Consider the following 72,089-nt stretch of genomic DNA (forward strand, 5'->3'; position numbering starts at 1 on the left):
TTTTAATACTTCTAATGACATTTTCCCCTTGATTTTTGAATAAGGGGATCAGCCTTGTTATTTTGCACTGAGTCCTGCAAATTATGTAGCAGGTCTTGAGGAAGAATCAGCACTGGAAAACAAAAATAAAAACAACAACAAAAAAAAACAAAACTAAGAGATGAATAAATCATACAACTGTGATTTCTTCCAATACAAATCTCCCATTGTAAACTCCTGGTGCCTTAAGATGCTGTTTAGTTGTCCAAATCTCTTTAAAAATCACAACCTACAGCTGGTTTCACCAAGCCACCTCTGAAGTCTTTCTGCTTTGAATTGGGTCCAGCCATACACAAAAGGCTTACATCTCTTCCTTAACTATAATGCTAAAATGAAACATACAAGGTCTAAAAAGGAATTGCTGAATAGGTTTACAGATCCTGGTAGCAGAGGGAAGTCACAAAGAAAGACAAAAGAGTCTTTTGCTTCATACTTGCTTTTGAAATTCCATCCCTCCAGCTCCTCTGTGCGTCTTTCTTGCAAAGGGCAGACTTTATTTCTGCCAAAATCTTTGCAACGGAGCCAACAGAATTTATCTCAAGCTTGGCAGCCAATATACATTATCCACAGGTTTCTGGCTAAACTATTAAAATTAATCAGGTGGCAAACTTTCATTTTAGCAGCTCTAATAAACAAGAGAACCAGAGTCCCAGGGGGTAGAAATGTCAGTAAATATAGCAGCTTTAAAAAGGAAGAAATTCTTCAAAATGTCTTAGGATGTATGCAAGTTTTAGTCAAATGGACCTACACTACAGTTACAGTGGAGGCAAAACCATTCATTTTTACTGAGGCATGTTTCACTGCGACCAGAGTCAACCCCATTCCCATATAGAATTTTAAGCAAACTTTCAGGTTGCTTGAGAAGATGTTCCATTTGCAGGGAGGGAGTGGGGTGGGTGGGGAGAGTCTTTATGGATGTTGTTTTCCTCGGGGACACTGAAATAATACTGAAGCTAGGACTTCGAATCATAGACCTGATGCTAGATTTTTAGAAGGCACACATGACAGAAACAGGAGTGCTCGGCAAATGTTTCAGGTTTCTCAGCTTTCCAGCACTTGTGCAGTTAAGCAGATTCATATGTAACCCGTTCTGAGCGAACGTGCTGTGTATTGCTTCCAGGCTAAAGCACAGAAGAGCCATGTGAATTCTCCAGGCTTCTCTCTTCCCCCGTAGCAGTGACAGGTTGGATTACAGACTTCACTCCATTTGGATTCCTGAGAGACCACATAGGGCACACCCCCGCCTAACTGTGTTGGCTATGCAGCGTGGAAAGGCAGCAAGCACTTGTGCAAAGGCCCTGGCGCTTAGAGGTTAATTTGTAATGTAGTGTATCTAGCCTGTCCTAATTAATGATAAAATTAGTACCAGTGGTGGGATGTGGTCCCTGAAAAACTAAAAATGATAAAGGCAAGGCCCACTAAGCAAAGGGGCTGGAGTTAATAGGCATCCTTGCTTTGCAATGGCCAGACATTTGATAAAACTGTGCTCTGCGGTAACTTGCAAGGGAGATGGTACAGCGGATGAACGATACCTCTGGGGGAATGGCGGTGGAAAACAAAATGATTGTAGTGTGTATTTGTGGTTATTTTCTGCATTTGCCTTGGGATTCCAGAAAGAAAGAGAGAAACCCACAAAAGAGCTGGCTGGTTGCAAAGAGAAAGAGAAGCAAATAGAAAAATTCCAGAAATGCTTGACCTGCCAATATTGAGAAAGACAATTTTGAATGACAATTCCAACCTTTAGGAAAGATTAGTTGAAGGCCGTGACCTTCAAAACAGCTGTCACAATCCTTCAATGGATTAATGTACCACAGGAGAAATATCAGATTAAGGATATGATATTCAGAAAAGCTTATCAATTGATTAATTATTTCAGGGCAAAGCTCATATTAAGCAAGTCCCTTCTACCTTCTGTTTCAGGCAAACTCGGCGTACCCACCTTTAACTGTCAGGAGACAGCAGTTTTGGTGTCAAGAAGATAAAGAAATGTAACAAATGTGAGGACCAAGTTTCTAAAAAGGCCTGTATGTATCGGGGACGGCGGTATTCCTTGTACCTGCAAATGACAGGAAACAAACAAATATGAAGTCTACTACATCTCTGAGTGACAGGCTTGGGCTAGCACATCTGGGGCCACAACCTTCTAATGGATAAGGACTACAGTACCTCAACAGTCATTTTTGTATGTGGTACAGAGGATAAGGGACCACAGAGAACCTCCCAGAACGGTGCACAGGGATCATGGAAAACAATGAATCAGAGTACTTAACCAGAAAGCACAATCAGAGCCAAATTAAAAATTCCTCCCTATCCTTGGGGGTGCTGTTCTTGACAACATTGGCCCAGCGGTGTTGCAGCACAGACCTGACTGCTGCATTGCATGACTCCAACTTTAATCCCTCACCTTGGTTATCTGGCACCTTGTATCAGATGTGTGCTTCAGGGCACAGCATCTGTGGATTTCCTGTCTATGTAACTAACAGGAACCTAGACAATGAAGAATGACCACTCAATTTGATGCCAAGGCTATTATGCATTGCTAGAAACCCCGATGTTTGAGTTCTTTATATTGGAAGGAGAGAAGCATGTTCTAGGTGTGGGAAGAAGAAAGTAGAGAGATTTTTGACTACCCGAAAAATAAGCTGTCATATGACTAATTATGTATTAAAGAATATAATACAAAGCTTAAGAGTTTCCAGTACTCTTCCTCTGCTGCAGTGACCAGTGGCACATCCAGTGGTGGAAATTTCCATCAGCTAGTATCCCTGAGGGAGCCTCTACGCCCATATAACTGCTTTGCCTAAGTAATATGGAAAAGATTCATGGAGTTAAACCAAGATTTGGGGGTTAATTTATTACCATCACATAATCTAACTTAACCTGACTAATACAACAAGATATGTGGAATATTATTTCTAATGAACAGAAAAGAGTGAAAATAAAACCAGCGAGTTTCAATAGTAGAGTGAGTTCATTGCTAGTGAAAAGGATATGGGAACGGGCCTCCAATGTGGAATCCAGTAGACCCAATTTGAATCTGTTCCCTTTTATCTCAATAATTCTATGACCTTGGACTTGTTATTTAAACTCTTTAGGACTAATATCCTCACATGTAAAGTGGGGGTAATGAAACCTGTCTCAGGTTGTTATAAGGATTAAATACATATTTTTATACAAAGGAATCAATGCAATGACTACACAAATGCCAGCTACTTTTCCTCTTTACTCCTTCCCCCACCAGCCCTACCGTTCCTTACTGGATGAACATGGTAAAAAAAATTCATTAAATGAGGCATAGGAATGCCTCCAAAAATTCAATTGCATTTCAGAGAAAGGTCAGAAAGATAACACAAATTCTTGAAGCGACTGGGCATAAAACTGTTGAATTGGTGTCAAATTCTAGTGAACTTGAAAGCTCATAACTTTAAAGCAAATTATAAAACAAAACAAAATGAAAGGAAAGAAAACAAACAAATAAAAGCCCCAAGCAGGTCAAACAGAAAGATGCAGTGGCTAGAAAATTGAGATTCAGCCATGGGTGTGTCAGTATCTACCCTAGAATGAGAGAAGCATTATGTCTCTGACATCAGATTGCTTCGCCTGAATCCCAGTCCGTCCACTAGTTTCGGAGCAAGTATCTGAACATCTCTGATACTCAGTTTCCTGTGTGTAAAATGGGAAGGATGATAGTTTCTTCTTCATAGGTTGCATGTGTCCATCATACTGCCTGGTAAGTGTGACCACCTACCACCATCATCATTACCATGGTTGGATATGGGGTCAATGCAAAGGGGGTTCTTGAAAGTCGGAAGAACTGGGATGAAATTAGTAGGCTGAGAATGTGAATCTGTTAGTTTTATTTCAGAAGGTTTGTAAGCACTCTAAGCTACTTTTCTGATCCCTCGGTGTGGAGGCCAAGAAAAACAAGGCTGTACCCACCTCAAGTCTAGCCCTAACATCACCCTGCCCTCCATAAAACTGAAGGAGGCTGAGGTTGAGGTGGAAGAAAATGGAAACAAAGTTAAACCTAAATCTCACTAACAAGAACACTTGATAGGAGAAATGTGACATGCTACCAGGAAACTCCCAATTGTCATCATGTTAGTGCCTCATCAGAGGGAGAAACGGCCTTGATTTGATAATAACCAGGACTCCAATATCCTGACAGTCTTTTTTACCCTGATAGACCTTCTGAACATCCCCTTTGTCCTCACCTACTGCTGAGCCAGCAGTCGTGGCCCAATTAACTACTGCTGAGTCCACCCCCACTCTGCCTTTAAAAACTCTGACTGTAATCCGGTTAGGGGTCCAAGTCCCTACTCTGCTGTGTTGGGTATACTTGGGCCCAAGCTTAAGCATGTCACCTCGGAGTCCAAGTCCCTACTCCACTGTGTTGGGTATACTTGGGCCCAAGCTTAAGCTTGTCAAACAAACCCTCATGTGATTGCATTGGTGTTGGCTCCTTGGTGGTCTCTTGGACACGAAAACTTGGGCATAACACTCGGTACATGCTCAACAAGCAGATACACTTTCAATTTTCATTCTTAGAAGAAGAAATTACCAAGTTAAAAACATGGAAACTGGAAGTTGAATGCTGACTTTGCTAAGGTTTAGAGAAATCTTTCAATAAAGGTAATGTTCTGAGACAGCTACTATGGCTAATCATAAATGATTGTTATTTATTAAACATATCTCTCATTTGTTGTGCAAGTATTTCACTGATCACCTAAGTCATTTTATCTTAATCCAGTGGGTGAACACTGTGTCATGTGCTAGGGATACATCTGTAAAACAGCAGATTCTAATCTTGGCCTTCTGGCAGTTCATAACCAAAATCTCTAGAACAAATGAATCACTTTGGTTTGCCTGTATCTATTACTGTTCTTATCACCTTGCTCTGCCCTAATTTCTTTGACCCCCCACAATAGCAATAGCTATCTCTCACTTGAGGGCAGTGAAAATGGCTTACTTATCTTGATAACAAGTGCTAAAAATAGTTTCTTATTTGATTAAAACTTGCTGAATGAATTAATGAATGAAATTAAATTAGCCTCAGAATAGCCTATGTATTTTTATCCCCAATTTTATATATAAATATACGACTTGTTTTAACCTTTGACTGATGAGTTCTGAGATTGGGCTGAGATTTGCATATATAATGCTTTTAAAACTTAAATTAAATAATGTTTGATTTCCTTAGTCTGAAATAGATTCAATTTTACTTTTTTATATTATGTTTCTTGATTTTATGCAGGTGCAGGAAGTCAGGTTGTCTTTCTGACTTAGAGTCAAATGATTTTGCAAATTCTGTGTTGCAAATAATGTAAGCAAGGTAAGGAAAACCTACTCTGAACATTCATTTTCACTTTTAAATTAAATTGCAAAACATTGGCCTTGCCCAGATACATTAAGAATTTTTTCTCTTGAATATGTATTGCATTCAACAAATAGGCATGGGTGCTGTCTGTATAAACATCCCTTCCCCCGAGGCACCATAACCAACCACTATGAGGACAAGAGCTGGGTTGGGTTGGAGTGGGATTTAGGTTCTACAGAGAGATAGCTGAGAGAAACTCCTGTCAAGGGCAATTGGAGGAAGTAAGTGTGGATATTAAATTCCAAGATTTGGAATAGGAGATCAACACTGGCTTCTTCTTTTTTTTTTTTTTAAGATTTTATTTATTTATTTGACAGAGATCACAAGTAGACAGAGAGAGAGAGAGGAGGAAGCAGGCTCCCTGCTAAGCAGAGAGCCCAAAGTGGGGCTTGATCCCAGGACCCTGGGATCATGACCCAAACCAAAGGCAGAGGCTTTAACCCACTGAGCACCCAGGTGCCCCCAACATTGGCTTCTTGAGGCCAAGAGATGAGTGTACCAGCAAAGATCTCATCACAATATAGAGACCCAGGTTCTTAATCTAGCTCAACCATGTATAACCCATATTATTTGTATTTATTTTTTAAAGATTTTGTTTATTTGAAATAAAGCAAGAGAGAGAGAGAGCATGTGCAGGGGCAGGACAGAGGGAGAGGGAGAACCAGGCTCTCCACTGTGCAGGGAGACCAATGAGGGGCTTGATCCCAGGACCCTGGGATCATGACCCCTGCTGAAGGCAGATGCTTAACGGACTGAGCCACCTATGTGCCCCATATAATCCATATTATATTTAAGAAATTATTTAGCCACCCTGAGAACCAGTATTTGAACCTTAGTGAATTCATTAGGGTAGAGGTTCCCTGGCAGTCCATCAACTGTACTCTTTGGTGACTTAATATATTCCTTCTCTGAACACCCCATAGATGATATTTTTATTATGGCTCTGTTTTCATATTGCATTTCTAAATGAAACATTTAAAAGCAGCACTGATATGTACAACTAGAAAGAATGTGAAATGGCATGTCCTTCCCAGAAAATAATTCGCCAATAGGTTAAAAAAAGAAAAAAAAAAGTTAAAGTGTGAATTCTACTTGTAGGAGTGTGACCTAATAACAGTTGTGATCAAGGATTTATACACCAGCCTTTTTATTACAGCATTAGTTATAATGTGATAAGGCAGATATAATTTAAATTTTAAATAGAAGAACAGTACAGGTAAATGAAAGCATGTTATGCAGACATCAAAAATTATAGTTAAACAGAATATTTGAAGACATGTGGAAATAACTGTCATAGAGTATTACAAGAAAATAGGTATTTTAAGTATTTTAATTCAAGTTCTATTCACTTTAAATGCATATGCATATGCACTTTAATATGTAATATTAAAGAAAGAAATACACCAAAATATCAATGTGTGTTCCTGTTATGGGCTAAACTGTATCCTCCTAAAATTCATGTGTTGAAGTTTTAAATGCTAGTACCTTAGAATGTAATTGTATTTGAAGATAAGTTCTTTAAAGAGGTCGAGTTAACTGAGGTCATCAGAATGGGCCCTATCCAGTATGACAGGTGTCCTTACAAGAGGAAGAGAAGCACAGACACACAAAGAAGAACGACCATGTGAAGGCACAGGAAGAAGGTCATGTCATCTTCAAGTCAAGGAGAGAGGCCTCAAAGGAAACCAACTCTGCTAATGCCTTAATCTTGGGCTTCCAGCTCCTAGCACTGTAAGAAAATAGATTCCTGTTGTTTAAGTCACCTAGACCGTGGTACTTTGGTATGGCCGCCCTAGCTATCTAATACGGTTCTTCTGGGAGGTAGACTTTTAAGTATTTTTTATTTCCTTTTTTATATGTGTTTATGTAGTCTCCAGCATTTCTACCATGAGGCTAAGCCCTGAGTACAGACACTGTTTCCTTAGAGATAGGTATATTTTTTCCTCTTTCTTCTTGCTGAGTAAGCAGGTCCAGATCCCACAATTGTAAGTTGATCAATGTGTGTCTCCACAACTTGCTTGAGAGCCCTTGGAGGGCAAAGACTTTGTTCGAATAAACTTTGTAATACCTCTACCTATTGTTGCAATTGGCACATATTAGACCTTGCCGCCCACCCCCTAATGTGTGTGGAGTGATATTTAGGTGACACTGATTTATAATGTGTTTGGTCTGCACTCTACTATTATAGAACAGTTTACTCTGTAGCTATATGGTGAACATTCTGAGTTTTGCATCACTTCTGCAAAAGCATCATTTATGGATGCTAAGTTGAGACTTCCCTTCAACATAAGGAAAAATTCAACCTGCTGTTCTTTTGGCTTCTTACTAGTGCTGCCTAGTTTTCACTCGAACTTTCCATCAGCAACCCCTTTCCTCCCATACCTCTTTACATTCTTTTTTCCGCCACTACCACTTAGTTCCACACACAAGCACACATGTTTTTGTCCAAAGGATGGGTCAAAGATACTTTGAGCTCAATAAAAAGCATTTCATATAAAACAATAAAAAGCATTTCATGTAAAAGAATACTGATCTAAACCGTAGACTAGAATAGAGTTTAGGGAAAGTAGAAGATCAAAAAAATAGGTTTCCTTGTCTATTTGGAGAGAGGGGAGGGGAGCTGGAAAAGAGTAAGAAATCAAGTATGAGAGCAGGCATCAATAAATAGTTCCTGCCTCATTTTAGTCACTTGGCAGAAGTAAATTTGTCTATTTTTCTGAAAAGGGCAGGAATCCCTTGGAGGTTTGGAATCAAGGCTAACCCTCTTCTTATCCACTGAATTTTTCCTTGAAAATGTCATTATTTTAAGACACTGATACATCTTTCTAGCTACTTTTAAGCACCTACTAAATCAGGGTATTTTGCTTGTATAATATTCCTAATCCAGAAATCATCCCTGAAAATAGTAGTATCAATATTAGACAAACTGATTTCAAAAGGTTAACTAGCTTACCTAAGGTCACAGGAAAATGTCTTTAGGGTAAGCAGTCATCTTAGATGAAATTTCTAGGATCCTTGCAAGAATAGGTTCCCAAGAAGAAGAAAACCTATTTATTGCAGATCTAACATGACATTTATTTTGCATACGTAGTCTTGTTCGATATGCCTGGTATTGCTAACAGGTAGAAATTAGTATTGCTCTCTTACATGGCAGAAAAGATGGGAAAATCTGCCAATGAGCACAATTTTAACTAATAGAGCTGAAATTTGAGTCCATTTTCATCTGATTTGGATGAAATCTAAATAGAGACTTTTCAGAAATCATTAAGAGAGTGCCCTCAAGTAGAAAAAGTATGAGGAGTATAATACACTCTACACTATTACTGTCTCCAATTCAATGAATTTCTCTTGACTCATAGAGATAAGAGACAGTTCCATATCTCCAGCATGGGAGTAAAGCTAACGCACATTTTATTTTTAACAAGTTGTGCTGCTCTGCTTTTAAACACCAGCAAAAAAAGAGACTTAAGCTCAGGTCATATATGAATAACATTTTCTCTGTTGCTGAGCAAGTAAGAATTTGACATTCACTGTTATCTAGGTTATACTTTGTCTATTACTGATCAGTCTAATATAGTAGCCACTGGCATGTGTGGCTATTAAAATTAATTTAAACTAAATGAAGTTAAAAACTCAGTTTCTTAGATGCACCAGTCGCAGTTCACATCCTGAAGAGCCAGAAGTGGACAGTGCAGGTGCAAAACCTTTCCATCATTGCCAAAATTTCTGTTGGAGAACATTAGTTGATATTAAAAACTTGCAGAGGGTTACAGTGTCTTCTTTGCCGATAGAATATATACTACAAACAGCTGTTGTGTCAAACAAATGTCCTTGAGATCTTGCTTACTAACCTCCTCTATTCAGAAGGGATCATTTTTCAAGCTAAGTGTCAAGACCAAATGGTAGATGAATGAATTATGAGAAGGAACCCAAGCAAAAATCATGGATTGAGATACCCATATTCATCTACATTTCATAAAAATCACAATCAGTGACCTATTAAGGCACTAAGAGATGAAAATTGGAGAACTTGCATAGCTTTCATTGGTTTGTGCATTTATTCTTATAAGTAACAGTCATTCAGCTTCTGCTGCAGATGTGGGTATTATAGAATTTATAACCAAATACCCTCAAAGATTTCAGAATTAGTGGCAGGGGCAGAAATAGACCATTTTATCTGAAACTCAATGGGCTAATTGCCACTGTTTGGAACAGAAGTATTTTGTTCATAGCATATGTTTTTCTGGGAGCTTGATTCAGGCTTACTCTAGAAAATGAAGGAGAGGGAAGACAGAGCTGCTGGACAGAGCTGCCGGAGTGAATGCTGTCGTGGGAAAAGGGTGGTTGTGCCGGTCATTCTTAGCTTGCCACCCCAAATCTGTTGTCCATGAATTTCTGTCTTACTCTTTGCAAAAAGGGAGGCTGACCCTAATGGATGTATCACCTACACCCCTTGCTGACCAGTTTTCAGTTGAGTTTGACCAATAGAAGTTACCTGTCAGATATCAGAGGTCTGGAGTGGAGAGAGCTTAGGTTATTTCCTTCTCTTTCCATGGGAGGAGCTGGAACTCTCAAAGGTTACAACTCCTAGGTCTAACTCTTAGCTGGGGATTCATAACCACAATCTCCTCTCCTGTCCCTTCAGCTGTGGAGCTTCGCCAAGCTCTCAGCTCAACAGTGATTTTTTTCCTTCCTTCACACTACTCACATTAACTAGAAGGAGTCCCTTCATTAAAGTGTCTCCACTTGAAACATCTGGGTTTAATTCCATGTCCATCTGCGAGCCTGATTTAATACCATGAAAGAAGAGAAGCCTGATAGCTGAGAGCCAGAGAATGAGGACTTCTGAAGGAAGGCATGTTTGAGGAGGATTTTAAAAAGCTGGACTGAACACAGTATACCAATGCCTTTGGAGTTCGAGGAATTATTTGAGGAACTTTGAAGAGTTTACAAAATCTGTGTCCTACTTCCCATTTCCCTGCCCTCCATTCCCACTCCCTAAAGATTACCTTAGTGAGTAATTTCTGGGTAACCTTCTAAATGTTCTGCACTGCATGCTCAAACATATGGTCTGAGCGCCCAGCTGCACTCAAGCACACTGTAGGAAAATAAATTCTTGTCCTACTTGTCAGAGAGGAGCATGGTAGACACCATCATAACTTTTCCTCCTTTGACTGCACACTAGAGGTTCTCAAAGTGTGATGCCATGACCAGCAACAGCAGTGGCAGGAGCTGAGAACTAGTTAAAACTACAGATTCTCAAGACTTCTCCAGTAGAATTCTCCAGAATTCTGGAGGTGGAGTTCAAACTCTAGATTTGTAAACAACAAGAAGAAGAAAACCAGAAAACAAACAAAAAACAAAACTTTAGATCTGAAATGAGCCCTTCCGGTTGCACATTTCAGTTTGAGAACCAATGAAATACACAGTTCTGAATACCCATCTTCCTCACCCATCCGACACCCATTACTGCTTCACACAGAGCTGGGTGGTCCTCCTGAACTTAGTCTCCAACACTGTCAACTGCTCAGAACAAGCATTCTGTGCCAATGTGAGTTTTGAAGTCATGATGTTTTACTTTCTTCTTTTTTTTTTAAATTTTTTTTTAAAGATTTTATTTATTTATTTGACAGAGAGAGATCACAAGTAGGCAGAGAGGCAGGCAGAGAGAGAGAGGAGGAAGCAGGATCCCTGCTGAGCAGAGAGCCAGATGCGAGACTCGATCCCAGGACCCTGAGATCATGACCCAAGCCGAAGGCAGCGGCTTAACCCACTGAGCCACCCAGGAGCCCCTGTTTTACTTTCTTCTTGAAAGTGAAAGCCTGTGCAGTATTTCCTTCCTCCTTGCCTTTCTCCATGACTCATACAATTTAGCTTCATTCATCTCCAGAAGCCCAAGACTTACTGGTTACCACATCTTAACCCTATATCACTATAATTTTCTTAACCCTATTATCACTACAATCGTATTCAATCTTCCAGTCCTCTTAAAGTATTCCAAAAAATGTTGGCCTAAATTCAACAACCTTTCCTATGTTCTCAACCACCTCTCAGAATGACTCTTAAAGATAATATAGATGTTTCCCACAGTTCTTATGAGTCAAAGCTGATTTTCATTTCATACCACACATACCTCATGGCATATAGTTTCTTCAGTTTGCTGTTTTCAGGCTATATATTTTTCTGTCTCTGCCAAAACTCACAGTTGTTGGCGGTAACAGCATTTGATAGCTTCCCTTTTGCTTCTGTCTAGTAACCTTTTTAATTTATAGGTTTAGTATTTGGCTCATTGCCTAGGTCTCTGTCACTAATCCCTTTCCAACTTCAGTGACTGCAAGATCCAAACAGATTATTTGTCAAGCCCTTGGGAGCTAGCCCTAGACTTCCTTAGTTCTGCTCTTCTTTTTCTCTACCCCACTTCAACCAGAAACTCCTATAAGCTCAGGTGTGATCTTTTTATCCATAGTGACTACATTCAAATGATAAATTATAAGCATGCTCATGTATAGCTACGAGCTCCCATCCTCCTAGAGGGCAATTATGATAGTTGTTCTAGTCTGCCAGTTGTGTGGAGCGAAGACTAATGAGGGATATGATTTTTGCTGGAGCCTAGAAGCATGGAAATTAAAGGAGTGTACAAAGTTGTGATTGAGGTGGGGCAGGACACCAGAAAAGAAAATCTACGTGAGTCACTGAAATAGGTGCTCCAGAGTAGGCATTAGGGTTTGGGATTAGGAAATCAGCAATCCAAAATGATACAAGAAAGAAGTAATAGATCTGGTGGGCAAATGGGGAGATTCATAGTAGTGGCAAATAATCATCCAGAGGTCATTATCTCAGCTGGTTTCCATGGAGGATTTGTTTTTTTTTTCCCAAGAGTCATGTGTTGAGCAAATGCTACCAGGGTTATTCCAAAGGTCAAATGCAAGCATGTCATGGATGCGGAGCAGCTTTCCAATGTCAGTTGTTACTACTGTTTTTGACTTAATGATCCATCTCGACGTTATAGGAAGTACTGATACTGTGGGGTCCCTCTTTCTCTTTAAACCCAGCAAATGTTTCTTTCCTTGTTTCTTCAGTGGTTAAGAGAATTATGCAGAAGCTGGCTGGGGTTGGTTAATTATTCAAATGTGCTTATTATACAAAAGCAGCATATTTGTTCTGTCCCTATTTGTGCATATATATTTATTTTTTATGAACCTTATTTCCCGTCAGTGAAGATAAGAGAATAGAATTAGCACATCTGTCCCATTTGTTGTGACAAAAGATGAACTTAAGATCTGTATGCTGATTTAGGGAAGCATATTCCTAGGAGTTCATGGTGAGTCTGATGGAATAAAATTTCAGTAATAAATACAAGTGGTGGGAATCTGCATTAAAAAGCAATGCTAAAACCAAATGATATGAAAGACTGTTCTGGAAGCTTTTTAAAGAGAATTTGAACAGAAATAGAGCTATCTCTAGAGAGATGAAGCATGGGGACAAATCATTTGTGGAAAGGGGGTGGGAAGAATTAGGACAAGGAGGCGCCTTCTCCCTGCCACTTTCCAAATTGGTGAATGCCAGCGCCTTGAAGAAGCATGAGAACAATGTCGACGAAAACAGGAAGGAGGGGAAAGCTACAAAATGTATGCACTGCTTGATAGGCAAGAATTTTGTGTAACTGTGGAGACAAAAGGAGAGGAGACATGCCTAAATGTGTTGGAGCTAATTATATTTGTTAATTGCATTTTCTTCTATTGATGCTCTCTCACCCGAGTCACAGCAGTGCCTAAGGACAGACACCGCTGTTGCTTTTTTGAGGCAGCCAGAGGAGGAGTGTCCAGAGCACATGCTGGATTCCCTGCCAACATACAGAGAATGCATCTTCCTTGGAAGGCAGGTCTGCTTGCCATATACCCCAAATTCCTCCTTGTAAGCTATAATTAGGAACAGGAGGGAGGATACCCTTTGAGACATTTGTCAACATAGCTGTTATGGATTGTTCCTGTGTGTGTGACATACACTAGACTGACAATATGGATTTAGGTAGGACACAAACAAACAGTATTGGTTTTAACATCTGGACATTCCAAGTTTGCTTTCATCTATTTATGGCAACTGATCCTAGTCTTCCATTTTCTGTACCAATATAAATACCGTTATTATTAAAGTCAATGTATTTATAGGAAGAATATGAACTACTTATTTTTAAAAAAATTACCTATTTAGTATTGAGCCAGCCAGCAGATAGGCAAAATTTGTGAAGGTGGCTCTCAAGGGACTGACATTTGGGAATCACTGTAAGAAAACATGATGGAGAAGAGAGGAGACATGACAGAGAATCGCAAGTTTTGGATACTTACCTTTGCTAATAATTATCTGTGCTTTTGGGAGAAGTGATTTAATCTTGCTTAACCTCATTTTTAATATTGATAATAATTCCCAACTTAGTTACCTTACAGCCCCCCCCTTTGGTAAAGATTCATTGGAATAAGAGTGTATTTGATAGTCTCTAAAAAAAAAATATCCAATGTTACAATGGGGAATTATTGTGCATACACCTTAAGAGGGCCTCTGCTGAGTCATGCTCTTATAAGTCTTCTCATCTGAGTGTGACCACAACCTCTCTAACAATAGAATATAAAGGTCAAAGGTGATGGGATATTACTCCCTTGATTAAGTTTGGTTACATAAGTCTTATAAGACTGTTGGTGTTGAAGAAGCAAACATCCCTATTGTGAATGGCCTATGGAAAAGGCCATGTGGCAAACTGTGGGCAGTATCTAGGACTGAGGTGGCCTCCAGCTGACAGCCAGTAAGAAACTGGGGCCTTGGGATGGTCAGCCACAAGGAACTGAATTCTGCTAACAACCTAAATGAGTTTGGGAGCAGATTCTTTCTTTGGAGAATTAATCACCCAGATGAGAACACGGTCTGGCCAACACCCTGATTACACCTTAAGTCCCTAGAAAATTAAAGAAAAAAAAAAAAATTCTCGAGTTGTACTAGCCACATTCCAAGCTCAGACCGTGCAGGTACAGAATTTGTTCAACATTATACAAAGTTCTATTGGTCAAGGCTTCTCTGGAGCTCCCTTAAGGAACAGGCTGGGTTTGAGACTTCCCCTACAAGTGAACCCTGGTTTGGCCTTTATTGCGGTCTCCTTGGCACATTTACTTCATCATAACACTTTTGCATGTGAACCCTTGTTTTAGAGGAATTCCAGCTAAAACTCTAGAGAAATCCACTGGAAGAAATTTCAGTTCTTTTTATCTCGATCTCTGAATGCTAACTGCCAAAACTGACTTTCATTACTACTGATGTTTTAAATCTTCATTCCTTCATGGTATTCCCCCTTGATTGTTAAATGTGGAACTATTGACTACTGCATATACAGCTTACAAAGCACTTTCCTTAGCATTATTTTGAAGGAAAAATATTTATAATTTTAGCACATTTATGCTGATTCATAGCAAGTGATCAATAACAAATAGCTATTGAGATCCTGATTTTAAGGGTTAGAGAATTAAACCCCCAAAATGGCTGTAACAGTTCTAAGACCATATCTCAGACAAGTGGCACAACTGGAATTCATGGCTGGCTCTTTGGACCAAGAACTCAAGGCTTCTTCTATACAGTGCATTCAAGGAGTATACTAAATCTAACACCCTAGGACAACATAGTATGTGTGTCTTTTTTTGTTTTTTGTTTTTTTTAAGATTTTATTTATTTATTTGACAGACAGAAAGGTAGGCAGAGAGAGAAGGTGGGCGGGGAGTGAGCAGAGAGCCTGGGGCAGGGCTCTATCCCAAGACCCTGATGAGATCATGACCTGAGCTGAAGGCAGAGGTTCAACGCACTGAGCCACCCAGGAGCCCCCACAAAGTTTGTTCTTTGAAGGGAGACTGTGTACTGAAAATATGAGAAGTAGGTGGTTTCGAGAGGACTATGGTTTAAATTGGGAAGTAAGCCCTCACATGCTTTCCTTTAAATTATCTATGCTTGGGGTGCCTGGGTGGCTCAGTGGGTTAAAGTCTCTGCCTTCGGCTCAGGTCATGATCTCAGGGTCCTGGGATTGAGCCCGGCATCGGGCTCTCTGCTCAGCAGGGAGCCTGCTTCCCTCCTCTCTCTCTGCCTCCCTCTCTGCCTACTTGTGATCTCTCTCTCTATGTCAAATAAATAAAATCTTAAAAAAAAAATCTATGCTTGTTTAGTGCCCTGATGTTTTACGTCTGCTTCAACTATGTAGTTAGTCTGATCAATTTCTCTACCATGCATTCCCAAAGTGAGCTAATAGGTCAAATACACTCAGCTGCTATCTTCTTCCTCCTCCTCCTCTTCCTCCTCCTCCTCCTCACCATGAGCAGCAATAACATCATCATCATCATCACCCATTTATTAAGCCAGGCAATCTGCTAAGATTTTCACTAATTTATTCAGTACTCATAATAAGCCTAGGAGCTGGTGCCGTTATTATTAGGCTCATTTTGTAAATGAGCAGAATGAGGCAAATGTCAAAGACCTATAGTAATTACACAGGGTACAACTATTTCCTTCCCACCATGATTCCCATTCAACGCAGTTATCCTGGCTAGGCGGGGAATAATGATTCTTAACCAGTCCTCCTTGGGCTGCTTTCAGTCTGTGTCCTTTCTCCCCAGTAATATTGTCAGTAGCAGCAGAGGAAATAAAGTAGGTTACTGAGAATAATGCCAATGTCTTTTCTCGCAGATTTTCTGCCTTATGCTAACCTGGAAAGTAAATATCAACAGATTTCGGTTCCATTACTTAAAAAACCAATAGGTATCATTTCCTTTGCATCATTACCAAAGAGCTGTTATTATTGTTTGAAAATAGGGCTAATTAATGCAATACGGCACTGTGATTAGATCCTTCGTGTCCTAGAAATTGGCCAGACACTGCGGATTTATCCAAGAGAAAGTTCTTCATGGCACCAGGAGAATAATGAGTCTCATTCCCTCCTAGCCTGAGCCCCATCTGAACTAGTGACCCAGGGGTGGAGAGCTCAGAGGCCCATTACCATCCCCCAGAGCCATCTACTGTGTCAAGGGTGTTGATGGATCCAGCTTAATGCCACTCAGATATTATCTCTGAATCTTAAGCAAAAGAAAACTGCAGCTACAAGGCAGGTATAAAAGTCTCTTGCTGAGATTTGTAGAAGATGTTGTCATTTTAATTAACATTTCCAAACAATAATCATCATTATTTAGTGCTCTAAAGCCAGCCACACACCAAATGCTAGATTTCTGAGTATTTTAAAGCAGAAAAATGGTCTTCTGGGAAATGGAGAGAAAATTTGGTTTTCTCTGTTTCTAGATTGAGAGTGTCCGATCCAAGCGTTCTTTTCCTCGTTTTTAAATAAAAACTGTGTGACTTATTCTGAGGTCATTCTTCCTTTGCTAATTTGCCCCCTGACATGTAGTACCTTTGTGAAAATTCTTGCAATGGATTAAAATTGTATTTTTTTAAAATGAGCTTGAGATCTTGAGCTTTATGAGCTGCAAAAATACAAGGTAATTGGAAGTGCTTTGGAACTTGGAACGCAAAGGAATAAAACCAATTTCTACAAGAGATTAAATGTTCTTCTCATGCAAAAGAATGCAGGGACCATCCCACCACTTCCCTTCATCTGTCTTCCCATCCTGAAGTCTCTGAACCACTGATTTATCTCACAGATTGATCCCTTTATCCCCTGCTGTCTCCCAAACAGAAACAATGCTTAGTCATAGAAGGCAAAGTGCTCTGATCCTGATTCTAGCTCTTCACAGCTGGTGTTTCTCTTGAACCTGGGTTCCTTTACTTTCCTTTCTTTCTTTCTTTTTTTTTTCTTTTCTTTTTTTCTTTCTTTTTTTTTTTAATTTTATTTTATTATTTTTTTTATCTGTGTTGCTTGACCCTCCCTGCTCAGCGACAGACCTCAATAGCTGTCCATCTCCAGGCTCAATTCCACTGAGCCCATAAACTCATTCTGACTCAGGCAGAGCAATTTTGGATTAGCTGATGGGTCAAAATAGTAATAGAAGCTAACATTTATTCTTTTCTTGATATGTGCCAGGCAATACTCTATATCATTCATTTAATCCTTTCAACAACCCTATGAAGCACTTACTATTGCTATTCTGATTTTACAGAGGAGGAGACTGAGGCACAGAGAGGTTAGGCAACTTGCCCAAAGTAAATAACAGATTCAGGATCTGAACCCAGACAGTCTGGCTGCACATCTGAGCCTCTGAACCATTTTTCTCTATTCCTTGTCCCTTTAGCCAGGAGCACATGGATTTAGGCAAGGTTCCAGTTTGCCTTGATCACTCTCCTGCCCAGGTCTTAGCATTTCTTTACTTAAAACCTCTGGGTGAAACCAACTTTACTATTGGTGTTTTACTTTGTCCTCCAGCTCTTCATTGGAACTAGGGGTCTTGCCTCTGGTCCTGCATCTCAGCCACTTGATAGTTCTTTAGAACCTCTTTCTGGTTCTCATTGGTCCTTCAGGCAAGGGGATTCCAGAGTCGTCCAACTGTTTCTCAGTGGCTGACCTGGATCTCCTTCTAAACAGTTGACACCTTGCCTCTTTGTATTTAATTTGGCAGTATTTCCCTTGAATTACCCACTTTACTTCATTTCTTCTATCTTCACAGGCTTGTCTGGGCCACCATTTTCTCTTTTCAGATGAATGCAACAGATTCTCCATGGGGCTCCCAGCTTAAAGCCTTGGCCTCTCCAACCCGTTTTCCATGCTCATCCAGGGAAAGCTATTGACTATGAAAACCTGGTCATTTTCATGATTAACATCTTCACAGCTACCCATTACTCTTCATATCAAGCCCTAACTCTCTGATGCAGCTTATGAGGTTTTGCCTGAAAGGACTTCACCTTTACCTGGTGCTGGTCCCTCTGTGCACTCTTTCCATTCGCCATGCTTTCTCCTACTATAGGAGTTTTGCACAAATGCCTTCTACCTTGGAGTGATCTTCCTCTTGTCTCCACATAAATCACCAACTCATCTTCAGGCCTCTGCTTACAGTTCTCCCCTGCTCTTGAAGATCAGATCAAGCCTCAAACTCTCCTAGCACCTCCCTTCTGGGTGCTTAGGATACACTGTGTATACTATGTATCTGGGTGCCAGATACTTATCAGTTGTAATTTGTTACCACGTGATAGGACCCAGCAGCATGAAGGCCAGATTTGTCTTGTTCATAGCTATGTTCCCCAGCATGTACAGAGCACTATGTTCCCATCATGAGGGAACAGAAGGCTGGCTGAGGACACAGCAAAGGGCTGACACCTTGCAATCTTCCCCCACTCCCATTCCTCGGTGGGATATAGGTGACATTCTTTAGGAATCTTTTAACTAGCTTAATGTTAATGGCTTGCTAAAAGGGAAAAACAACCTTGAAGCTGGCAAGGACTCTGGTATCTGGTATCTTGTAGATCCTCTTTAGCATATGAAAGTTCTATTGAAACCTCCCTTTTCCTTACTTCCCCCACCCCCATGGTACCTAACCTGCTACCCCTCACAACCCCTAGGCAGCAGCTCTTTCTGCCAACCAGTCCTTTCCTGGTGCTTTAATGAATCACCATTGTGCACCAAAAATGTCTCAAGAATTCTTCCTTGGTCACGGACTCCGAACCTCACCCCCGAACCTCAACCATATTCTAGAACTTCATCACCCACAGCATATATTAGGTAATGAATGAATAAAGTAATGAATAAATTGCCGCATGGAACTTCCAGCTGTTAGCCCATCCGGAGGCTTCCTAAAACATAACATTTATGGGGCACCTACTGTATGTTAAGCCTTTTCATGGACTTAAATAATTTATTATCCCATTCTGTAGTCACAACAACCTTATTAACCTCATTTTACAGATAAGTAAACTAAGACTTTTAACTGATAGACCAAATCTTTATGTATATATTATATAATCTATGTATGCATGTATATATGTATATATACATACACAATACACAAAGATGTTTGTATGTATATATTTACTTTCTATATACATATGCACACACATATATATATACACACATACACACATGCACACACACACACACACAAGAGGGAGAGAGAGCCAGTGGTGGGAGGGAGAGAGAGAGAGATATGGGATACGTATTATCAGAAATGTAGGCCCTACAAACAGGTTTCTTTCCTTATAATTGCAGGCTTCTCCTTTCCTAGCTCTATCACACTTACACACATGTACCGTATTGCCAGCTTGTACCGTGATTTAGGATACCTCTGATTCTAAGGCCAATGTCAGGACTAGGGTAGAAATAAGAAAAGGAGTATGTTCAGAGAGGACTTCACTCTCCTGTGCTTCTATGGGAAGGTCCCTCTGATCCATGTGTTCCCCTTATTCTCTTGCAGGTCAGCTGTGGGGTCTGGGGGTGGCTGACAGGAGGACATGGAAGCAGGAAACAAAAATGGGCTATTGTTTTTCTCTGGAGGCAAAAATCCCATTTATTTTCCACAAACAAGTTCCCTTTGGAGACTTGTCAAGTGACTTCTCACCTCTCCCTCAGGCCCTCTGAGTGAATGCTCTTTGGGGTGCTGCACATTCTGTGTCGGATTAGCTCATTAAATGGTCAAAGTATGTGTGGCAGGTTGTGTAACTGAGGGGAAAAGGGTGGGAATTAGGCCTATACTTTGCAAAATATTTCTCTATTTATGAATTCAGGATTTTATATGAAAAATTAAAACACTTCGTTCTTAGGAATTTTTCAATGAAAATTAAAAACATTTTGTATCTATCATAATTGAAAACATTCAGTATTTTCTAAATACAGCATTTGAAAGAAAAATGTTTATTTTTAATAAACATTTGCTAATTATGAGAACTGCCAAATGAGGAAGCCGCAGAAACTGTTTTTGTTGTGTTATTTTGTCTTTTCTTATTCCCTGGGTTAATTAAGTTTTAAAATCCATAATTTGGAAATGATCAAACCATGGCATGGATGCTGAAATCCTCCAACATATTTTTAAAACACACATTTGATTAATTTTGGAATGTTAAGCTCAGGCCAGCACATTTTGTTATGGCTTCAAGCTTCTTTCTTTCTTTCTTTCTTTTTTTTACATTTAATAAATTGTTTGGTTTGGGTTCTTCCCCACTATGAGCCATATTTTCATTTTTGACACCAGCTAACTCAGTCACTGGATAATGCCTTCAAGAATTATCTTGACAAGATGCACTGAAATCAGGATGACAGTTAGGTAGATGTGTTGTGCAATTAAATTATATCTAACAAAGGACCAGTGGCTTCTCTACATCTAAGAATGATTGGACAACCATGCTTATGTTTGATCACTCATCTCTGCTGAAGTTGGGGTGACTGGTTCAGCCTGATCAATGTGATATCATGTAACTTTTACCATTCTTTAATGAAATGCTTTCTAAGGTGGATTGTCAGGTTCTTGACAGATTATATATTTAGCAATCTACAGAATCTCATTCATTAAGGTGTTAGAAGGAATTCTCTATTTAGCAAAACAAGATACATGCCTGTTAATGTTAGCTCTTCATAGAAAACATCAGCACATGAATTATAATTTCTTTAAACCTCTCAAGGTGATTTGAATATGCAATTTTGTGTTTTCCACTCTATGCCATTAAGCTGATGTAGATAGGAAGGAGGATGCCTTTGTTAACACAACCAATTGAAAGATGTATAAAGAGGAGGGACAGAATTAGTTTATACTAATCATGACTCCTTGATAATAGACTTGTCTCCATGTAGTTAGAGAAAGATTCCTCTTCAAAACCAATTCTTCCAGGATAATAAAAACAACATTTCAAAAGCACATACAGGAGTTCTTGCAAGAAGGTAAAATAATGAATTATTAAAAGTACTGCAGCTTCTTGATAAAAATTTTATGATAACTGTAGAGTGTTCGTCTAACCTTGCCTTTTAGCAACATGGAAACATGAACTCTGTTTATTTCAAGTTGTAAATTGGTTTCCTCTTATTGTCTCATTTAAACAATCTTTTCCAGAATAGACCCGGAGGTGCCAAATGACTCCAAATTGTAAGCTACAAGAGTTTTTTTTTTTTTTTTTCTCCTCCAGAATTATTGTACCCATTATATTAACACCTTCCAGTTTGTTGTAAAGCTTCTCGCATTTACAGAGGTTATTATGTTTCTCCAAAACAATGTGTCAACAGATTATATGCATTAGTGAAGAGAAGGAGAGTCTGAGTGCTGAGTGCATTCTTAACTGAGGAACATCTACAAGTGCAGTATTTAGAATGCACCAAGGAAGAAAAACAGAGTAAAATAAAAATTTCGTATTGGCATCCGCATCCATTATATAACTGACAGAGGTGCCTGGTGAACTTAAAGAATGTTCACATTGTCCTTTTCTGTCTTTGTGTCCTGTATTTGCTTACTTTCTATCACAGACATATAGAGAAGGTGGGGTAAAAGAGAGGGACACACTTCCTTCGGGCGCTTTTATATGCAGGTTCTACAAAGCAACAGATTTTATATCAGCTTTACACTGAGTTATGATCTTCAGGTATGGTGGCTATTGACTGCAAGCATGTCTCATAGATTATTTACAGGAGGATAATGCCCCCAACTCATTACATTGCCAGTGGGTACTACTGGCACCCAATATTCTAGGAAATCTGTTTTGTGGAAATAAGCAAACTGGAAAGCATTTCCCTGAGGCACAAAGTAGTGAAGAAAGCCCAGCTTGGATAGACCAAGAATATACCATTATCACTTATTACATATTAGGTAAATTATTTTCCTTTTTTTTTTTTTTTAACCTCTACCATCTTTCTATAGGAACTAAAATTGAGATGCTCTGACCTGAAAGTAAATGATTAAAGATAGATGTACAGCCGAATATAGTGCCTGTCTCAAAGATAATTCTCAACAAATATTAGTAAATTCACTTTGAATTTGTCTATCTCTGGGGATCAGTTCTACACCCTAGAAGAGTGGCACACATTAATTTTACATAGTTATACTGATTGGTCAGAATGGGCACTAATTCTTCATTTAAGTATCCTGAAATTTTAAGGATCAGGATAAGCTGAGATTGTTCATCATGTAGAAAACATGGATATATTAAAGCAAGCTAGGTAAAGCACATTATTTAACAGAATTTACTCAATAGAAACCCATGGTCTTGTAGTAACCATCAGTTGGGTTCTACATGCCCAAGGGATGTATGTACGTATATACGTTTGCTTGAGGATACTGATGATTAGTTGGGAAAAATTAAACTCATAGTTGGTAATGAAAACCCAAACAGTTGACCCTAGAGGTACCTAGGGTTTTGATTTGAATTTCCCTGATGACTCATGATGTTGAACATTTTTTTTCATTTGTCTATTAGCCATTTATATGTCTTCTTTAGAGAAGTGTGTGTTCATGTCTTCCGCCCATTTTTTTTTTGACTTGTTTTTTTTTTTTTTTTTGAGTGTTGAGTTTGAGAAATTCTTTATAGATCTTGGATACCAGCCCTTTATCTATAGTGTCATTTGCAAATATTTTCTTCCATTCCGTGGGTTGTCACTTTATTTTGTTGACTGTTTCCTTTGCTGTGCAAAAGCTTTTTATCTTGATGAAGTTCCAAAAGTTCATTTTTTTCCCTTGCCTTTGGAGATGTGTCTTAAAAGAAGTTGCTGTGGCTGGCGTCAAAAAGGTCACTGTCTGTGTTCTCTCCTTGGATTCTGATGGATTCCTGTCTCTCATATTGAGGTCTTTCATCCATTTAGAGTTTATCTTTGTGTATGGTGTAAGAGAATGGTTGAGTTTCATTCTTCTTTATCTAGCTGTCCAATTTTCCCAGCACCATTTATTGAAGAGACTGTCTTTTTTTCTATTGGATATTTTTTTCCTGCTTTGTTGAAGATTAGTTGACCATAGAGTTGAGGGTCAATACCTGGGCTCTCTACTCTGTTCCACTGGTCTACGTGTCTGTTTTTGTGCCAGTACCACACTGTCTTGGTAAGCACAGCTTTGTGATATAGCTTGAAATCAGGCAACATGATGCCCCCAACTTTGTTTTTCTTTTTCAACATTTGCTTGGTGATTCAGGGTCTTTTTTGATTCCATACAAATTTTAGGTTTGTTTATTCCCATCCTAAATTGGAATGAAAAAATGCCATTGGTATTTTGATTGGGATGGCATTGAAAATATAGATTGCTCTAAGCAGCATAGATATCATGCTTAAAGGGTCTATCCAACAAGAAGATCTAACAATTGTAAATATCTGTGCCCCCAAGATGGGAGCAGCCAAATACATAAGCCAACTGTTAACCAAAATAAAGAGACATATTGATAATAATATGCTAATAGTAGGAGACCTCAACACTCCACTCTCAGCAATAGATCATCTAAGCAGAAAATCAACAAAGAAACAAGAGCTTTGAATGATACACTGGACCAGATGGATCTCATGGATATATATATACACACAAGATTCCACCCTAAAACAACAGAATACTCATTCTTCTCAAATGCACATGGAACTTTCTCCAGAAAATACCACACACAATCAGGTCTCAACTGATACCAAAAGACTGAGATTATTCCCTGCATATTCTCAGACAATGATGCTTTGAAACTGGAACACAACCACAAGAAAAAAAATTTGGAAGAAATTCAAACACTAGGAAGCTAAAGACTATCCTGTTTAAGAATGTTTGGATCAACCAGGAAATCAAGGAAGAACTTAAACAATTCATGGAAACCAATGAGAATGAAGACACATCAGTCCAAAACCTACGGGATACTGCAAAGGCGATCCTAAGTGGAAAATACATAGCCATCCAAGCCTCCCTCAAAAAATTAGAAAAATTCCAAATACACAAATTAACTTTACACCTTAAGGAACTGGAGAAAGAACAACAAAGCCCAAGCCATGCATAAGAATAGAAAAAAATTAAGATTAGAGCAAAGATCAATGAGTTAGAAACCAGAAATACAGTAGAGCAGATCAACAAAACTAGTTGGTTCTTTGAAAGCTGGTTCCTTGAAAGAATTATAAGATCAATAAACCACTGACTAGACTTATCCAAAAGAAAAGAGAAGGGACCCAAATTAATAAAAGTATGAATTGAAGGGGAGAGATTATGACTAACACCAAGGAAGTAGAAACAATTATCAGAAATTATTATCAAGAACTATATGCCAATAAATTAGCAACCTGGAAAAAATGGATGCCTTCCTGAAAACCTATGAACTACCACGACAGAAACAGGAAGAAACTGACAACCTGAATAGCCCAATAACCAGTAACAAGATTGAAGCAGTAATTAAAAACCTCCCAGGGGTGCCTGGGTGGCTTAGTGGGTTAAAGCCTCTGCCTTCGGCTCGGGTCATGATCCCAGGGTCCTGGGATCGAGCCCCACATGGGGCTCTCTGCTCAGCAGGGAGCCTGATTCCTCCTCTCTCTCTGCCTGCCTCTCTGCCTACTTGTGATCTCTGTCAAATAAATAAATAAAATCTTTAAAAATAATAATAATAAAAAAATTAAAACCTCCCAAAAAACAATAATCCAGGGCCTGATGGATTCCCTGCGGAATCCTACCAAACATTCAAATTTAATACGTATTTTAATACATATTCTCCTGAAGCTGTTTCAAAAAATAGAAGAAAAACTTCCAAACTCTTTCTATGAGGCCAGCATTACCTTGATCCCAAAACCAGGCAAAGACCCCTTCAAAAAGGAGAATTACAGGTCAATATCCTTGATGAATATGGATGCCAAAATTCTCAACAAGATCCTAGCTAACAGGATCTAACAGTACATTAAAAGGATTATCCATCACGACCAGGTGGGATTTATCTCTGGGATGCAAGGGTGGTTCAACATTTGTAAATCAAAGTGATAGAACACATAAATAAGAGAAGGGACAAGAATTACATGGTCCTCTATAGCATCCTTTCCTGATTAAAACACTTCAGAGTGTAGGCATACAGGGAGTATTTCTCAATTTCATAAAAACCATCTAGCAAATATCATTTTTTTAAAAAGATGTTTATGTATTTGACAGAGAGAGACAGTCAGAGTGGGAACACAAGCAGGGGGAATGGGAGAGGGAGAAGCAGGCTTCCACTGAGCAGGAAGCCCAATGTGGGGCTCAATCCCAGGACCCTGGAATGATGACCGGAGCCAAAGACAGATGCTTAATGACTAAGCCATGCAGGCACCCTGTGAATGTCATTCTTTTTTTTTTTTTTTAAGATTTTATTTATTTTTTTGACACAGAGAGAGAGAGAGAGAGAGATATCATAAGTAGACAAAGAGACAGGCAGCGAGAGAGTGGGGGGAAGCAGGCTCCCTGCTGAGCAGAGAGCCCGATGTGGGGCTCGATCCCAGGACCCTGAGATCATGACCTGAACTAAAGGCAGAGGCTTAGCCCACTGAGCCACCCAGGTGCCCCTGTGAATGTCATTGTTAAAGGGGAAAAGCTGAGAGCCTTTCCCTTAGAACACAACAGAGCTCACTCTTGCCACTATTGTTCAACATAGTGTTGGAAGTCCTAGCAACAGCAGTTAGACAACAGAAAGAAATAAAATGTACTCGGACTTGCAGAGAAGAAGTCAAACTCTCTCTCTTCACAGATGACATGATATTTTATGTGGAAAACCTAAAATACTCCACCCCCCAATTGCTAGGACTCATACAGCAATTCAATAATGTGGCAGGATACAAAATCAGTGCATAGAAATCAGTTGCTTTCCTATACACTAACAATGTAACTGTAGAAAGAGAAATTAGGGTATTGATTCCATTTACAATAGAACCAAAGTCCTTAAGGTACTTTGGAAAAACCTAACCAAAGAGGTAGAGGATGTATACTCTAGAAACTATAGAACATTTGTGAAGCAAATTGAAGAAGACACAAAAAGATGGGAAAACATTCCATGCTCATGGACTGGAAGAGTAAGCAAAATCTTTATAAAAAATAATCAGTGGGGGATGGCTCTGTTCACAATGTTTAGTTTTCTAAAAATGTTATGTTTTACTGAGTTTCACTTTAAGATATTAAATCAACATTTAAAAATCTGATTCTTTGTTGGAATGACACAGACAATTTCAGAAAACAGTATGTTGGGGGTCACTTTAGTGAAGCCCTTATCTTACTCTGAATTTAAAAATTTTTTTAGAAGATTTTTTTTAAAGATTTTATTTATTTATTTGACAGAGAGAGACCACAATTAGGCAGAGAGGCAGGCTGAGGGAGAGGAAGAAGCAGGCTCCCCACAGAGCAGAGAGCCCGATGTGGGGCTCGATCCCAGGACCCTGGGACCATGACCCGAGCTAAAGGCAGAGGCTTTAACCCACTGAGCCAGCCAGGCACCCCAAGAAGATTTTTTTTTTTAAAGATTTTATTTACTCATTTGTCAGAGAGCAAGTGCACACACAAGCAGAAGGAGTGGCAGGCAGAGGGAGGGGGAGAAAGAGGCTCCCTGATGAGCAAGGAGCCTGATGTGGGATCCCAGGACCTGGGATCATGACCTGAGCTGAAGGCAGGCGCTTAACCAACTGAGCCACCCAGGCATCCTAGAATTTTTTTTTTTAATTAATTAATTAATTTTCAGTCTTGCTGTGTCCTACGGTGAGGAAGTTGGTGAAGAAATGTAATTAATTACATTCAGGGTTAATGTTTATCTGGAAGAAACGTAATGACTTTCTCGTGGGGGATAGTTCTGCGAGCAGGAGTCAGCCAGTTACAGGGTAAAGAGCTTTCAAAGTCCACTGAAGGCAGTTCACAGGTAGGAGAAGGAAAGGAAGAGAGGCAATGAGGGAATCAGGCAGAGTATCATGCTCAGCACAGGTGTTAATATCTTCTTTGCCTAATGCAGGAACTCTCTCTTATCTCCTAGTTATGTGTATTTTCACCAAAGCTTTCTATATCCCCTGTATCTTCCTTCTCTTCTTGGATTCTGTTCCTAATCTCATCATTTTTTAAAAATATGTTTTATTTATTTAAGTAATCTCTACATCCAGTGTGGGGCTCCAGCTCATGACCACTAGATTAAGACTCTCGTGCTCCTTGACTGAGCCAGCCAGGTGTCCCTCTCATAATCTTTCTTAATGTTAACCACTATTGCTCAATCAAGTGGAGTCCTTTTGCTGTTTTAAAACCCCATAGTCACTGGCTGGATTTGCCGAGGTGAGAAAGCACTGTCAAGTCAGCTTCCATTTCTTCCATTGCCTTTACTCTTAGGAAAGACATCAGTGGACCAGTTCAGTCCTAACAAACCATCACCTGGGCCCCACCACTTCACATTGTTGGTCTGACATGGAAAGCTGGCATTATTGTTTTAGCACAGTGATTCTCAAACCTGGCTGCCCGTGAGAAATGTTGGTGACTGGGCTCCATGCCCAGAGATCTTAATTTGATGTTATATTTGCACTGCTATTTTTTAAAAGCCACCCAGGTGATTTGGGTGTATGATCAAGCTTAAGAAACATTGTTGTAGAGTAAGCTATCTGGCAACTTTGGAAAATAACTTTTATGGTAGCGAGCACACAGCAATCTTTCTAAACAAACCATCCATCTAATTGTGTATCTCCACATCCCTGGCTCTTCCCTGGAGGATGAATTTCAAGTTCAAGTTATTATTTCTCCAGCCTCACTACCTGATAGCTTGCTCTATTTGATTGATATTCCAGGCATACAGAAATGATGGTAGATTCCCAATTATATTCTTGAAGGTCAGGCTTCCATGCCTTTCCCCACCTAAAATACTCTTTGTCTTCCTACCCTCTTGACTCTCATATTTATCCCACAAAATCACATTTCAGACATCCTCTGCTGGAAAGCTTTTCATCATGCTTCCTATGGCACACCCGCCTTAGTAACTTATTTAAATATTTTATTTATTTGAGAGAGAGAGAGAGAGATCATGAGAGGGGAGGAGGTCATATGCAGAAGCAGACTCCCTGCAGAGCTGGGAGCCCGATGTGGGACTTGATTCCAGGACTTTGGGATCATGATCTGAGCCAAAGGCAGTCGCTTAACCAGCTGAGTCACTCGGACACCCTCCTTAGTAACTTTAAGCCTTATGCAGTTTTAGAGTTCTGTATATCCTTTGATGTAATTTATTTGCTTCTGCAACTATCCTAGGTTGTAAGTTCCTTGAAGGTAGGAGGACGAAGGGCCTTGCATCTGTCTCCATGCATAAATGTGTGCATACCCAGTAGGCACTCAATCTGTATTTGTGAAGTCAGCTACATTTCCTTTCTCCCAAATTTACTGGAAAGAAATAAAAAGGCACTATTCAACAGATCGATGCCCCCCGCTACCGAAATTCACCATTCTCTGTGTGCCACATGTTGAACCCATTGCAAAAAACCCAAGGCCTTTCTTTTGCTTTTAATCTACTCACATCCCCTTACTTCAAAGGTAAGTATCTTGAACATTGTGTTGGAGAGAGAGACGAGGCAAAGGCAACCATGTTCTCTTGCTTTTAACAAGACACTCAGTTACAAGAGAAGGGTAAATGATTTCTGTATATGCACTGGAAAGAGTTTCAAAGAACAGGAGAAATTCCAAATAAGGTTTAATATAGCTAGGCAGACTTCAGTTTTGTCTACTCATTAAGAATCCTTCAAAATTCTAATTAAGTATTAATTACTCTGCATGGAATTTTACGACAAAACATAAAGTTTTCCATCATAAAGAACTGCCACTAGACTACACAGATCAACATGATTCTGTTACTGTTCTTTTTTTTTTTTGTCTTCCCACTCCTATATTTTTTTATTCCTCTCATCTTCCTTCCTTCTTCTTTGCTTACTTCCCTTCTCTTCCTTTTTAATATCCCTCATTTTATTCTTTCTTTCTCTAAATATGAAAAACATTCATACATTTTTTTTACAGATTTATTTCTCACAACACTATATGACACCACTGTGCTAAGTGCCAGCAAGTCAAAGATAAAGAAATTCTAGCCCTTACCCTCAGGGAAGTCCAAGTTTCATGAGGGCAGACAGACCAAAAAACAAACAACTGTCCGGTACGGTAGGTGTTAAAATTGTTGCATCCCAAGGTACTATGAGAACACAGAAAAGCAAACAGAATGCCTTATCAAGTATAAAATATCTTTAAAAGGTCAAACCAAAGAACAAGCCAAATCATTTTAACCTGCAACCACATACAAGATTCTTGCTAAGCATTGGTTTCCTCGCATATATGAACTCATACAATCCTGATAATTAACTATCCAAGATGAGGCCTGTGACTCTGGCCATTTATTTAGATCTGAAAACTAAACTTGAAGAAAGTTGTGTGACTTTTCAAGGGCACACCTCTAGTAACAGAGGAAGTCTTATCTTAGATAGTGTTATAAATATAATTATTATTTGCAGCTTGGAGGTACTCCATGCCACTGGGATAGAAGACAAAGGTGTAAATTGGTAGCTAAATTTATGGAGAGTTAAATCTGTGCTAAGTGCTGTTCTAGGGGCTTGTGATATTAACTCATTAATAGCCACATGACATAGGTGCTATTGTTACCTATTTTAAAGGGCAGTACACTGAGCCATGAAAAGGTGAAGATCATAAAGGTACTTAGCGGTCATTGGACATTGGACTCAGCCATTCTTAGCTGGCAACCCACGACAGATACCTATAAGCACAAGGAAGGGTATGAAGTGTGAGTTCTAGGAGCCGAATGGGTGGTACAGAAGATATGGACTTTAAATCAAAAGCTATCCATGGAAGCAAGCTCTTCCTTCTTTCACTAGTCTGCCTTGTTAAGGTAGCAGCAGCATGGTGTAATGCAAATTGCTTGGGCTCTGAAATCTGCACAGGGTTTCAATCCTGCCTCTTTGCTCATGCTTGTGTGATCTTGGGCAAATTCCTTAAATTGTGAAGCCTTAAATTTCCCATCTCCCATTTAATAATGAGAGTCATAAACATTCAAAGTGATTGTTCTGCAGGCCAGCTGCAGGCCAACCTGAATCATTTGTTCAATGCTCAGTAAATGCCCCGCTGCCCCGCAAGTCATGCTGTCTGACTCCAAAATTTTATTGGTGTTTTAAATAATAAAGGTAAGAACAAAGCATTGCTTTGGCAAGATTCTAAACCTCCTAAATGCCTTTAAATCTCCCCCCAGCAAAACTGCTGGGGATTTCAGTTCTTACTCCTCTAAGAAGAATGCCCTATGTTTTTGACTTTATAATACTCCAGCATCTGAGCCACCTACCACCGTTGTTAATGAGTCTACTGATATCCTGTTATCGAGCCTTGTACTTCAGTTACTACTTAGTACATGTGGCTGGAGTCGATGCCTCTCTACTCCATCGTATCAAAAGCTCAGAGACAAGGCTTCTCTTTCTAGCTCTCAATCCCATCTATCTTCAAAGGAAGAAAAAAAAACCTGCTAAGCAGTTGCTGAGGGAGATGGGGTGGCAGAGAGAATTTTAATGAAAGAAATTAAATGATTTAGGAATATAAATCAGCCGACGATTTAGCTTCTCATAAGGGGGTAATTTGGGGCACCTGAGGCAACTTCTGTGGACTCACACATGTATCCTATGGTATCTCGGCTTTATTTCTGTCTCTACACTTCTAAGCTATGTTTTCTTTCTTTTCTGCAGCTTGTCTTGTGGCATATCCTTAAATGGCATCCAGGTTTTCTCCTAGGTGCATACTGGAGCCCATCACTGCCTTGGGAGCCAGCAAACCAAGAAGCAAAGGATAGTAATGAGTCTTTACATAACATTGCAGTATTTGCTGTTCCCAGCAGCTCTGTTCCTTGCTAAGGCAGTGTGGGGAGCAATTACCACTACACATATAAAGTCTGACTGCCTTCATCATTCTTGGAAAAACAATTTCGGTACACTCATTAGAGCCAAAAGAGTTCCCCCTTCTCCAAAGGGATTTCTGAAATGGGAACACTGAAGTCGAATCCGACAGAGCAGAAAAGCAGGAGGAGTTCAGAGGGATGAGAAAGCAAGAAAAACAGTTTTGTTTCAATGGTGACTTTGCGTATGAAATGAGCCCCATTTTTATCCAGGGTTTTTTGTTTTGTTTTGTTTTGTTTTGTTGACCATTATGATAGAGATGGCCATTTGAAAATATTGAGATCGCCTCCTGTGTGTGTAACCCAATGATAAATTAAGAGCCCAGCTCTTTGAATAGAGATACCAAAGTCAGATGGATCATCTTTTGTGATTATTCTTTGGGAGCCATAGGAGCAGGACAAGGGAATCTTCTACTGCCTTCCATGTTAGCACAGCATGGATGAGGCTAAGGACAGCCTGACCTCAAGGACCAGGGGGGTCTGAGGGGATTCCTAACTGATGAGGGCAAGAAGCATGCTCACCCACCCATTTTTACTGCTGGTATGGGTGGGGAGGCATGCGGCTCCCACTCCAGAGCCATATGCCTGAGACCCAGTCCCACCAGGAAAACAGTGACCCTTTGGTTTAAAGAAAGGCAAGTTCCAGGCACAGTGCATTCATACTGCTAGATTGTTCCCTAATTCAGCCACTCTGACACCCCTGCCATATCTTGGAAATATGTTGGGCATGTGTGTATGAGTGTACTTAAAAAGTAAACTCATTAAAGACGCATATGATGGAAACATCCAGACCTAGATGAAGAATAGTATAATCATTGTTTAGCACAACACTGAGGAGGAAGGACCTCTTTCCCGTTCCCCTACCCTCCCTCACTGCCACACACACACACACACACACACACACACACACACACTGTAACAGATATCGAGGGAACTTTGGCTAGGCCAGAGAAGGAAATGAAACACTTTGGGCAGCCCCATCTAACAAGCATGGTATTATTGGCTAGTATGTGGTAGTTACACATATACAACAAAGAACGTGGGATTTGGTGAATTTGGAGCATCAATTCTATGTTCCTTTCTTTCTTTCCTTTGAGGAACTAGAACCAAGTTAGCTCCCTAGGGTTCAAGGACTTATCTTGGGACCAGAGCAAATGAAGGAGGGAAAAAACAGCATTCCTATAAAGAGCCTATATTCCTATATTTATTCTGATAAAGATTCCTGTAAAGAGTCGCGGTATAATTTAACCGGAATACTTAAAAAGCATGATCCTATATCTTATATCCTGTATCCCTCACTGGTGATTTTCACCTATTGTTTCTCAACATAAGCACGTTTTAGAACTTGAGGAGACTTTGAAGAATGCAAAGACAAAGGAAAAGAAAATAACATTCATTGAGCTTATTCTATGTCTTAGGTACTCTGGTAAGTTTTCTATAGATGATTGTGTATTCAGTATTCACAAAATTCTGTAAGATTTAGGGCTGGGGGGTGCCTGGGTGGCTCAGTGGATTAAGCCGCTGCCTTTGGCTCAGGTCATGATCTCGGTGTCCTGGGATCGAGCCTCTGCTGAGCAGAGAGCCCACTTCCCCTTCTGTCTCTGCCTGCCTCTCTGCCTACTTGTGATCTCTCTCTCTGTCAAATTAAATAAAATCTTAAAAACCAAAAAAAAAAAAAAGATTTAGGTCTGGGTCCTATTTATGAACAAAGAGTTATGGCTTAGGAGATGTTAAGTGATTTGCCTTAAGTCACATAATTATTGGAAGGTAGATTTGGGATGTGAACTAGCAGAGTCGTGCCTTCTCTTTAAAGATGGGTAAAATGAGCTGGAAGAGGATGAAGGGGAAGGTGAGCTGAATGCAATCCCAGAACTAGAACTTGGGTTTTCTCACTCCCAGCAAGGGTTCTTTCCAGCCCAGTCTCTCCTGACACTGTCAAATGCCCAGAAAAACTGTAGGCAGGCAAGTATGAAAGAGGAATAAGAAGAGGAAAAATGAAGAAAATTGCACTTGCTGCAAGTATCCAAGATTGTGACTCCTTTTCTGTCTCCCCTCTCCATAGTTACATAACCTAAGCAAAAGAACTTCAAGAATTTCCAGTCACAACTGTAATGTCCCTGGTAATGTTTTTATGGAGCTTTTATTTTTTTTCCCCCATGCATTGCTTCTATCACCTGCTGGGTATTATTAGATTTTACACACTATTTGACATGAAACTTGGCCCCTGATGAAACAATGCTATTTTGGATTCTTGTGAAAGCTTACAAGACTGGAAATAGATTTATTCTGCCACAGCTCCTTACCCTACTTGAAGAAATCTGCATGAATACACTGTAACTTTGCTCTTGAGAGTGGAGATTTTTTAATTTAATTTCTTTTTTTTTAGGGATACATAGATAATAAAAAATAATGCTATTTTATCTTTCCGTCTTTAAACATATTGAAGCATATATGAGCAAAGAGTGCTTTAAGAGGAGAAAGATTTGAAATGACTGTTTTTTAATAAATTGATTCACTTAGTAACTGGTAATATTTTGCCTTATGGACAATTCAAATCTCCTAACATCTTGTTTTTCTCTTTCTGTTTGTAATAAGAGAAGTCTGAGATCAATTTTCCATCTTCTTGGGTAAATGTAATAATCTAAAGACCTGTATTCTTTATTATGATTATGATTATGATTATGATTATTTAAAGATTTTATTTATTTGACAGAGATCACAAGTAGGCAGAGAGGTAGGCAGAGAGAGGAGGAAGCAGGCTCCCTGCTGAGCAGAGAGCCCGATGCGGGGCTCGATCCCAGGACCCTGGGATCATGACCTGAGCCAAAGGCAGAGGTTTTAACCCACTGAGCCACCCAGGTGCCCCTGCATTCTTTATAATTATTTGCTCCTCTGGTCTTGATATACATATGTTACCCTTACTTTCTAATCCTCTGTTTTTAACAATATTTTTGTATTTTTCTTTAATTAACTACATTTACTTCCCTTGTTTCAAGTCCTCTCAAAAAAAAGGGAGGGCTGTATAGGTAGAGAACTAGTTAGCAAGCAAGCAAGCTACACTTATTTGATGGCATTATGTCAATAAGAGATAGGGTTTTTTTAATTTTAATTTTTTATTTAAAATCAATTATTAACATATAAAGTATTATTAGTTTCAGAGGTAGACATCTGTGATTCATCACTCTTATATAGCACCCAGTGCTCATTATATCACATGCCCTCCTTAATGTCCATCACCCAGTTACCCTATTCCTCCACCCTTATCCCCTCCATCAACCCTCAGTTTGTTTTCCTATGATTAAGAGTCTCTTATGGTTTGTCTCCCTCTCTGGTTTCATCTTCTTTTATTTTTTACTGTCTTCCCCTATGATCTTCTGTTTTGTTTCTTAAATTCCACATATGAATGAATCATATGATAATTATCTCTGATTGACTTATTTTGCTCAGCATAATACCCTCTAGTTCTATCCATGACATTGCGAATGGCAAGATTTCTTTTCTTTCTTTCTTTTGATGACCGAGTGGTATTCTATTGTATACACACACACACACACACACACACACACACACCACATTTTCTCTATCCATTTATCTGTCAATGCATGTCTGGGCTCTTTCCATAGTTTGGCTACTATGGGCATTGCTGCTATGAACATTGGGATGCATGTGCCCCTTCGGATCACTACATTTGATCTTTGGGGTCAATCTCTAGTAGTATGGTTGCTGCGTTGTAGAGTAACTCTATTTTCAAGTTTTGAGGAGCCTCCATGCTGTTTTCCAGAGTGGCTGCACCAGCTTGCATTCCCACCAACAGTGTTAGAGGGTTCTCCTTAAGAAACACAGTTTCTTTTTTTACACTTAAAAATGAAAAAGTTCTTAAAGGGATTTAAAATTTCATCCTGTTTGGCATAGCTCCTAATACCTATAAAGCACTGTTTGCTTTTTGTCTTGAAACAAGAATGATGAATTGGGTTAGGTTGGTGGAATTGAGCAGCAATGCATGTGTGATATGTTACTGTTGTGGTCACAGAATATAAATTTTTCATTATGGTTGAAACTAACATATGCACTCTAATACAGATGTGGCTATTCCGTTTGAATTAGTACTTCACTGCAAATGTGGATCCATTCTCTTATGTTTCTCATTTTATTAGTGGTTTTTGATCACCTTGATTTGGGTTTTTATTTTTTATTTTGAAATGGAAATTAAAAGATATTTGAAACATTTTGCAATGACTTTTGTAAGTAGCCTCACAAATGTTATAAAGCAAATGTTAAAAATAACTCATAAAATCTGAGTTGTATAAAATAATCTACAAAATAAAACCCTACTAATTCAGCAGCCCAGTTATTAGAATCCTTTAAGAGTTGTTTCAGCTCTTTCATTACTATTCCTTCAAACTGCAGACTGAAGACAAATCCTAAGAGAAGAAATAGGTCCGCTTTGGGAGGTTTTACAATATTTTCAAGATATTCATCTGACTCTGGCTCTCACGGTAAAATATACCCAATTCTAACTTCATCCTCTCTAATATTTAGCAAAAAGTTTTAAGACACAACTCTAGCCCCAGATTTATAATTATACCATCTAAAAGGAATCCTAGTGCTAGCATTCATCTTATCTAAAACCCCAATATTAATGCTAAGCCTTGTTAAAGCCTCTCATACTAGATTAACATTTACTCTTATGATAAAGCTAAATCCTAACCTTCTCTTAACTTTATCCTTAATACTAGCATCAACATAAAAGCCAGAAAAGAAGTAAGTTTCAACTCACATAAATTCAGACCAGTGATATTTTCTCTGGGTCACTTTGTTGAGAACAATTTCAAGACTCAGGAGGAAAGAGTTCTGAAATGCATTAGTAATGTCTGCCCTGATCTATGAGGCAGGAATTGTAATGTGGATGCCAAGCATTTAACATCCCTGGTAATAAACTCTTGCCCTGGTCTGGCCTTAGCTCCCTGAAGGAGGGATAGCCAGATTTTCATGGCTGGCGGATCCTAAGTGACAAAAGAAGATTCCCTTGCTTTTATCTTAATTATAATAAAGAGATGGGGCTTGAGTTCCTTACTAAGGTTTTGTTCTGTTTTGTTTCCTAGAGGGGACTTCAGGAAGCCTTCAGGGAGGAAAATTTCATATATATATATATATATAGATATATATATCTAGATATATATATATATAGATATATATATATCTAGATATATATATCTATATATATATATATTTTAATTTTGAGGGACATAGATTTAAAAAAAACTTTTCTAAAATTTTACAGTTTGTCAGAATGAGTCATTCATTCCCTAAAAATGAAAGAATTCTAACAAAGAGTTGGAATTTAAAATCTCAATACTACATCCTAATAAGAAAGTGACTGATTCTCAAAGAGGCCACCTAATGATCATTCTGCTACCATGGATATATATTGTCCCATTTTATTTCTCTAGCACTTTTATTTATTTAATATATCCAACATGTTTAATCTCTGCTGATTATTAATTTGACAAAATCAATGGTATATTTCACAAGATATAAGGATCATTCTTATAGGGCAATCAATGTTTCTAGCACATGGAACATGATCTTCAAATAATGGTTGGGAAAATTCTATTATTAATTGGTTATATTGAAAATTTTGAGCATAGACAAAACTAGAAAGAACAGAGTGATGAATTCACAGGTACTCTTGACCAGCTTCAACAATTACCAACTTATGGCTAACGCTGTTTAACCAATTACAGATCCTTTTGTAGATTTTTACTCCAATTTTAGACATCATTCTGTGTTATCGGTATATACTTCTGTGACTTAGTGACTTGGTTTTTGTTTGTTTGCTTTTTTAAAGATTTTATTTTATTTATTTGACAGAGAGAGACAGATCACAAGCAGGCAGAGCAGCAGACAGAGAGAGAGGGGGAAGCAGGCTCCCCACCGAGCAGAAAGCCCCATGTGGGGCTCAATTCCAGGACCCAGAGATCATGACCTGAGCCGAAGGCAGAGGCTTAACCCACTGAGCCACCCAGGTGCCCCATGACTTGTTTTTTAAAATCAGCTTTGAGGTATATTCAAATACTGTAAGTTCACTAATTTAAAATGTACAATTTTGTGCTTTTTAATGCATTTGCTGAGTTGTTCTAGAATCACCACCATAATTTTAGAACATTTTTACCACTCCCCAAAGAAACTCAAGACATTTAGTCACTCCTCATTTTACTTCTACCCTCCAGCCAGAGGCAACCACTTCACCTAGTATTTTTCAGTATAGATTTATCTAGTCTGCACATTTTATACCAAAGGAATCATAGTATTTCTTCTTTGTATTACTTTGTGTAACTTCGCATAGTTACTTAACAAAGTAAACTTTGTTTACTTTGTGTAACTTAGAAAAATATTTTTAAGACTCGTCCATGTGGTGTCAATTATCAGTACTTCATTTTTTTTTAAACCAATAATGTCTCATTGTATGGATAGATTACATTTGATTTATTCACTCATCATTTGATGGACATTTGTGTTGTTTTCATTTTTTGGCTAATAGAAATAATGCTGCTGTGAACATTCATGGATGCATTTTTGTGCAAACTGATATTCTCATTTTTATTGGATGTATAATGAAAAGTAAGAATGGATAGTATGGCAATGCTGTTAAAAAAAAAAAAAAAGAAAGAAAGAAAGAAAGAAAAAGATTAAGGGGCACCTGGGTGGCTCAAGTCTGTTGAGTTTCTGCCTTTCAGCTCAGATCATGATCTCAGGGTTCTGAGATCGAGCCCCACACTGGACTCTCTGCTCAGCAGGCAGTCTGCTTCTCCCTCTCCCCCTCCCCCACTCTCTCTCTAATAAAAATAAAATCATAAATAAATTAATACATAAAGAAATAGAGGTTAAAAACCTTTTGAGGAACTTATCAAACTCCTTCTGAACTGGCTGCACCCTTTTACTTCCTTACCAGCAATATATGTAGGTTCCAATTTCTCCTGATGTTCACCAGCACTTATTATTGTGCTTTTTAAAAAAATTATAGGTGTCCCAGTGGATGTGAATTACTATGATTTTTGTTTACATTTTCAAATGACTAATGACCTTGAACATTTTTTCATGTGGTCATTGTCTTTGTACATCTTCCTTGGAGAAATGTCTATACTATTCTTTCCTCACTTTAAAATTCAGTTACTTTTCTTTATATTATTGAATTGTAAGAGTAGTTTAGGTATTATGGATACAATTCCTTTATTGGGTATGGCTGGCAAGTATTTTCTCTTTTTCTGTGTGTGGTACTTTCACCGTCCTGATGCTATTGTTTCTGAACAATTTTTTTTTTTTTAATTTTAATGAAGTCTATATATGTATACTTTTGTTTCTTGTGTTTTTGGTGACCTATCTACCTAACCATTTCCAAATGTAAAGCAAAATACTCCTATATTTTCTTAGAGGAGTTTTATAGGTTAGATATTTGTTCTCTAGTGAATTTTTTTTGACACCCTTGTCAAAATTAATTGCCCATAAATGTAAGGGCTCATTTCTGGACCTTAATTTTTATTTCATTGACCTATATATCTCTCCTTATGTTAGAACCACACTGTCTTGATTAATGTAGCTCTGTAGTAATTTTTGAAATCAGGATGTGTGGGTCCTCCTTTAAACACTGTTTGGCTTTTATGAGTCCCTTATATATCATAGAAACTTTAGGATGAAATTAATAATTTCTAAAAAAAAAAAAGAGGGGAGAGAAAAAGAAAGAAAGGCAGCTGGTATTTTAATGGGTGTTATGTTGAATTTGTAGATGATTTGGGGAGTATTGGCAACCTACAATATTAAGTTTTCCTGTCAGTGACGTAGAATATTGTTCTTTTTATTTAGTTCTTCTTTTATTTCTTTAAGATTTTATTTATTTATTAGAGAGAGAGAGAACACGCATGTACAAGTGAGGGTGAGGGGCAGAGGGAGAAAGAGAAACAGATTCTCTGCCCAACAGGGAGCCCAACACAGGGCGAGATCCCAGGACCACCAGATCATGACCTGAGCCAAAGGCAGACACATATCAGACTGAGCCACTCAGGTGCCCCTTCTCTAATTTCTTTCAATGTTTTGTAGTCTTCTTTTTTACAAATCTTGCACTGCATTTTAAAAAAAAAAATTAACTAAGTATTTTATTCTGTTGATGCCCTGAAAATACAACTGTTTTCTATATTTCATTTTCAGATTGTCTGCTAGTATACAGAAATGCAATTGATTTTTCTATATTGGTTTTGTATCCTGCAACCTAGCTGAAGTCAATTTTTTTTGGTGGGTTCCTTATAATTTTCTATTACTTTTTTCCCTTCTTTCCAATATTGATGCTTTGTTTTTCTTGCCTACTTGGCTTTTCTTGAACAACCCGTATAATACTGTATAAAAGTGACAAGAACATTCTTCGTTGTCTTGTTCCTGTTCTTAGCAGGAAGTCATCAAGTCCTTATTCCATATAATCTTAGCTATTGGGTTTTTTTGTAGATGTTCTTTACCAGGTTGAAAAAGTTAACTCCTGTTCCAACACCTGCAAGCTCTATAACACTCAGACAGCCCCGATCCTTCTGTGACCCTGTGGGACCTGAGGCCATGCTGACCCCGCATGGGCTTCGCCCCGGTTTAGCCTCTGGAACGATGTCCCTCAGCAGAACAGACTTTTAAAAGTCCTGATTTTGTGCTCCGTTTCTCCGCCGCTTGCTGGGAGTGCCCCCCCTTCCCCCCGTGGCTTTGGATTCACTTCTCCGCGGGTCCTACCTTTCAGAAAGTGGTTGCTTTTCTGTTTCCAGAATTGCTGTTCTTCTTCTCTTCCATCTGCCAATGGATTCGCAGATGTTTACAATCTTTAGATAAGCTATCTAGCTGATCTCCTGCTTGCTGATGTAGTCTCAGCCTGCTACTTCTCTGTCATCTTGACTCCTCCCCCCAAGAAAGTTAACTCCTAATCTCAGTTTGTTGAGTGTTTTCTTTCTTTTTTTTTTTTTTTTTTTTGTCGTGAAAGAATGTTGAATGTTGTTAAGTGCGATGATAAAATCAGACGATCATGTGGCGTGGGTTCTCCATTCTATTAATATGGTATATTACATTAATTGATTTTCAGAATTAAACCAACCTTGAACTTCTGGGTTAAATTCCACTTGCTCACCGTATTTCTCTAAGGTAACTCATCATGTCCCTTTTTCCATTCCTAATTTTGATTCCCTGCCTCCTTTTGTGCTACAGGTGTGTCTATTTTGTTGATATTTTTAAAGAACATACTTCTTGTTTTGTTGACTTTTTCAAATTTTCTACTTCATGTATTTTTGCTTTATTTATTTCTGCTTACTTCGGGTTTACTTTTCTCTTGATTTTTTGGTTTCTTCTTCAGTTGAAAAGTTAGGTTATTTGTTGGAGATCAGTCTTCATTTTACCATAGTTATTTGCAGTTACTAATCTCCCCCCTACACTGCTTTTGCCTCATTCCATATATTTTTCTCTGTTGTCTCAGGCTTTGAATAATGAAAGATAGGAAAAGAAAATAACCCATCAGATAAATTATTCAATCCTACTTCTCCACAGATCAAGGACTTTGACACTCAGTGATATCATATAATATGTTTTAGAAACAGAGTGACTGAAAAACTGAGGTGTAGTTGCATTAGTTTGAGAACTGGAGCCATTGAGAAGCTTATGTTCTAGGGGCACTGGGTGGCTCAGTCAGTTAAGCATCTGCCTTTGGGTCAGGTCATGATCCCAGGGTCCTGGGATGGAGGCCTCTATCAGTCTTCCTGCTCAGTGGGGAGTCTGCTTCTCCCTCTCCCTTAGCCCTTCCCCCCGAGCCCCTGCTCGTACTCTCTCCCTCTCTTGCTCTGCTGTTTCTTTCTCTCTAAATAAATAAATAAACAAATAATAAAGTATTTTTTTCTTTTTTTTTCCTTTTTAAAAAGAAGCTCATGTCTTTATATTTGTTTTCCTTCTCTGATTCCTCTTTATTCCTACTCTTGTTACACTAGCTCCCTCTGACAAAATATTATCCTGCAAGTGCTTCCTCAGGATTTGCATTATGGGAGATCCAGGCTAGGATGTACACAAAAAGCACAATTACTACAACTGCTAACAGTCCTTCGGTGCTGTGGCTATTACCTCTGTGGGAAATTGGAACATCATCTTAGATTTTTAAATTTGATTCGACTTCCAAAGCCAATCAGAAACCTAGGAATATTTATTCTGCCATCTTAGGCTAGCTAATTATCTGTGTTCTCTTCCACATTCCTACAAATTCTATCTCAGTTTAGTTTTTTCTCTTGTTTCATCATTTTTTTTAAAAGATTTTATTTATTTGACAGACAGAGATCACAGTAGGCAGAGAGAGAGAGAGAGAGAGAGGAAGGGAAGCAGGCTCCCCGCTGAGCACAGAGCCCAATGCGAGGCTCAATCCCAGGACCCTGGGATCATGACCTGAGCTGAAGGCAGAGGCTTTAACCCACTGAGCCATCCAGGCACCCCTCATCTTTTTTCTTTTCTTTTAATTTCTTTCTTTTTTTTAAATTAAGTAGGCTCTATGCCCAACACAGGGCTTAAACTCATGACTGCAAGACCAAAAATTGCACACTTTTCTAACTGAGCCAGTTAGGCGACCCCCTCTTGTTTCATCTTAACTGGACAGTTGTATTACTTTTCTAATCAGGGTCCTGTCTCCAGTCTTATCCTGTTCAAACTTTGGTAAAATGTTCTTTGACATTATCTTACTTCATATTTCTCAATTATTTCCTATCCTTTGAGATAAATTTTCAATTAGAATGGAATTGCATTATATATGCATTTATAAAGTAAATAATTTTGATTTTGATGAAAGAGAAAATGAAAAATTAGTAATATAAGAGTAAAAGGAAGACAAATCATCAGAGTATGTCCAATGGCCAATCATCTATCTCAGATATTTATACCGACACATTACTGAATAGGGCTGGATGGATAAAAGCCACATACTTTATGAGCAATTTATGGGGTTTTAAGAACAACGCTGGCTATACGTTATTCTTAAAATCCACAGATGAGGTGACACAGGTACTCATTTTAGCCAAAAGTATTTATTCATAGGTGATCCTATCTCTCCATGCTGATCATTTACTGCTTCCCTAATCTGTTCTGTAATCTCCATTCAGAACTACCTATATTTCTTTAAATGTCACACACGTGCCATAAACATTTTTGTTTTTGCACTTACTGTTTTCACACTTAATGTTCTTTGCTTACACCATCCTCCATGGATTTACATGGTCTACCCCTAGTTGCCCTTTTTTTTTTTTTAAGATTTTTATTTATTTATTTGAAAGAGAGAGAGAGAGCACAAGAGGGGAGAAGATCAGAGGGCGAATCAGGCTCCCCATGGAGCTGGGAGCCCGATCCGGGACTCGATCCTGGGACTCCAGGATCATGACCTGAGCCGAAGACAGTCACCCAACCAACTGAGCCACCCAGGCACCCCCCCTATTTGCCCTTATTACTTAGCTTAAACATAAAACTCCAAACATGACTTTTTTCTCCCCCTTTTTTTTTCCAGTGTAGTTATATACTATTACGTTTGTTTCATGTGTATAGTACAAGTAATTCAACAACTCTATGTACTACTCAGTGCTTATCAATATAATACACTATTTATCCATTCACCTGTCCCCCTTATTCTGAGACTGGTTCTCTTTTTTGCGATCCCTTAGGGCTATGTGCATAGCTCTCCCATCACATACTGTATACTCATCCCTGTCTTCAAACTGTAAGCTTCCTGAAGGCATGCCTCTGTCCCATCTGCCCCTGTGTTCGCTGAGTTTAAGAAACTACTTGGCAAGTAGAATCACTAAACTGTTTATTGAATTAAATTGGTCCTTAGCCATACACCATACACTGTTATAGAAAATCAACTCTAGTTACTATTGTAAAACTGCAGGCCTAAAGCATATAAAATAAAGATGCATTTGTGGTGATTAGATAAAATAGATAAATCTGTAAATATATACCCCAAAGTAGCTATCTTGTCTCATTTCTCATGGCTTTAAAGGAGATGGTTGCTTAAACAGTAGAGAACAACGTAATAGAGAAATGTTCCACTTTTTGGATTCCATTTGTGCTTTGGTAGTTGAAGATAAACCACCGGAAAAAATGGTGGTAATGATAATAAAATCATTGGGCCTAAAATTACTTGGGTGTATGATTGCAAAAGCCATGGGGCCTTTTCTCCAACAGCACAAGTTAACAAAAGATGCTCTCATATGCTGCATAGTTTACCTTGGAGTGTTTTCAAAAGTCTATCTAAAGAAACTCTCATGATGACTGAAGTATAAAGGTTTTTAAGAAATGATAGGCAGACTTTAATGATTAATATAATTTTTCATACTATTCTCTATGTCCTCTGACTTCAAAATTGTAGCACATTTTATATACCGTTATGCAGTGCTTCAGGATCAGAGAATACTTTTAAAATAAGCATATCATCTTACAGTTTACATTTTTTTATTCTCTTTAAGTACTACTATGGGATGTAAAAAAATGCACTGTAGTTCCTTTATAGCTATATAAATGCTGTGGGTTAAATTGTCCAGACAGTGTATGTCTTAACTTCTTGATATGAAATGAATGCTTGTTTATTCCTGTAGAATTTAGAGGGAGATAAATATTAACTCAAAATTGTTATTGTTACAGAGAACAATAAATACATGCTTTATTCAAATGGAGATAGTTTTAAGAAAACACTTTTCTCTTGTGGATTAAAAGAAAAAATACTTTAACAGAATATGTGCAATTATATGATAACTATAAGTTAAAATTCATATGTTACCAAAAGACTGCCCAAAGTTTAAGGAAATGTTTAGACATATGTTTGACAAATGTCAAACACTTGACAATGTTTGACTAGAAATCAAAAAGGAAATTTTCTCACATAATTAATTTGGAACTACTGCATTAAAAAGAATGTACAGCAGCAAAATTCCCTTCTTCAGTTGCACTTTATATTTCTATATTTAGATATATATATATTCATTCTGAGATTGTCATCTTTATATCTACAACTAAATATCATATATATATTTGTGTATATATATATATATATATATATATATATACAAAATCTGTATGTGTAATATAGCTAGAAGTAGCTAGAAGTATATTTTGCAGGACTATAAAGAAAGGGCTGCCAGAGCCAGTGGGATGATGAAGCAAAGGAGCTACGATCAATTTTTGAAGCATTATTAGAGGTAATTTGAAGAGAACAAGAATAGGCAATGAATGCTGTTTGGAAGTGAGTTTGCTTTTTGCGCAGGGCTTCTCTATCTCTAAATAGAATTGTCCCTAAACTCAAGACCATTAGGTACAGCTTCGGGACTGAGTGGATTTTTTATATTAACTGTCATAGGTGTTAATTCTACTTCAGTGTTGATATGGGTGAAAACAGAGGGGACTGGTAAATCAGCCCTCAGGACTGGACTCTTCACATCTTGAGCCAATGCCTCTTCAAGGCATTACTCTGGGCCAGCCATTCATTTCTTGGCAAGGAGAACATATTGATGAGCCAGACACCATCCTAGACCTCAAGAGAATTCTGACCTGAACCTTCCTTTGGACACTCATAAATTTACAGATAAAGTAAAAGAACTGCAAAGAAGAATGAAAAAGATTAGCAAAGCCACAGGCACTATGCACCCTAGGTACATATAGCTGTCATACATCCTACTTTTGGCATGCCTCTCAATTCTCAAAAATAAATAAATAAATAAATAAAAATTAAAGCCTGGTTTTATTACATGATTTGATTTGGAGGTCCTGAATCAACTTGAATATGAATGTATACAAAATTATGAATAATTTTTCATATATCAAAGTACATTGGAGAAAGAGTATAGGCATTGGTGTTAGACATTTGTAAGTCCCAGTATCACTAAGTTTGTGACTGTTTCAGTGAATTTAGGAAATTACTTCACCTATCAGTATCCTCACCAACAAAGTAAACATGAGGTAAGCTTTGCAAGTTGTTAGGATTAGACATTTAAAGTAGCCTGGCACCACCTATCAGCATTTGGTAAACAGGAGTTAATGCAGATCTTTTAATAAGCAAGCGTACATCGTGAATTTGAAAGAAGGGTATTAGTTTAGGGCATTTACCAAACTTATTTAAAGAATATGAATTAAAACTTCAAAAGGAGTGATGTTAGCAAGTTGGCAGGAGAAGTGGCCCTTTGTCTCACAAACATACCAACTCAGCAAAAATTCACGGATACATTCTTTGTGAGAAGTCAGAAACAAACTGAAAGGCTCCTGCAACCCAGGAGAATGCAAAACCAGACTCACCAAGAAGAGGAGAGATTCAAAACAACCTCTCACTCACAAAAGCTCTCTCTGAGATTTTGCCTCAGGCATTGTACCATATGAACACAAAGAAGGTGGAAGATACGTGTGTTGAGAACTACAAAACATTGATGAAGGAAATGAGAGAAGGCAAAAACAAATAAAAAGATACACTGTGTTCATGGATTAGAAGACATAACATTATAAAAATGTACAGACTACCCAAGTGATTTATAGATTCAATGTAATCTCTACCAAATTCTAATGTCCTTTTTTTTTTTTTTTTGCAGAGATAGAACAAATGAAAAATTCTACAATTCACATGTGCCACAAAAAAACAAAAACAAAAAACAGACCAATCAAGCTTGAAAAAGAAAAACAGAAATGGAGAAGTTGTTCTTCCAAATAGCAAAATATATTACAAAGCTACAATAATCAAAACAGTCTGGTACTGGAATAAAGAGCGATAGATTGGTAGAACAGCATAGAGAGTCCAGAAATAAATGCACAAATGTGATCTTCTGAGCTTCAGCAACTGTGTCAAGAATCACAATGGGGAATAGACAGTCTCTTCAACAAACTGAGACAGGAAAACTGAAGGACTCCATAAACATCTGCTTTTTGTTCCTTTTCCTGCTTCCATGCTTGCTAGGACCTGCTCCCCCATTTTACGCATGCCTCACAATACGAATAGTGTATGTCCTCCTTGTAAGGGACAAGGAGGTAATGATTTCTTTGGAACAGATAATGTCTAAGGATGGACCAAGTGAGAATGAACAGACAAAGCATATTCCATACCACCAGAGCTAGACATCTTGATGCCAAACCGTGTCTCAAAGGAATAACACCTGGGCCCTTGTCTTTGTTCTAACTGGTTCCTGAACGCCTGAGTAGACACATAACACCAGACTACAGTCCTCAGTAAAAACATCCAGACCCTGAATAAAGCCAAGACTCCCTCCTTTTCTTTCTGAGTCTCCCAGACATTGTCTGTACCTGTACTCTCTTCATACCTTCAGTAAACTCTGCTTATATTTCCTGCTGTCTTGTGTTTGATTTATTTTTTTTTAAGATTTTATTCATTTCTTTGATAGACAGAGATCACAAGTAGGCAGAGAAGCAGGCAGAGAGGAGGAAGCAGGCTTCCCGCTAAGCAGAGAGCTAGACGAGGGGCTCGATCCCAGGGTCCTGGGATCATGACCTGAGCGGAAGGCAGAGGCTTAACCCACTGAGCCATCCAGGCGCCCCTTGTGTTTGATTTCTAATCTGCGCACAGCTAGGGACAATCTCAGCTGGTCCTGTAGGGCCCCCTTTGAGTGAATGGACCCAGCCTGCCGGCATCAAAATTATGTCAGTAAAATTGGACATCCACATGCTAAAGAATGAAACCAGACCATTTTCTTACACCATACACAAAAATCAACTGAAAATGGATTAAATTCTTAAATGTAAGACCTGAAACCATGAAACTATATTTTTAAATAGTTTATTTATTTGACAGACAGAGATCATAAGCAGACAGTGAGGCAGGCAGAGAGTGAGAGGGAAGCAGGCCTCCTGCCCCCGCTGAGCAGAGAGCCCGATGTGGGGCTCGATGTGGGCCTTGATCCCAGGACCCTGAGATCATGACCTGAGCCAAAGGCAGAGGCTTTAACCCACTAAGCCACCCAGACAGCCCTGAAACCATAAAACTATTAGAAAAAACATAAGGGAAAAACTCAGGGCATTGGACCTGGCAGTAATTACATGGATCTCACACCAAAAGTACAGGTGTCAAAACAAACAAAAAAAGAAAACAATAAAACAAGTGGGACTACATCAAACTAAAAAGCAGCCCAAGGAACCAACCGAGTGAAAAGGCAACCTACAGAATATGAGAAAATATTTCATACCATGTATTTGAAGAGACTAATCTCCAAAATATACAAGGGATTCTTGCAACTCAATAGCCAAAATCTAAAACTAAAAAATGAAATAATAAACCAATTTAAAAAGGGGCTAAGAACTTGAATGGACATTTCTCAAACTCAATACACCAGTAGGAAACAGATACATTAAAAAAAAAATACTAAATATCACTATCATCAGGGAAATGCAAATCAACATCAGAAAATCACCTCATACCTGTCAGGATGGCTATTTTTTTTTTTTTTAAGATTTATTCATTTGAGAGAGAGAGCACACACAAGCAGGAGGAGCAGAGGGAAAGGGTGAGAAAATCCCAGGCAGACTCCATGCTGAGCACAGAGCCTGATGTGGGGCTCAACGTCATGACACTTGAGATCATGACCTGAGCTAAAACCCAGAGTTGGAGGATTAACCGACAGAACCACCCAGGTGCCCCCAGGATGGCTATTATCAAAGAAACAAAAGCCAAGTGTTGGTAGGTATATGAAGAAATTAGAACACTTGCTCAGTGTTGGTGGGAATGTAAAATCATGCTGATGAAGTTTCCTTGAAGAGTTAGAAAGAGAACTATAATATAATTCAGAAATTTCACTTCTGCATATTTATCTAAAAGAATTCAAGTCAGAGGTACCTGGCTGGCTTAGCCAGAAGAGTAGGTGAGTGGTGGGGCACCTGGGTGGCTCAGTTGCTAAGCGGCTGCCTTAGGCTCAGGTCATGATCCCAGGGTGCTGGGATCTGTCCTTGAACCAGCTCTCTGCTCAGTGGGGAGCCTGCTTCTTGCTCTCCCTCTCTGCCTGCTGCTTCCCCTACTTGTGCTCTCTCTTTCAAATAAATAAATAAAATCCTTAAAAAAAAAAAAAAAGGAAGAGCATGTGACTCTTGATCTCAGGGTTGTGAGTTCAAGCCCCACACTGGAAGTAGAGATTACTAAAAAAATAAAAATTAAAAATTAAGAAAATAATTGAAATTAGGATCTTGAAGAGATATTAGCACTCTTAGGTTTATTGCCGCATGATTCACAACAGTCAAGATGTAAAAGCACATAAATGGCAGATGAATAGATAAAGGAAATATGGCATATGCATACAATGGAATATTATTCAGGTTTAAAGAGGACCAATTCTATAATATGCAACAAAATGAATGAAACCTGAAGACATTATGTTAAGTGAAATAAGCCAGTAACAGGTTCTACTTTTATGAAAAATCTAAAACAGTCAAATTCATAGAATCAAAGAGTGGGACGATAGTTGGCAGGGGCCAGGATTAAGGGAAAAATAAGGAGTTACTAATCAACAGATATAAAGTTTCAGAAAATTAAGATGAATAAGCTCTAGATTGCTGTACAACATTTTACCTGTAGTCCATAATTTAGTATATACTTAAATATTTGTTAAGAGGGCAACTCTCATGTTGAGTGATGTTATCACAATTAAAATTTAGAAGTAACATTTAAGAAGAGAAACACTAATTATGCATGTATCAAGTCCACCATAATTAGATTAAAAGCTAAATTTCTATTTATTTAATTTGTAATAAGCCTGCCAAAAAATTTTTTTAATTTAAATAAGAGTATTTAAAGAATTGCCAGGCCTTGCATGCTAAAATGTATGTAATGAAAAAGAGAGACACCGCACGTAATGAAATTTGATTTTAATTATCTATGGAAAGGGCATGAACAAACTGAAAAAGAGCTCTGTAGGATGACAGTCATTAAAAAAACTAAAAACAAAACAAAACAAAAAAAAACAAACTATACAGTAAAAAATGAAAAACTAGTTCCACTTTTACACTGTTTCTTTCACCTTTATCATGTCCTTAAACCCATATGTTATACAAATGAAAAGTTAAGGATTCCAATCCAAGGAGTGTTTATGTTATGATTATAATAAATATCATCCTAAAGTTTTTTTTTTTTTTTTAAGATTTATTTATCTATTTTAGAGAGAATGGAAGGAGGGTCAAAGGGAGAAAGAGAGTGAATCTCAAGCAGACTCCTCACTTAGCATGGAGCCCAATGTGGGGCTCAATCTCACAACCCTAATATCATGGCCTGAGCCAAAACCAAGAGTTGGATGCTCAGCCAACTGAGCCATCACACGCCCTCATCCTTCAGTTTTTACAAAGATTCAAGTAATCACACTATTGTGGCATTTCTCTTCTGCATTGATAAGTGGGAAAAAATTAAATGCAAATTAAAAAAAAAAATTCACTCAAAAAATAGTAGCCTGCTTCTCTTCTTGGCCAAATAGAGAATAAAGCAGTCTGACAATGTATAACATCAAAACTCTCAGGCGATCTCTCAGTCCCATAAATTCTTAAAAATTCACATAACATGAATGTAGTTTTCATAGGTAAATGGTTTTATAATAATTATAAGCAAAGATGAGATAGTATCACACTGTGTGATACTTTATGTATAAGTAATTATAATCTGTGATATTTTACAGCCCATTTAAACATTTTATGTGTTAACATCATTTCTAAATGCTGACTTCCAAAAAACCCAGCTATATAATACTTTGTACTTTGATACCTCTGCATCCATTTTGAATTAATGTACTTCAGAAAAGCATTGACAAAACAGAACGGCCTCTTTACTTTTAACATATAACATATTTTAATTGGTTACAACAATTAAAATAAATGGATACTATCAAATATAAAATAATTTCATCCTGCATGTCTACTGCTGTTGTTGTTCTGATTAAATTACTTTCTCACTTTATGAATATACTTTAGGTCTTATAGGATGATTGCTAGAAAATATCCTTTGCTAGTTATGCCCTTCTGTGGAAGAGAAGGCAAACTCATGATAATTGTCTACCTTGAAATATTAGGAAGTGATGCTGGTAGTTCAGAAACATGTATTCTATTTTTGTTACATTGCTTCCCTCCCTGCCCCCTTGGTTTCAGTTTAAGTAGCACGGTGGTCAATCACATAGCTTTTTCCCATCCAATAGTCCTAAAATGTAACTGGTAAACTGTAGCCTGTCAGTCTTCTAGTTCAGAAACAAAATTTTAAACCACCAACCAATGCTGCTCATATAGGAGACTGCAGTTTTCCTCATTTCATAATGTCAGTGCCAAGTTGGATGACTAATCTCTTCCTCTTACAGTTTTTTCTTTATACCTTGTTTTGGCTATTTCTCTTCTGCCAGGGCAGCTCAACTGGACAGGACTGCTGGAATGTCCCAAGTGCCTAAATACAGTTTTTCAGTCTGTATTCAATGGGACCCCATTCACCTCCCCAAACATGGTTGGCTCTAAATTAGAGAGGATCTGGGATTTGTTATTTTGTTACAGTTTTCCAGTGTACGTCTCTTGTGGCAGCCTTAGAATAAGTGTTCAAATTCAGTGCAAAATTTTAGTGTAAAACCCAACCTAGTTGTAGGAATTTGTCCTGAAGAAAAAATTGGGCAAGTATGTAATTATCTCAGTGGAACCACAAAAGTACACTCCACAGCTGCATTGTTTGATGATTAAAAATAGCCTGATCATTTAATACAATAATAAAATATATTGTGAGAACTATATTAGAAAAGAAGATATAGTTTTAAAGAAAATGCATATTTACTGAGTGGACAAATTTTTAGTATAAATTTTTCATTAAAAAATATGTTGCACAACAATATGTATGGCATAAACTCATGTTACTGAAAATTAACCATGCATAAGTTTATATATGTTTACTTATGTATATATGTATTAAAATCTACAAGAGTAGACAACAAAATGTTATCATTTTGTTATTTACATCTAAGCAGCAGGATTTTAGATGACTTTTACAAATAATTCTTTTTTGAAGGTTTACATTTTTTAACATGAACATTTACCATATTTAATACTGACTTATAGAATAGTTAAAAAATTTTTAATCATGTTCTTGTTCTTAATCCTCAAAAGTATTTCGTAAAAGATTGAAAACTCAAAACATTCTGTTACCTCCTTTAGTTAGCACATCATTTCTTTCTTCTCCATTTAGACCTAAACCTTCAAAAATATTTGTCTTTATTTTTGTTTCAGCTAATCTTCAATAAAGTACCAAAGAATATCCAATGGGGGAAAAAAAAAACAGTCTCTCCAACAAATCGTGCTGGGAAAACTGGACAGTGACAGTCGCAGAAGAATAAAACTGGACCACTTTCTTAAACCATACACAAAAAATTCAAAATGGATGAGAGACCTAAATGTAAGAGGAAACCATCAATATCCTAGAGTTTGCGGGTAGCAAACTCTTATACCTTGGCCATAGCAACTTCTTACTACACATGTCTCTGGAGGCAAGGGAAACAAAAGCAAAAATAAACTATTAGGAGATTATCAAGATAAACAGGTTCTGTACTGTAAAGGAAATAATCAACACAACTAAAAGGCAACTGTTGGAATGGGAGAAGATATCTGCAAATAACATATCAATAACATATTGGATAAAAGGCCAGTATCCAGAATCTGTAAAGAACATATCAAACCCAATACCCCCAAAACAAATAATCCAGTTAAGAAATGAGCAGAAGACACGAATAGATACTTTTCCATTTCCTCACTTTAAAATTATTTTTTCAAACTATTCTAATACTCACTACTCTACTGAAGTTTTCCCATGGAAGTTATCAGTAACTTATGGCTAAAAACACGCAATTTGAAAAATTCCTTATCTGTGTTTGCCTCACAGTATTGTGGACCTCTCTTTCCCAACAAGGTGATTCCATGACATCCTAAACTCTTACATCGTGCCATGGGTGAAACTTTGATTGCTTGTTTTTCTATCTTTCCATCTGAATCATAAGCTCCATGAAAGCAGAACACAATCACTTTGGCTCATAATTCCTGGACTTAGCCCAATGTCATGCACAGGGTAGATGTCTAACAAAGACATATCAAATAATTAATGAAAAGATGGAGAAATTTTTTTAAGATAATCTGATCATCCTGAAATGATAGGTCATTGACATTCTATTCCAGTTTCAGAAACTTAAATGATTTTAATGCTATGTTTTTCAATAAAGACCCTATTTCCCAGTTATAAAGAAGGAAATAATGTTCAGAGCTTTTTGCTAAAAAATGGGCACGGTGAAGTCTAGTTTAACAACAGCTTAATAGAGAGGAAACTGAGCCCCAGAATAAATATGTCAATTTCCTAAACTCACTGGTAGAATTAGCAAAAAACCTCTTTGGTTGATTTCCCTCCCCAACCCTAACCCATGCTATCAATCAAATACGTTATGTAAGCTTAACCCACGCACCAGAAGATGCGAAAACAACAACAAAAACACAGGGCTATTGTAATTTATTGAACTAAACCACATCAAAGACATATAGCTGCAAAGAAACTAATTAAAATTGGATGTTTCAGTTTGCCAGCTATATCTGTTACTTATAATTAAGGGTTATGATCTTATTTAAGCTGAGCTCCAAGATTCCCTCCCACTCTCAGGTCACTTGGCAGTTGGGAGGAGAACATACTCAACCCCTCCATTTTTTTTCTAGACTCTGGATTTGGCGAAAAACCTCAGCTTCTGCCTGACACATGTGATTTCTAAATATGTATTTAGCTACAGAAGGGGAATTCCTCTTTCTGATTTCAATGCTAGTGATTATCGAGTGTAGAAGGAATGGTGGTTTCTGGAATAACCAGGTCCTGCCTCCCATGTGATCTGTGGGCTTGAACTGGTGACCTTGCAGTCTTCTTTAATGAGTTTCCCAAACAAGCATTAGAAAATGAAATAAAATTGCATTTTGGCTTTCTTCAAAATTCTAGCAATATGTTCTGTGGTACAGAGTGTATAGGGCAAAATGCTATGAATAATAGCACTCCATTCATTGAAAATGAAAGCAGGAATATTGTCTTGTTCACTGACTATACCCCTGTTTCTTCAATGGCTAAGAAAAGCTTTGTTTGTTAGACATGTAATTCTTAAAGATAATGCTTACTAATTTAATATTATCCACAAATAAAAGGAGTATAATTTGTTCTGTTCTCCTTGTATGCAAGAAAAAGACATGAGAGAAGTTAACATATGCATAAAGACAACTACTGACTTGGCCTCAGAAATCAAATAATTACATCTTCTCTGAACCACCATAGAGGTTTTTATGTTTATAGTTTTTATTCGGTATTTTAACCATAAAATCAAAAAGGAAGAGAGACTGAGTTCATTTGGCTACTAATTAGATTACAAATAGACAATGACAATAGAATTGAGCAACTCAATTGGTAAAATAATCAGTCAAAGCTGTTTATTTTATCTTATGGCAATAATTTGGTTAAATGGCAGAAATGTTTCCCCTCAACAAGTCAGTCTGTTGTAATATAGATGACACTGGGTCTCCCTCTCAAGAGACTATGACACAATTTCACACATAGTCTTATCAGGGGAAAGAAAAGACAGCCCTCATGTTGTTGATCTTTTGCTTTCTCCTAATCTCTGTTAGACAGGATGACATACATTGTATCATTTAATTCTCTTAATCATACGAAATAGGCATCATCATTTCTGTTGTCCAGATGAAAAAAAACGAGGTTTAAGGAATTATGTTATTGACCATGTTTGTCCATTCAATAAGTGGTAACAACACAACACAAACCCTCTTATTACCATCTGTGAAGCCCACACTCTTTTGAGTATACAACACTGCAACTCAGGGTCAGAACAAAGAACATAGGGAAGGAGATAGGAGTATACCTAACATGAATAGTGGAGGGAGAGGGGAGAAAATCAAAGTCTTAAACTAAGTGGTTTCACTTTGATACATGGTCTATTTCTTTAATAACTGTCCCGTTAACATAATCAGGACCTTTGCAGAGCTGGATGTGTAGGCTGGAGTTAAAACCAGAGTGAGGAAGTGATGCTGAGCATTCATCATTGACCAGCTTGGTTGGCACCTGCCTTTTCTCTTTGTCATTATATTATTTCTTCCACCAACTTTTTGTTCTTTCCATTATCTGAGTGTTCCTTCTCAGATTCTGTTTAATGCTTACTCTATTTTCTCTCTCTAGGATATTTTATGCGATCTGAAGAGAAACCAGAGTATCTCTCTAGGATATTTTAGAGTGTTTTTAAAGTGTTTATTCTGCTCTCTGTAATGTCTTTGTTCCAAGGTCATTGGTTTCCCAGCTAGTTTTCTTCTGTATCTTTCACATGAGGAGGGTTACCTCCAATGTACATTGATGCTTGGCTGAAGGTACATAGTTCAGAGAAGAACATATTAAAGGTGATTGGAGATTTGGAATGAAAGCAACCATAATGTGAACAAATCTTATCTAGAGAGTGATTATATAAGAAATGGGCATTTTTTAGAAAAGATTTTATTTATTTTTTGAGAGAGAGAGAGAGAGCAAGCGAACGCACAAGTGGTATGAGGGCAAAGGGAGAAACAGACTCCCTGCTGAGCAGGATGCCTGACATGGGGTTTGATCCCAGGACCCTGAGATCATGACCCAAGCCAAAGCAGATGCTTAACCAACTGAGCCACCCAGGTGCCCCAGAAATGGGCTTATTTAATGTCTTCTCATACCTAAATATCTACAGGCACTTAATGTGGAGCCTATGCCCAGAAGTAGTACCCATATAGCAGCTCTGGAGGTGAACATGGTATTTCCTAGTTGCTAGTGGTCTTTTGAATTTAATAAAGGCAAAAGGGCTATTGTAGTCCTCAGCATTATGTACAGTGACTTTCAAACATTACATTATTTCCAATACAGTACCTCTTTTCTATTCTTAGTTGTAGAAACATCACCATGAAATAAACTCTGTTATTTTTCTGGTGTTGAGGTTTGATAGCCCCTTAGCAAGTAGAATGGAATAAGGTATTTGGGGGTTCTAATTTCTATGTATGCAAACATACTGGTCTCTCTTCAGACCTGCCATACGTTTATGTTTCAGAGGTTCTTGGTGTCTCCAATTTCTAAGGCTTGCTGAAGTTCAGCAGTTTAACTCACTTTAGTCTTTCCTCTGTCTTGTTTTCTCCCTTTCCTTCCACCAGGCTTGGGAATCTGCTTCCTTTTGTCTTCTAAGTCAGTTAAGACTTATCCATCTATTTCTGACATTTTGTAACAGAGATGGCTTATCTTTAAGCAAACCTATTATCATTTTCCCTTAACACATAGACTATATATCTGAGCCTTCCTTACAGCCATGCAACTGAGTTCTGGTAATAAAATATGAGGGAGGTTGTAAGTTCCATGTCCAGGCCTGGCCTCTAGTAGCCTCTGACATATAGTTTTCCTTCTCATTCATGCTTGCTTCTGCAATGACCTAGGAAGCCACATAATGAAGACAAAGGAGTAAGGAAAGTCTTTTCATGAGTGAAAACTATATTTAGATTCAAAGTCACTGAAAAGATACAGAGTCCTGTTGGTTATAAAAGAGGCCATAGGGAAGGAAGAGCAAGCTCTAGTTCTCAGGATTCTAAATATGACTGAAATAATACTATCTTTCCACTTCATCTCGAATATTTACATTGGTGGAATTTACTGAATCAGAGTGAACAGAGACAATTTTATCTTCAAGATCATTTTAAGTCCCAGGAAACCTGATTCAGGTAAGATTTTAAAAGGATTTAAAAGTTTCTTTGAAGGATGCCTCACTCACAGTGAACATCATCTCAGTTTTTACAGTCTTCTCACAGGACTGTCTGAAGAGGTCCCGAGGTTGTATGCCCTTGATTTCTGTGGGGCATGACTTGATTCCCACATATTCACTGAGGAGAGACCACACAAAAAAGAGATGCCTGCTCCCCTTCCTAAAAGTGTTTGTATTGGGTACTGTTCTTCTCTCAGAGGATATTTTTTTTAAGCAGTAAGCATTAACTCACAGCCTATTTATTTCCGCTGCTAGGGGAAATTATCTCTTTAGTCCATCATCTCAATAATGAGTAGGTTACTTTCACTAAACAGTCAGTACGAAGAACACTGGCCTTCCAAGTTCCAGGTAACCAGCTCACCTGACTGAACCAGGTCTCCTGGAAATGAGAGAAATGAAGTGGGATTGGGATATCTTCTGCTCCTTTCTCCCTGTGATTGAGACTAGCCATTTGCTTTGTGCCTCTTTGTTTTCAGCTCAGTGATGTGCAGGCCAACAAGATGACTTCATGTCCAAGATACATTCTTCAACCTAAGTTTACCACAGAGTTTTTGAAAGCTGACTTAAATATTCTTTTTTGACTTTGTGCATATTGTCTTCATCAGATTCCATTAGCAAAAAAAAAAAAAAAAAAAAAGACAACATTCCAAACTCCAACAAAATTGTTAGATTTTTATCAGTAGCCACTTCCTAAAGTGGCTAAAATCCCAACAGAGAGTTCCCAAGGTTACCAGATCCTTAGTAAGATAAGTCTTCCATGTTTTAAAAGAGAAAAGTCTGTCAGTAAGTGAAAACGAGATTTAGATTCATAATCATTGAAAGTACACCGGAGGTTCTGTTGTTATATTAAAAACAACAACAACAACATATAATGATAGGGAAGGAAGAACCCTAAAAGCCTATTACAGTTCCACTCTCACAGATGGGGAGAAGCTTTCAAATATTTGATTGAAACCTCAGCCATGGGTAATCTCTTTGTGAACATGACGACAGTTTCTACTCCCCCCCCCCCCCCGCCCTTGCATCAGGTAACTATAAAAAAATAGAAAACAAACACTTGGATTTCTAACCAGGGAGAACCTGATTGTTGCAAAAGCATTTTCCTTCTCACTGCCAACCTCATGCTAAGGCATGCAATCAACTGAAACCTAAAATGGATGAAAATCTACATCACTTTTAAAGCATCGATAACGCACCATGCAAATAACTCCATGGTGAAATCTTTTCTTAGGTACAGAAGCACTAAGTTGCTTGAGAGGATGAAGCCTGAAGTCTAAGCTAAGCTCCAGAAATTAAGGAAAGTAGTGGGGGGTATTCGCGAGGTAGCAAGAATTGGATACCACTGTTATTATGTAATTCTATAAAACATATCAAAGACAAAGAAGTACTGAAGGAGACAGGAAAAAAGAGAATAAAGACAGGCAGTGGAGATGGTGGTCATCATAGAGATTATCAAGATAGTATTAATGAGATAAAGAGAAAAATGAGATAGTCTTACGACTGAGATAGTGTTGCAAGTGGTGGGGCTGCAGAGGACGGTATGCTCTGGGGAACAGATACAGCAATGAATGCAGGGCTAATAGCAGAGTGGGTGGTAGAAGAAATAACACGGTAAGAGGAAACTCAACCCTACAGTCCCTACAGGTGTCCCTGAGCTTAGGCTCTCCTATTGATGAAGTCCCAGAACCTAAGTCAGGTTCGGTGGGGTGAGGAGGTCCGGAGCCGACGACTAAAGAAAGAATTCTTAAGACGTTGTTGGTGCAAAATGGTGGTTTATTAAAGCACAGGGACAGGACCCGTGGGCAGGAAGAGCTGCTGCCCTGGGTTGTGAGGGTAGGCATGTTATATACCCCGCGGTTGGGGGGGTAGGTGGTGAAGGAATGGGAGATTTCAACAGAGTTTTCACATGTTAGGGAGGGCCTACAAGATGCTGGGGGAGGCCTTGCCCTTATGGCCTGATCAATGTTGTCTTTAGGTCAGGCATTAACATCAAGATAATTGGGAGATTCTTGGTGGGGTATTATAATCCGGCTATCATTTACATTCCCTTCTACCTCAGTCTCCTCCAGTTTATGGTGGGAGGGAGACATTAGGGCTTCAGGAACCAAGAGTTATTTACCTCTGGAAATTTGTGCTATTGATAAGGTAACCTCCCTGTTTAGGTCTCTAGGACATCTTGTAGAGCAAGGGAGATTCCTGTTCTGCAGGATTGCGATCCCTGCAAGTTAACTATTTATCATTTTATGGCGGTCAGGGGTGCCTGAGGAATGCTACACATATGGAGGGGAGTGGGTGAAGAGGGGGTGCAACGCGCCAGCTTTTGCTTTGTCCTCAGCCAGCCTCCTGCTCATGTTTCTAGGAAATAAGCCTTACAAGTATTAAATTCAAACACATCTGTAAACTAATTGCTATTGCTTTCTACTGTATCTTACATAAAGTCTTGCTTGGAGGGTTGGTGCAAAATGAAGGTGTCAAATCGCTGTATACAGTATGATATAAATTAATCCTATAGAAGATGATCTGTAAAATGTCTAGCCGAAGATTTGTTGTTTTGTGGCAAGATTTAGCATTGCTCCATGTTCAAAATTGATTTCCTTTCAAGAATTCTTGTTTCTTAAATCAGTAATGTGAACAAGTATGTGGTGCCACTTTGATAATGTATAAAATGCCTGTTTCCATCCTTCAAATGGCACAGAAAAGGCAAAAGTAAACAACAGAGTATTTCTGGTATGTTTGACTTAATTTTTGACTCACAGGTTTGAATTACCAAAGGAAACATAGTTCAAAGTAGTGCTTAGCCTCTTTGTAGGGGAAGAGGAAGCCTATTTATCTGACTGCTATTGGTGCTTGGTTTCTTTGGGATATGGTCAGTATAAACAAGACATCCAAAGTCACTCTGTTCTAAATAGAGACGGGCATGAGCCTTACAGAACTTTATCTTCCGAGTGTAGTTTTAAAAGGACAACAGCTAACGTTTGCTCTTACACTTATCAGGTGGATCCTGGTTTATTTCATTAAACCTTTTTAAAACTTTGTAATGTAGGTATTAAAATAATCCTAACTTTACTTTTTTTTTTAAAGATTTTATTTATTTATTTGTCAGAGAGAGAGAGAACGAACACATGCAGACAGAGTGGTAGGAAGAGACAGAGAGAGAAGCAGGCTCCCCGCTGAGCAAGGAGCCGGATGGGGGACTGGATCCCAGGATGCCGGGATCATGACCCGAGCTGAAGGCAGCCGCTCAACCAACTGAGCCACCCAGGTGCCCCCTAACTCTGCTTTTGAGGAAACAGATTTAAAATAGTTGTCAAGATCATAGTCTCAGGATTTGAATTGTTTTATATAAAAGTAAGGTTCATATTCCTCCTTTGTATTTTTTAAAAGATTATTTAGTTATCTTTTCATTTTTTTTATAAAAATTTTTTTTAATGTATTTGACAGAGATCACAAGTAGGCAGAGAGGCAGGCAGAGAGAGAGGAGGAAGGAGGATCCCTGCTGGGCAGAGAGCCCCACGTGGGGCTCAATCCCAGGACCCTGGGACCATGATCCAAGCCAAAGGCTGAGGCTTTAACCCACTGAGCCACCCAGGCACCCCTTTTTCTTTCTTTCTTTCTTTCTTTCTTTCTTTCTTTCTTTCTTTCTTTCTTTTTTCTTTCTTTCTTTTTTAAAATTTTATTTATTTGACAGAGAGAGAGAGATCACAAGTAGGCAGAGCAGCAGGCAGAGATGAGGGGACAGCAGGCTCCCCACTGAGCAGAGTCCGATGCAGGACTAGAGCCCAGGACCCCTGAGATCATGACCTGAGCTGAAGGCAGAGGTCTAACCCACTGAGCTACCCACCCACCCCAAAGATTATTTACTTATTTAGAGAGATCGCTGAGCAAGCATGCACATGAGTTGGGGGAGGGGCAGAAGAAGAGGGAGAAAGAATACCAGTTAGAATGGCAAAAATCAACAAGGCAGGAAACAACACATGTTGGAAAAGTTGTGGAGAAAGGGGAACCCTTTTATGTTGTTGGTAGGAATGCAAGTTGGTGCAGCCACTTTGGAAAACAGTGTGGAAGTTCCTCAAAAAATTAAAAACAGAGCTATCCTATGACCCAGAAGCTACAGTACTGGGTATTTATTCCAAAGATACAGATGTAGTGAAAAGAAGGGCCATATGCACCCCAGTGTTCACAGCAGCAATGTCCAAAATAGCCAAAATGTGGAAGGTGCCAAGATCCCTTTTAACAGATGAATGGATAAGGATTATGGGTCCATATACAGGATGAAATATTACTCAGCCATCCAAAAGGATGACTACGCAGCTTGTGCATCAACATGGATAGGACTGGAGGAGATTATGCTAAGTGAAATAAGTCAAACAGAAAACTTTAATTATCATACGGTTTCACTTATTTGTGGAACATAAGGAATAACATGGAGGACAATACAAGAAGGGAAAAATGAAAGGGGAGAAATCAGAGTGGGAGACAAACCATAAAAGACTATGGACTCTGGGAAACAAACAGAGAGTTTTAGAAGGAAGAGGGGTGGGGAGAATGAATGAACCTGGTGATGGGTATTAAGGAGGTTAAGGACTGCATGGAGCACTGACTGTTATACACAAACTGTTAAACACTACATCAAAAACTAATGATGTACTGTATGGTAACTAACATAACACAATTAAAAAAAAAAAAGAAGAAGAAGAATTTCAAGGAGACTCCCTGCTGAGCACAGAGCCCCACACAGGACATAATCCCACAACCCTGAGATCATGACCTGAACCACCCCCCTGAGATCATGACCTGAACCAAAGTCAAGAGTTGGACACTTCACCAACTGAGTCACCCGTGTATACCTCTTCCTTTGTCTTCTTAAAAGGAATGATGCATAGATATAATAATAATAATAATAATAATAATAATAATAATAAACCGGCACTGGGAAACATTTCATAGTGTAGATCTCAAACTCATTTTGATCCTATTATTTATCTCATTTTTGTTTAATTGTTGATGAATTAATGGAGGCATTTAGTATTATCCTACATTTCTATAAAATTCTTATGAATTATGCAGATCATAGTCAAAATATTTAATTACCATACAGCTCTACTACAGTAACTAACCACTCAAAATGGAAAGCAAAGCCACACAATTCTTAGGGGCTTGTCATTGTTTGCAGGATGAATGTCAGCCCTGAATTTACGTTCTCTTTTCGTTGTTAGACAAGGGAGAGGCCAGAGCATGGTGTCTTAGATTTCTAGAACGTCAGCCTTCAGGTAAGCTTTCTCCCTCCAGTGTTAATGCATCTGTACTTATTGTCACAAAGAAATGAGCTTGTAAGAAAAAATGCATGAATAAACAAGATCTCTGCATGTGGCCTTTGCCAGAAAGACTTCATCTTGAGACCTGTGTTTTCATTCATAATCTTTTTTTCCTATCTCTCCTGAAATAATCACATTACAGTGTGTAGTTTTTACAATAATTAGGAGGCAGGTATAATCTGGATTACACTGTCGAAAGAAAATGGCTCTTCACCCTTATGTCAATTTTGTGCTTGTTTACATTTCTGAACCGACTTAAACATCCCATTCTCTGTTGTCATTATACCAACAGGCATCATGAAGCTGATTGATTTTCTTAAGACTCTCCAGATCAGCCTGGTCTCTCCTCACAGGTTCCTCGGGGTATACTAAGATCCCAAGGATGTTGCATGTATTTGGTGGTTGGGAATAAGGTGAAGTGAGAATGGCCCGTTATGAAAAGATGCATCAAAGAAGGAATAGGAGATTGTAGAAATGCTGGAGAAAATATAAATGAAGGGTAAATTGTAGAAGAGGGGCAGTCTAAGGGAGGCTAACATGTATAGCAAAAGAGGCCATTTTGTTGTAGCATAAAAAACACCAAAATAATTGTATGGGGGTAACCCTTTGACACTTAGCAGTGTCTGTTTGGATAACTTAACACCACTGATTCCTCATTCCCTCATCTGTAGAACGGGGAGGATACGTAACTCACGGTGTTGTTACAAGGGTTGGGTAAAGTAATAGGTAAGACACATCAGAGTTCTTGGTGAATAGCAGCAACAAATTCTAATTGAATGATATGGTCTGAAACATCCTCCCTGCCCTGTGAAGCACAAAATACACAAAGAGCCAGTGCTTTGTTGGGGGCGGAGGGAGTCGTGGGGTCGGGGGTTTCTGCTTAGGTGTTTTCTTCTACATGCTGTCAAAAGAATTGCTTGGTGCTTCAATTCATTGTAGACATCCCCAGTTTCTTCTCTGAATAGCTTTATTTGTCTTTTCTGTAACTAAGTGTACTCTTGGATGAGCGACAGGTTTGTCTCTCTCTTTTGATAGATCCAGTCATCTGATTTTTGTCACTCTGCTGAAAGCAGATGTTAAACAGTATTCCGAAGGGGTATGCATTTTAAAATAGATAAAATAGAATTTGTTAGGCCTGAAATGTTTTTATGATGACAAAGAGATTAACTTTAGTTTAACCTGACTAATTATATTCATGGGTTAAGAAGCTGGAGACAAACTATTACAGTTGGACTTCAAAAGTTTAGCTGCTATGACTTACTGATAGTATAAAATGGAAATAATTTGAGTTTTAGGTTGGACTTTGGTTTTTGTTGTTGTTGTTGTTTTGTTTTTTGGTGGTTCTCGATTCTCTAATTTAGGATAGTGGTTCTCAAAATTGGCTGGGTATCAGAATCACCGTAGTAGTTTATTAAAATGTTTTGCTAGGGCCACACTCCTGGTGATTCTTATCCATTGGGTCTGGAGTAAAACTCAGGCATATATATTTTTTAATAAGTGATTTCTATCAAGAGTGCTATTGGAAACCAAAGATGGATAATTAAGGCGGTGGGGGGGCATGGGGATAAAAAAATAGGACAAAAATCCAGTAATTTTTTTCACTATGAATTTTTGTGTGTATTGGACCCCCAAGGAATGTTTGTTGGAAAGAAAAAAGAAAAAAGTCTTAATTTGACAAAATAAACCTGAAAAGGCTGTTCTCAGCAGCCTCAAATCCCTCTGTATTTTCTAGTCATTGTCTAATTCTGAAGCTCAAAGTACGTCACCTAGAATCCCTTTTCCAACCCAAACTACTCTTACAAACAAAATTTACTTCTATTCCTTAATGTATTTATGAGGCAAAGACATTGCACTATTGAAAGTTAATAAACTGGGTTAATAAGATGGCAGAGTAAAGTGGTACTTCTCTTGTGCTCTTAGGAATAATGAACAACATTGTCAATGAAACTTGGAAAGGTCAGAAGAGTTGCCTATGGCTGTAGTTCCCAAGCAGCCTCACACAGCTCTCCGATATAACTGACTTCTTCTCTGAGCCAACATGAACGATCCTTTCTTTGGAACATTGGAATCAGGCAGTGTAAGCTGGCCATGGAAACTTTTCATGAGGAAACATGCAGACGTGCCATATTTGTGGGAAGCCGTCTTTCAATGAGGCAAGGCAAAGAATGAGAAATGGCTTTCTATTTGCTAGGGAGAAAGAGACTAGAAGAGAGAACACATATAAAATATCACCCTGGGCCACGAGAAACTTCAGGAGAACTAGGGAAAATTCCTCAGAGCTGGAAATCTTGTTGTTGCCCCTAGTGTGAGATTCCTGAAGATAACTTGTCCAAGGAGAACTTACCTTACTCGTAGATTTAAAAAGTATGGTTAAGGAAAGATATCAGCCTGGGATCTATAAGAATAGTATGTGGTTAGTGTTCAGTAGGTGAAAATGAAAAGCATTTCATCAAGAGATCAGTGACATTAACTGATGAAACACACATATAGTTGTTATATGCGGAGAATACTTCCTCTAAGAGACTATTCATAAAACTGAGCAGCTGTCTTCAAAGGAAAGAAATAGGGTGGGTAGAAGAAATTAGGACAGAGATTTCATCATATACCCTTAAGCACCATTTAAATTTTGCTTCATGAATATGTATAACCTATTCAAAATTGATTTTTAAAATAAGTCACTTGACTTCTACCTACACATTAGTTTTTTTGACTTACTATATACTTTTTTTTCCCCCAAGTTCTGGACATTTAAAAAGTCATGTTTGGTGAGGTAAAATACACATACATTATAAAATCCACTTTTTAGGTATACAGTTCAATAATTTTTGACAAATAGAGATGTGTCACTATCATCACTAGCAAGATGAAAAGATGATTTCTAACACCTATATTTATATTTATGTTATATATATTTATAACACCTATATGATTTCTAGCACCGGATTTCTAACTTCTTTTAAGAAAAAAATTCCTAGGTACATTCAGAAGATAGTGAGAAGAGAACAATTATGAATCATTAAACATTCAATCACTGTGAACACCCACATTACTTTCATTTTTGTGCGTACAAAGATGATTAGTGTGTTTTGAACTTTCTGGGTCATTCTTTACATTAGCCTGGTATGAAGGCAAGTAGGACATTAGAAGAGGAATAAAATGTATTAATTATGCCTAGAAAGTCCCAAATGCTAGGTTTTCGTGTACTAACACTTCTATAAATATTAACCTTATCCCAAAAATATAATGTCAGATAATGATGGAAACCTGGTCATGGAGGGCGAAATGACTGTTAATTGCATTTTGAGTCATTTAGCTAAATTTTCAGCAATATTACACATCTTTTCCAAGTTGTCTTTGTTTATCCCCATTAGCCTAAGCATACATAATTCTGCCTCACTGGGTGTTAGTCACTTCCCCCACCCCAACATGCTTCTCTTTTAGTCTCACTTGTTCTTTCCCTTCCACACATGCTGTGCTTCCACCCCCCTGGATGTAACCAGGAATGTGAACTATTTTTAAGACCCAGGATACGGATCATGGAATCTCTGTGCTCCCAACTCAGATGCTAACTATGGATTTATTAAGGGTAATATTGGAATCCTGTGAGCAGTCTGCCTTTCTCCCTGGATTCTCTGCTTTCCCTCAGCTCAGGTGGCTACCGTCCTAAGGAATGATGAGTTAAATTTTGTCTTGGTAAAAATTCCCTTGCAATTTGTGGACAATTTGTAAAATACAGAATTATTCCCTCCTTTTTGTGTCTGCACCAGGAGAATGCACTTTTCCCTCCTTCTCTTAAGAATTTTAAAGTAAAAAAGAAAGTGGCTAAGAGGGAACCCCGACACTTCTAATATCTCCTGGGAAATGTTCGGTGGCATCCCTAATGTTTGATAGATTTGAGTCTTTTGGTTTCTCCTAAGTAGTTCTTCTCCATATTCCACTGGGCCATCTGGGTTTCTTTCTGTGTTGACCTTGCTAATTATATTTTGGCTTCTGCCTTCTAGTTGAAGGAATTTATTAAACATTCAACAATGGCATTTTGTTAGGCAATTAGGAGGAGTGGGGAAAGGAGAGGTTGATTTTTATTTTTCCTCTCCTTTCACATAAGATGCCTATGTAAATCCTCCCTCAGGCAGAACCTAATGAATTCAAGCCATTGGACCATTACTTTCATTTCCTTTTCAGTTTTGTGGGTAATATCCTAGCACATGCTGATTTTAAATTAAATAACCTCGTTATCTTTGGAGTGTTTTCATAATCCCCAAACTATATAGGCAGGCTTTGAATACCCTTGAAGGTAGGCTTTGACATATCTTCAAACATCAAAATGATGGTCAATGATTTAGGTATTTCCACAGCACATTAAAAATCATGAAAAGGAGCAAATTTGGATGAGTCTTATTGCATTCCAGAATGTTAAAATTTCAAAGTGCTTTTGGAGGTCATGTAGTACAATTTTTTTTTCACTGTATAGACTGAATCAGTTGGACCCAGCAATATGCAACAAACAAAACTAGAGAACAGAGCCAATAATCAATCTAAGTCTCCGTGTTTCCAGTCTGTTTCTTCCCACTATAGCATATTCCTGAAGCTACCTAATACTGATGAAAAGGAGATATTTAGAATATGTTGAAAATACCTTTTTTTTTTAAAAATACATCATATAGCTTTTCTTTTGTAACTGAGCTAAAAAAAAGGGCTGCTTTTCGGTGGGGGCAGATGAAGGCTCACAGGAGCCCTTTCTCTCAGAGGGGACAAGTACCCTTCCCTTATTTCTTTCATTTAAGAAGTGTATGAAGCAACAGTTGCAGTCACTGAAATGCTACTGGAATTTGAAAACTTGACTTTTTCTTTCTTCTTTAAAAAAAAAAAAATACAACAAAAAACCTACTTGCCCCTCTTTGGGAAGCTGTGTGCCAAAGAACCAGTGTCATGGTTTTTACTCAAAATGTTGCTGAGAGTTGGGGAAGGTCAGTTGTGCTTTTGATTTCTGCTGAAATAGCAAACAGACATAACCAAGCTCTTGATACTCACTCCAGAATTTTCCTATGTACATTTAGGTATGTTCTTTCATTTATTTATAAATCATGTTCTCTTCTACAGTCCCAGTCATTCTACTTCGATAATGGAAAGCAGTCTCTCCTAGAGCTGGGTTGGGCTGTTTTTCTGTTGTTTTTCTGCAAGAAGATCTTCATGACACATTATTTAAGATAACTTGTACTACACATAATGTAAATGGAAATTGTTTTTTTCAGAGCACTAATACTCTTGAGGAAGTCAAGAGGTTGTTGGTAAAATATAAAGCAGGGGGTGTTATACTCTGAATTGCACTGCTTATTCAAATACAATATTCTGGGAAGGGAGGGAGGACCAGGATTTTCACAGCTCTTTACTAATAAATAACAGGTGATAATGGTGATGCTCTGACTACTGAAATATTAAGTGAACAAGGTTGAGTTCAGTATTATTTCAATTCTTAAATATCTCTCTGCTCTTCAGACAAGTGTGAAAAAACAATCAGTAAAATAACACAGAAAATAAAATCAGTCCTTAGAACAAAAGCTTATGAAACAAAATGACTAGAAATGCTATTAAAAATGTTAATTCTATAATCGAAGTTTTGCTTTCAGTGATCAGTTGCAATATACCTAATGAAACAGCACAATTCTACTTAAATGTAGGTATTCATATCTTCAGGGGAAAAGAAGAAAGAGAATGAAATTATTTGTTGTCTATTATATGTGAGGCGTTCTATAAGGCGATTAATGTATGCAACCTTATTTCAGTTCCATAGCAAACTACATAAGAAAAAAACAATTTGAGAGAAGTCATTCCACCTACCCAAAGTCCCATAGAAAAGCAAAAACAAGGATAGAAATAGAATTAGATCCCAAATCTAATCGACTTTAATGTCTTCATTGTTGAGATAGATATAGACATATAGATAGATCTATATCTGTATCTCCAAAGTTGGGGATATTTTATATATATATAATTTCAATATTTTATATATTAATATTAACATTAACATAAATATTATATATACATACATGCATCTTTTGGGGCTGAAAATAATTGCTAAAGGAATTCTTAGCTAGAACTTTGTGTAGCCTAGATTATAGAGAGATTGCATTAATTATAACCAGTGTATTCCTCCTGCTTTTTCCTTCTGCTCCTCCTCATTATCTTTATTCCTTTGAGTCACAGGCAACAAAGTACTATATTTTCAAAGCAGATTTTTTTCATGTTTTCCTCAGAGATATTTTATTTTTATCCCTCAGAGATATTTTATTTATGTTGATATTCTGCCATCAATTTTTACAAGTGTTCTATTTTTAATTTTCTTTCTGAAGCGTTAATGCTTTATAAATGATCCCATGTCGATTTTATTGTAACTCAGTTTAAAGTCAAGGTATCAAAATTCTTGTTTGTGTTGATTTCAATTTACAGTATTAATCAATGAAATAAATTATTAAAAATAAACAAATTGAACTCTGGATATCCCAGAACTTTTCAAGGTACTGAAGAGATGTAGGTAAATAAACATATTCTGTGTCTCCTAGGACCTTATATTCCATTTAACAGTAATGATACCTTATATCAACACAGAACTCTATGGCTAATGAAATACTTTAACGTCTAAGATATACTCAAGTCGTTGGGATATATATTACTTAAGTTATTGGGATATATTATATGAGGAAGGAATTTGAAAATAAGATTTAATTAGCTATAATCAGTTTTACATTTAACAAAAAGCCTATTGATGAGGTTATTTTCTATAATATAAAGTAGAAAATAAAATTTTCTCCAAACCATAAGGATTATGCCTCTATAGGTTTTTATGAATTTGGCTGAAGAAATTGGGTTATAATTTATGGGCTATTGTAGGACGATGGAAGAGAGGGATAAAACAAATTTCAGGAATATTGAGATTTGGGGAGGAACTGGAATTGAAAATAGTGGTTTGCTATTTTGGCCACAAATAAGAATTATCTTGGAGCTTTCGAAAACATCACTGGCCAAGATTCATCCATAGATGTTTTGAGTTTATTGTTGTAGGGTGAGCCCCACATACTGGCATGTTTCCGATGGGTAACTAAGGTTGAATACCACTCCCTTAGTGTTAGCGCTCAGATTTTAGTGTGCATCAGAACTTCTGGAGGATTTATTAAATCCAGGGTTTCTGGCTCATTACATTTGGGTTGGGACCTTACAGACTAAATGTTTGTGTCCCCCCGAAATCTATATGTTGAAGCCATAACCCCCAACAGGACTATACTTGGTGGAAGGTCCTCATCCAGCAGGGCTGTTGCCCTTATAATAAAGGGAAGAGGCCCCAGAGCTTTCTTTTTCCATCATGTGAAGACACAGCAAGAAAGTAACTGTCTGTGAGCCAGGAAGAGAGTGCTTTCCAGAACCAAATTGGTGGGCACCTTGATCTTGGACTCTCTAGCCTCCAAACTTGTGGGCAAATAAATTTCTTTTGTTTAAGCTACCCTGTCTATGGTATTTTGTTATAGCAGTCCTAGAGGACTAAAACAGGGTCCAAGAAATGACATTTCTAAGAAATTCCAGAGTGTTGTTGATGCTATTGGCTCAGGGACCACATTTAAAGAATGACTAGTTAAATAAAAGCTATCTTAGTTGCCAGAAGTCTTTATTGGTTATGTTCATGCAAAAATAACAGTGTCTACAATAATGTTTCACACTACTGCTTTAGTATTCACTCCTCATGGAGAATACATTCTCATGGTTAGTAACCACATCCTCATGGTATTAGGAGTGCATTTCCTTGGTTTCCTCTATAGCTTAATCAAATTGTCTTGCTAATAGGCATTTTGTTTTATCCTAAGGAGTTATAACAGACTCTATCATACCTAGAAAACCCACAGAGAAGACTGTTCATTCACAGTACCTTGTCTACATGTAACTTTGCCCTTTTTATTTTATTTCTAAATAGTCTATGATTTGTTTATTCATTCTAGAGAGAACCAAAGCTAGTAGGATTAGTATATTGTGGACTTTTGGGGTCTACTTTTTTAGTTTGTTTTAAATAAAATTATCATATGGTTTCACTTACTTGTGGAACATAAGGAATAACATGGAGGACATTTGGAGAAGGAAAGGAAAAGTGAATTGGGGGAAATCGGAGAGGGAGATGAAGCACGAAAGACTGTGGACTCTGAGAAAGAAACTGAGGATTTTAGAGGGCAAGGGGGTGAGGTTGGGTGAGCCTGGTGGTGAGTATTAAGGAGGGCATGTATTGCATGGAGCACTAGGTGTTACATGTAAACAATGAATCTTGGAACACAACACAAAAACTAATGATGTTTTATATGGTGACTAACATAACACAATTAAAAAATTTAAAAAAATATGTATATATATACTATTGGATTAAACTATTCACCTAGGGTAGGCATTGCTGATTTATGGAAGATATTTCGCTATAATTCTCAATAACAAAATTAGTAATTTCATACAAAGAATAAACATCAGGATCTTTTCCAATCATAGGACACTGCAAGAGGATTAGTTAAAAGAACTAGTTGTCTTCCTCTGACAGTATTCACTGTCAGAAAATGACAAACTTGAATACATAAAATAGCAACCCTAACCTCCAAAAATGCTTTATTTTTCTCAAAAACAAATTATTCATAGAGGTTATTCATAAAGTTTAGTTAGAGAAGAACAGAAATGGAAAGAAAAGGAATCCTATCCTAAAAAGATAAGAACCTGAGAATGTCTACATATGTAAAGTGAATGAAGACTTTAATTAATCATTTTGGTGCTTTATCCCACAAGCATTGCTATTAATAAAAAATGTAGGTTCTTCTGAGAACTAAGTTAACCGATTCTGTGGCTTTATGAGTCTGATAAATGATTGGTTGTGTATTTCACTGTCCTCCCTGAATTTAATTCACAATAGCAGGTAAAATTCTCCTTTGTAAAAGTGGCCAGCTAGGGAAATCACTCTGGAAGGGGAAGGAACTGAAAACTTGGAGAAGCAAAGAAAAATGAATCTGGGGATGACATTGGAGGCTTTGAAAAATGGATAAATTCTTAGTTCAAGAACACTGAAAATACTATTCAAGGACTCTGAATAATGAGACCACTTGGGTTTGTACATGGAGGTTACTGGCTGCCAAAGCATTGTCTCCACCTACCAGAAATAGCATCATCTGCTCAAGAAATAAAAACTGGAGTGTCCTGATTTTATAGACTGTTTGTGCAAGAGGAGACTATCTGCTTTATGCACGTGGTGAAATAAGCATGTGCAGTATTTTCTCTTTCCTAACAAAAACAAGTTTTTGTTTTGTTTGTATCAGAGATTCATCTGGAAAAACTCAAGCAATTCTGTAGGAAAATCAGAAAGCCAATGTGTGGAATCACTCAATCTCTAGGATTTGTGGACTATAAAGAGTAGACTGAATGAAATACTAAATACGCTTCTTAGCTTCCAGTGAATTGTGGATAGTGGGAAGTACATGTATTTGAGATTTAAAGTCAAGAAAAGGTGATCAGAACTTTCTTTACTGGTTTCCAAGCTTCTTCTTGATTTGGTATGAGTAATAATACCACGGCTGATTATGAAGCTCAAATTTTAAAAAATTGTCCAGTGAAGCTATTTTTGTCACCCAGAAGGTTTAGTATCTACTCAGGTTAGAAGGTTTAAATATTGCCAAGTAATTTTTCTTTGTCAATAAAGAACTTTTGAATAGGCTCAGAGAAGAGACCATTATTTTTTAAAGGAACATCTTTCTATTTCTCCTAAACTATGGATCTGGAAGTCTTTTGGATACATCTTTTAAAATGTTTCCTTTTCAAAAAAAATTGCTAATCTAAGATTCTCAAGTCAGCTCACTACTGAGGAAGAGGCAGAATTTAAGCAGATAGATCAGTATTGACTATCATTAATACTGCACGGAGAAATCTGTTAGGAACAAAATGAGATTGTTTCCACCTTATACTGGTCTCTCTGCTGAGTTTCATTCAGACCTTGACTCCGGATAGCAAACAATGATTAAATAAGTAATGCAACCTAAAAATGAGCTCTCGGGCAATGGTTCTCACACAGAATACAAATCTTACTAAAATTATAAGGGCCAGAATAGCTATTGATGAGAAGATTGAATATTGAGGTAGTTTAAGGCACTGGTATTTAAAAGTTTTGTTTCTTAACCTCTTTCCTCTTTTTTGAAAAATTATTCTAGTGAAATGAAATCACATTTTGTAGATCAAGATTCAAGACCTACTGATATGCTGACAGATAACTGTCGTCCTCTAAGCTGATGATAGTTTCATTGCCTTAAATTATAAAAAAAAAAGCCATAGCAGATAACTTTCCATCCTATGTAATACAATTTAGAAACCAACACTTCTAAAACAGAAATCCTTATTTGGGATAGCTGCATTCTCATATATATATATATAATTCATAAATATAAATATATTCTCATATATAATTCATAAATATATTTAAATATAAATATAAATATATATTTATATATCTTTAATATATTTTAAATATAAATATATAAATATTTTTATACTTATGTATAATATAAATATATTTATAATATATAAATATATAGCTTATTATTTATTTATATAATATATAAATATATAAGTATATATTTATATATAAATATGTATTTTATATATTTTAATATATTTTGTATGTTTTTAAAATATATTTTGTATATATTTTTAATATATTTTTTGGCTTATCTCAAAAAATTTTATAAAGCCTAT

Source organism: Mustela nigripes, chromosome 16, assembly GCF_022355385.1.
Source record: "Mustela nigripes isolate SB6536 chromosome 16, MUSNIG.SB6536, whole genome shotgun sequence".
Lineage (NCBI taxonomy): Eukaryota > Metazoa > Chordata > Mammalia > Carnivora > Mustelidae > Mustela > Mustela nigripes.